The sequence below is a fragment of the Fundulus heteroclitus genome, chromosome 15, assembly GCF_011125445.2.
Source record: "Fundulus heteroclitus isolate FHET01 chromosome 15, MU-UCD_Fhet_4.1, whole genome shotgun sequence".
NCBI lineage: Eukaryota > Metazoa > Chordata > Actinopteri > Cyprinodontiformes > Fundulidae > Fundulus > Fundulus heteroclitus.
Genome location: NC_046375.1, coordinates 26,136,417 through 26,208,505, shown reverse-complemented (window position 1 = coordinate 26,208,505; position 72,089 = coordinate 26,136,417). Strand labels below are relative to the sequence as shown.

The window sequence follows — 72,089 nt, the reverse complement described above, 5'->3', positions numbered from 1 at the left end:
AATGCCTAGAAGAAATCAATGCGTGGATGTGCCAAAATTTTCTTCAGTTGAATAAAAACAAAACAGAAGTAATAATTTTTGGACCAATAGAGGAGAGATCAAAAGTTAGCACACAGCTTCAGTCGCTTCAACTAAAAACCACTAATCAGGCCCGAAACCTGGGTGTAGTGATGGACTCAGACCTGAACCTTCAAAAGCATCTAAAGACAATTACAAGGTCGGCTTTTTATCACCTGAGGAACATTTCCAGGATTAAAGGACTAATGTCTCAGCAGGATCTGGAAAAACTAATCCATGCGTTTATTTTTAGTAGAATTGATTACTGCAACGGTGTTTTCACAGGTCTGCCTAAAAAGTGGATCAGACAGCTGCAGCTGATCCAGAACGCTGCTGCCCGCGTTCTCACTAAGACTAAGAAAGTAGAGCACATAACCCCAGTTCTAAAGTCCTTACACTGCCTCCCTATATCTCAGAGAATAGACTTTAAAATACTTCTGTTAGTCTATAAATCCCTGAATGGCTTAGCACCTAAATACATCACAGACTTGTTATCAGCGTATAAACCCTCCAGACCACTCAGGTCTTCTGGCTCCAGCCTGCTCTGCATACCTAGAACCAGAACTAAACAAGGAGAAGCAGCATTCAGTTCCTATGCTCCACTTATCTGGAACAAACTTCCAGAAAACTGTAAAAGTGCTGAAAGCCTGAGTTCCTTTAAATCGAGATTAAAAACACATTTGTTTAGAATTGCCTTCGAATGTTCAAGTTAAAATGTTTTACTGTTTTCAAATGTTCTTTTTTGTTTCTACACTATCCCTACTTATATATTCCTTATATCCTTATATAGCACAATTGTGCTATATAAATAAATTTGCCTTGCCTTGCCTTGCCTTGCCTTTCTCTGTCAGTGTTTTTGGCACTTTTGGTTATGTGCGGCTGCTGCTGTGTCCCCTGTTGGAGAACTCTCGCTGTTCGCTTTATTGTCACTACTATTGAAAAGGGCACAGTTTCCTCGTCTTCTCCCAATAATCAGATGTTACAGGTGGGGACAGAACCTCCTCTAAAGGATGTAAGATTGGAGTTGGTTCAGTATCATGGGGTGATATAATGAGATTTTTCAGGTATTATTCTGTTTGATTTTCTGTTGTTCTATGCATATATATTGTTTTGCATGTGTTTGATTTTGTGATACTGCCTTATTACTTACTGCAGTATGGTTTGGTAGTACTTTTACATTTTTATGCTGATTATGAGTTACTCATTAACTTTTTTTCTGATTTATTTCACTGTGTTGATTTTGATGTGTTTGATTTGCTAAGGTTAATTTCTGCATTCTTTGTTTCTGATGTTTTGCCCCAGGGTTTATCTGATTCACAGGGGTGTTTTTTCTGTGTCTCATATTCTTAGTTTTATGTTTCTATATTCAGTACCTGCATTTTTTGTGGACTGTTTTTGTGAGAGTCCAAAGGGGGAATTGTTATGGAAATATAATCATATGTATATAAGAGTGTAGCTTAAAGTAATACAGATGTTGACTTTAACCCAGTAACCTAAAGAAATGGATGTGTGTGAAAACAAAGGGTGCATTCAAACTTCAGTGAGACACGTACCAGGAACAAGATGCACCAAGGCCATATGACAGTCTTGTGAGCGATAACGCTGTTAAAAAATGTTTGCATGAGGTTGTATATTGTTTTAGTCAACTTTAAGGAACCAAGCTAGGAGATAAATTACATTTAAAGGTCAAAGGTTAGGAAACAGATGTGTTCAGCAGACTGGATGTCTCAAGCAGGTCCAGCCCCCGCTTGGACTGTCTGTTTAAAAAGGGAAGAACAACATGTAAGTTTTGAGACAGGCTTCAGACACAGGCAGAGAACTTAAGGTATTTGATGCTGTGATAAACGTGTAAGTGTCTCCCACTTTGGAATTCCAAATTGTAATAAATATGTTTAACTGTTGTTTTTGCCTCTGAATTCACTGCCTTTTTCTCTCTGTGCCAAATCCTCGACCGGGTGAAACGAGAGGGGGGGGGGGGGGGTTAGCTGAACGGGCCCCGCAGGTGTCTCGTTAATAGATAGATAGATGGATAGATGTAATGAAATTGGATATGAGTCATTGTCATGGTTTTAAGGCTTTTTGACCACATGCAGAACACACCCAGGAGAATGGAAGCAGGTTTAACAGTGTTTATTGAGGGGAATTAAGGTAAACGGTCTGCGGAGGTTGACAGAGGTGTCAGTGTGGGCTAACACCCAAGATTGGCTGGAGGCGTGGGAACGACGGCTGACTGTGGAACAGAGAGTGAGAGGTTAGACACCGAGAACATGGGAGCTGGATATCTGCGTGACGAGGAGCTTACCGCAGGGAACGTAGAGAATCCGCCAGGGGGGAAGGAGGTGAGTGGATCCAGCAAGGGCAGACAGCCTGAGGTGGTTAGGGGGGACTGCGGCGGAGAAGGTGGCTGTGAAGCAGAGAGGCCGGGCGGTGGAGGGTGAGCTGGATCCGATGGTGAGGCTTGGGAAGCGGGACCGGCTGAGAAGTGAGGGGGCTTTCGACGGGATGTGGCTTGGGTCTTACTTGGTGACGAGGGAGTGCTGCGGAGTGGTATCCGGAGCGAGGCAACCTGGTGCACAGGACAAGCAGTTAGTCAATGGTTTCAAGGGAATCGTACAACGAAGGCCGGCTGAGTCATACCAGTCAAGGTTAACACTCTGGTGGTGTTGTGCTGGCGGTTTCCGCTTATATGCTCCCCACCATCACCATGTAATGCGGATCACCTGCGACCGCAAGCCTCCCTGCCAATCAGTGGCCACCTGTGGAGAAGGGAAGAGAGAGCCAACAGCGGCCTGACAGGCACTGTCTGGCTGGATCATGACTAGTCATCCTACATACTTTGATTATGGTAGGTGGCAGAATGCACCTAAAAGTCAAGGTTAAAAAACTGCCATTAATTAAGAAGAAGAAGGCAGGTGTCAGATTATTTGCTCGCCTAACCTAGTAAACAGACCAGTGATGTCTATGAATCCTACTTTCCTAGCTCTTTCCTGAACCAACTGTGACCTCTCTATTTTTGCCTTCCTCTAGGATCCACCTCGCTGTTTGGCTGAGTTGGATCCATGAGAGCCTTCCAAGCCACATCTCTAAAGGTCCTGCTTTTGCTCCTGAAACCATCACCTCCCATACTTGTTGAGTACTTGCCTTCTCAACACACTGGAAACCTGTCTGTGTGTCCACTGTCCAATGTTCTCCACCCACCCTTGCCAAATCTGCAAAACTCAAGAGAGAACTTCCACACAAACCTGAACGTTTCTGCTCTAACTGGCAATGAATATTTTTCTCACTCTGTTGAGTTCCCCTGGTGTTCTCCAATTTGCATTTTGTTGTTAATTCAACTTTTAACTTTTGTTCTCTCTGTATTTTTTCTCTTCATAGTAGGTACACATGGTCTGGCGTTCTGTTACCATCTGCCATTACCAAATAACATAGAAAGAATTCCTGGATCAATGTGTGCCTCTGTGTTTCATTTTTGTGTCTCTGCTCTGCCTTCTCTAACCTCCAGTCAGTCGAGGAAGTTGACCGTTCACACTGAGCCTTGTTCTGCTGGAGGTCTTCCTCCCTGTTAAAGGGGAGTTTTCCTCTCCACTGTCACTTCTTGCATGCTCAGAATGAGGGATTGCTGCAAAGCCATCAACAATGTAGACGACTGTCCACTGTGGCTCTACGCTCTTTCAGGAGGACTGACTGCTGCTTGTTAAGACTTGATGCAATCTGCTGGCTTTCCTTAGATAGGAAACTTTTGACCAATCTGTCTGGATGATATGATTAAATTTTACTTCGTAAAGTGCCTTGAGATGGCATGTGTTGTAAATTGGTGCTATATAATTTTTTTTTTTTTTATTGAATCATGTTAGAGTAGGGTTAGCCATGGACAATACATCAGACCATACTTCAAACCTCAGGAAAAGGGCACATTTGTCAGCCGAATTTGAAAGACCCTTCAAATTTGAACAGCCTTCGTTGCATTGCTGTGACACAATCGGTCTAAAATATCCCAGGAGCACATAAAGCTGTCGCAGCTCCTCACTTCGGTGCATCAGATCACATTGCGGTGGAGCTGATTCCTGCCTACAAGCCACTGATCTGCAGAACAGGACTGTTTCAAACACATTCACTGGGATGTATTTAAAGAGGGTGCTGATCTAAAGAACTATACATTATCCATGCTGTTTTACATCCACTTCAGAATCAGAATTAGAATCAGACATACTTTAATAATCCCAGGGGGAAATTGTTGTTCAGCACTGATGCTGCCTTACCCACAAAAACAATCAAAGTATTTCCTATTCAGAAACCTCAGTGTGGTCCCCGAGGAAGGCTGGATGCAGCGTTCAGTTCAGGAGACAAACAAGCCTATAGCCAACTAGAGGTGAATTGAAAAAAGGCATTCAAAACACAAAGCACAGGTACAAGCAGCACATCGAGGACCACTTCGGTAGCAACAAGCCACGTGACATGTGGCGAGGCATCAGAAACATCACAGACTACAAGTGCAGCGACCAGAGGCTTAGCAACGCTCCGGCTCTCCATAACACCTTAAACAGCTTCATTGCACGCTTCAACTTTTCAAGCTGCAGGGAGCCTGAACAGCTTCCCCTCCCAGAGGAGCACCATTAACCTCTCGTCCTGCAGCTGCACCAAGTGACCTCCTCCTTGAAGAAGGTCAACACTAACAAGGCTGCAGGTCCAGACATGGTGTCAGCCCGGACGCCTAATTTGTGTGCGGACCAACTAGCAGGGGTCTTTCTGGGCATCTACAACCTCTCCCTGCAGCTCTCCACAGTTCCTGCCTGTCTGAAATCCTCCGTTATTGTGCCTGTTCCCAAAAAACCCACCATCACCTCCCTCAATGATTATTGTCCTATCGCTCTGACCCCTGTCATCATGAAGTGCTTCGAGAGGATCCTCCTAAAGTACATTAAGGACGCCATCCCTGCTGGCCTGTACAGCCTTTAGTTTGCCTACAGGGAGAATCGCTCCACAGAGGACAATGTCTCATTAGCACTGCACTTAGCTCTGACTCATCTGCAGCAGCCCAACACCTATGTCAGGATGCTTTTCATGGACTTCAGCTCAGCATTCAACACTGTGCATCCAGCTCCACAACCTGGGACTATCCACACCTTTCTACTCTTGGATCAGTGACTTTCTCATCAACAGGCCCCAGGTGGTGAGGAAAGGGAAGCGCACCTCTGCTCCACTGATCCTTGTCATCGGCACACTGCAGGGTTTTGTCCTAATTCCTGCTCTCTTCACCCTCTTGACCCAGGACTGTTCTGCTGTCCACCCCACAAACACAGTAGCAACGTTTTCAGATGACACCACTGTAGTGGGTCTCATCTCCAACAATGATAAATCTCACTACAGGGATGAGGTCAGCAATCTGACACAGTGGTGTCAAAGAGGTAATAATAAACTACAGCAAGTCCAGGAGGAATGAACACTCTCCTCTCTACATAAAAGGGAGGTAGTGGAGGGCGTGAACAGCATTAGGTTCGTGGGCATTCACATCTCCTCCGACCTCTCCTGGACTGTGAACACCTCCCACCTGATGAAGAAGACCCAGCCACGATTCTTCTTCAATAGGAAACTACTAAAGGACTGGTGTTTCCACTAAACCGCTTAAAGACTTCAACAAAGCTACCATAAAAGAGTATTTTATGTCTCATCTTAACAGTATGGTGCCAGACGCATCTCCCCTGATCCCACCCACCTGGGCAATGCACTGTTTGCCCCTCTCCCATCAGGTAAACGCTTTAGAAGCACCAAATCCAGAACTAATAAACTCAGAAACAGCTTCCTTCCAAGAGCTGTGAGGGGTATCGCCCCCTGCTGAGAAGTTTGTGGTCCATCATGTTACAATCACACTACTGTTATTGTCAATTTGCACACTCTTATTCTCAGGAATATCAAATTGCATATTCCTGTGAAGGAAGCCTCAAGATCACTGCACTAAAATTACTTCATTACTTGACATTCATTGAGGAGGGACTAATCCATGTAACATGGCTCATATTACATTTGCAAAGGGACTGATATCAGAACCCTTAGACTCTGACATGAACTTGCATGCTCCAATGTGTGGAAAAAAACTGTAAATACTAAGTCTGATATATATGTGTATAATATTATTTGTGTGTATCCTAAGCCGGTGTCTGCCTCAAAGGTAACTTCACCATGGTAAAACATGGTGACAATACAAGATTCTTGATTCTTGATGATAATGTTATTAACACCAGAACCAGCTAATACTGATTAGAAGCCCCTCTACTACTGACCTGACCAGATTAATAATCCACAAGTTTAACTGACTTCGTAATATAATCTGATAGAGTGTTTCTTTAATTTCTTTGAGCCATGTGTATATATACACAAACATGCATTTATGCTGTGTTAAATGGTCTTGCTTCTAGACTGTTCAAAAGCTATGGTCCTCAACGTTTTAGGGGAAATGTAATCTACTAATGGAGAGGAGAACACTAAAAAAAATCTTTCTATAGAGAATTGTGTAAACTTTTTTAATAACTTTTAAACATCACTGAGCTAAAAACCCTACCCTGAAATGTATTGGTAAAGAAGTGGAACAACTGAACCTTATGAGTCACTCTTCCAGTCAGCAAAGTGTTTTGTTGCTTGTGGTATTCAGTGTTTTAATAGCTCTAGCCTACTGTCGCAGCTCCTGTCATTTGGAGTGTTGCCTCAGCACATGCAGTAAACACACCGTAAGACAGAAGAGTTATGGTAAGTAGTCTGTTTATTATCCGCTGTTTATCTTCATCCTGACTTCCTTTCATATATAGAGGTTTTTGGAAGATTTCTCGGCAAACTCATTGTGTTCCCTGTTCACTGTTAGTCACATAACAGAGTTTTATCTGTGTGCTTTTCTTTTTATGGGATTGACACTGGAACAAATAAAAACTATTCATTTGGCATTTTGCTTCTGCAAACATGATTACACTGTAAAGCTACAGTCCAGTCTTTACTCTTTGACCTCTGAATGGATCACTGTGACCCTGTGAGCGTTTTGCATGCTGAGTTCCTGCTTGACACCGATGTGCTGTGCAGAATTTGTAGCAGGCTGAGCGAGTATAACAGAAATTAATAACCAATAGGTTCTTGAAAAAATGACTTCATTTGATGTTGTTTCACATGAAACTGAAGGAGAGAAATTGGCATGTCTGCATGTGTTTAGAAGTTGGTCTTTCTTTGGCCCATCTTCTATTAGTAGCTATGACTGTGAATTGATATGTTGCTGATGATGTTTGCACTGACAGCCGAACCTTTGTCTTTTCACTTTTCTTAATGGTACCTACTCAACTAGAGTAGATTATCAGACTGTGCGTAGTGCACAGTCTGATAATCTCCCCACAATCCCTAAATGCACATGAAAGTAAACTATTTAATGTTGCATTACATCTTTACATGTATTTCTTCTATTTTTGTTAAGATATTAATTTACCACACTCATTTTGGATATGCAGTAGTTTGTAAGCCTTCAGGTCGTTTTTTTTCTTTTGGTCTTTCGGTCCTTTTTGGGATTTGGAATTAAATCCCAGGGACCTTCACTGCTTTTCATTATCTGTTGAGCTCAGTCCATCACATCAATAAATATGAGAAAATATCTGTTTGGTCTGAGTTTATGACTGCAAAGAGTTAGGTGTCTGAAGGGTCTTAGAACAAGTTAAAAACTTTTAAATTTTATCTTGTCAATTTTAGATATTGGAAACCTTTAAATAATCTCAGTTTTTTTTTCAATGAATCATCTTTATTTTCCAGGTATGTGTTGACTCTGGGTTGTACAATGCTCACAATGTGCTTATTTATACAATAATACAATGATGCTGAAATAAAAACAAACACAGTCTACAGTTTTGAGTAATAGTGAGAATATGCAAACAGTCTCTGTCACATTTCCTTATGCCTCAGCAGCAGCCTCCACATTTCTAATGTTAATTCCTGTTCAGCTTTGAGATACAACATATATATTTGATATGCAGACTAACAAACTTTAAGAAAAGTTGTCTGCCTAAATAATCCATCGTCTTTTCTTTGGGACAAGCACTACATAGGAAGGAACAAAAAGGCAAATTGACATGAAGCGGAATTAGCAGGGAGAATCAGTGCTGTCATCTGCACTAGCATGCTAACAGCTGTGCTTTCATGTGAATTTGTTTACAATAGTTTCACTAATTCTTTTTGTGATAAACGGCAAAGTACAATGATCATTCTCAGCCCATTCCTGCTAGATATAGAGTTTGAGAGCACCACCACTACTGTTTTGTAAGACCCCATGCTGTTTGTTTATGTTAGCAATCTTCCATCAAGAGAAGAAAAGAGTCTTCATTGTCTTTATGTAACCATAATAACATTTTAATGAGACTAAAGTGGATCAAAACTGATCAATTAAGATGTGATAAGGAATTCTCACATTATGAAGAGACGGGAAGATTTATTTCTCTGCTAAACCAAACGCTCATTCCACATTATAACCCAGATTACTCAAAATATGACACCATAATAGTCTGGGTCACCCAGGTGCTGGTTAAACAGTCAGCAGCGCTCTTACCTGCGACAGAACTCACTCCCATTCCTCCAGCCAGTTGGGTTGACATTCTCTAAACCGTTTCAGATCTGTCTCCTAAAGGTGTTCTTCTTGGCCCCTGGCTGTGACTCTTCTCCATGCCATTTTAATGGAAGAAATACCTTGTGCTGCCATGTTTACAGCTGTATTCCTCTCACTACACCCCCTTACCTGTGTTATATTTTGGGGTTATTTTTATATTCAACTGCACTTCTTGCACCACAAATTGAAAAGAGGTATGTGGTGGTAAAGCAAGACCTTTAAGAAATTATGTATACTGCATAGGTTCAAATAATTATTTATAGGTTTGATAGAAGGCTGTTACAAAGGTTTTACATTTAACTACTAAAAATCGCAGAAACCCAACAAGAAACTGATTTTAAGAATAGAATAAGAATTATTTTATTATCCCACAATGGGGAGATTCGAGTGTGAAAGTGGCAAACACAGTTACGCATGTTGGAAAAGGGCAGGAATTTACACAGCATGGCGGACCCTGCATGTTTGTAGGTCTCTCCAGTGTGGACTTCTCTCTCCTCTACAGGCAAAGAGAAAGATAAGCCTGGGGGAGCTTGGCTTCATCGCAGCTGTCCCATGCCTCGGGGCCTGGGGAATGGAGGGCAGTTCCTTGGTGCCTGTAAAGGTCTCAAATTTCTTTGTGGCCTACAATTACGTATGATTTTTCCTCATGGCTTTATTGCACAACAAGGGTAAATGGAAGATAAGGGGAAAAAAACTTAGCCTCTTTTTTGGTATATTGTGGGAAGAAATGGTAAGAATCCTTCATCTGGAAAGACTGAGGTTCCATAACAAGAACAGACAAATTATATATCTCATGATCAAACATTACTAACCGTACTATTTATCCCTGCGTGGCTTGCAATACATATGAAAGACCTTCACAGATTTTAGTTTTTATCCTTTTTACACTTTTATGTTCAGCTCTTCTGTTAGTGCTTTGTGGAGTTTAACAGTTGGTTACAAAAAAGTTGGCCTGGCTTCACAAAAAGGCAAAACAAATTTGAAAAAACAATAGACATTTTCAATTTACGCAGTCATTTCTCACAAGGTAAAATACACTTGAGATTCATTCGGCCTTTGATGTGAAAAGAAATACTAGATTGATCAGATGTAACAGAAAACGGTAAAGGGAATGTTGCCGTCTTGACATGCTAGGACAGGTACTCTGCGATCAATTTGACCCGACTCGTTTAGCTGGTTTCACTGCAAAAGCCACATCTTTGGCTTCTCTTTTGCTTTTTGTTGACACTTTGTTTTATTAATCTAGTAAAATTAAAGTAGGGAGACAGTCTGAAGTCAGACACAAAAGGTTAATCTCAATAAAGAAAAAAAACTGAAATGCAAGTTTATTTCATTAAATAAATAAAATAAAATGCGCATTAAACAGATTAGTTACATACAAAGAAATATATTTCTAACATTCATGTTTGTTTACCTCTTTCAAGGAGGAGATTTACAGCCAGGGGCCTAGAACAGATCTGGAACAGTTTAGAGAATGTCAACCCAACTGGGTCATCCGAGAATGAAACATGAAATGATTGTGTGTCAGGATGCAGCTTGTAGGCTGCAGTCTGAGCCTCACTGCCTCTCTCCCTTCCCTGCTCAGAATAATAATTCCACCTGTCAGGCTGCAATCAACCTTCAACTGCTCTCACCTGGTTCCACCCTTATTTATACTCACCTCAGTCTGTTCTTGCTCACCGGTCCGTAGTGTTCTTCTCCTGCTCAGTCTCTGCCAGAACCCTGTATCAGCTCAGTTTTTCATGTTTTGCTCCGTCAGAAGCCTTCACTTCAGTTTCGTTCCAGCCAGCCTCAACTCTAGACACGCTTCTGTTCCTTCTCAAGTTCCCATCTCCTGTTCACGTCTCCTGGGTTCCGTTCTACTCAAATTCTCCAGCAGTTCCACGGTCTCAAGTTCAGTTCCACGGTCTCACGTTCTGCAGCAGTTCCACGGTCTCAAGTTCAGTTCCACGGTCTTACATTCTGCAGCAGTTCCACGGTCTCAAGTTCAGTTCCACGTTCTCAAGTTCCCGCAGCTGTTCCACGTTCTGTTCCAGGTTCAACTTCCAACAAGTTGTTCCACGTTCTCAAGTTCCAGCAGCTGTTCCACGGTCTCAAGCTCTCGGTTCTGTTATTCTGGTCTCAAGTGCTCCACCTTGGTCTCAAGTCTTCAGCTCCAGAGTTCCCTCCTGGTCAGTCTCCCCGCACTCCTCCTGTCAGCCAGCTTCTGCACCCTTCATCTCCGTCCATAAAAGACTCTGGTTCCTCTCGTCATTCACCTTCCAACCTGTTCAATAAACTCACTTTAAGGACTAGCTCTGTGTGTGTGTGCTGTGTCCGGGTTCATCCAAAGACAAATCATGACAGTGTAACTAAACCGACCAAGTGCAATGCGAAACCAATGTAAAGATTTAATTATTAATGAATCATAAGTCTTAAAAAGAGAATATTAGTGTTCTCTTTGCCTATGTTTTCATGAATAAGGGAGTAGTTAAGTGCCATTTCAACACAATAGACAGTTGCCAGTGACTCTAATATTTTTGGACTGTGGGGAAAAAACTGTAACGTATAGCTTTTCATATCAGGAAACCTTGCTTAGTTCCCACAGAAAGGCCACAGTTGGCAAACTTGTTCTCCCAAGGGTGAGTTTCATTGACGTAAAGTTTTTTTGACAGTCACCAATCAAAGCCAGTGAAACTAAAAAACCAGGCAACACTGATCGCCACACAATTTAACACTGCATCTTTGTGTAAATTTAGCAGCCATGTATATGCTTCCTAAATTGTCTCTTTTTTAGAACAGGTAGGAACCTCGAGTAAGTTAAAAAAAACAGCAGTGTTTAATGAATACATGACTTTGGTGTTTTTTTAGGTGTTCTAAATGGTTAGAGCTGTCCTATAAGCCATTACTAAATTTGATTTATTTTACCCTTTTCTCCTCAGGCTTTTATCCTAACATGAGAAACATGACATTACCTCACCCAGTACGCTGTCCAGGAATGCAGGATTTACTGGAAACGCAACCAATGCTGTGTCGAAGCTTGGTTCACTTCAACTAAAGTCATTTTAAAGAGCATAAATCATTGAAGGTGTGTATTGTTAGAAAACATTGTGAGGTAGAAACAATATTGAAACTGTAACAATAACTGCATAGACATATTGTGTTGTCGACTTGCATGGAGGTTTACTGTTCAAACCTGCTCTTTTACATACAGGCAGTATAACTATGATACATTAAGAACTAGTAATGAATAGCCTTTTTATTTTTCAGTTTTTTCTCATCATACTTGACTACAGGTGATAATTTGACCTAAAACCTTCCATCGTAATCACTTAATCAGATTTTTTTTTCAACATGTTTTAGAAGAAATATCTAATTTATAGTAGGTAGCTTTCTGAACAACCTCAAGAGCAGTTTAAGCTGAATCATGTCCTCACTCCACCTCTGTATTTTACAACTCATAACAACTGATTTAGATCAGATGTTTTCAATAAGCAAAACTTTTGAAACATGTAAGCCACTGGCCCTTATAGATAAGAACTGTCCATCCCTGAAAAAATATGACAAAATGTAGCTTTTTAAGAATCACCACGAATAACCTAAAAGGTGTGACATGCATTTGGATTTAGCCTCATTCACACCTCAAAATGAAATACGATGTGATAAACTGCCCTCAGAAATCATCTTATTAATATTAGTGTTAGTACTGACTCCACCTGTGCAACAGCTGCCAGGGGAAGGCCTCAGAAAACATCAGTGAACAAGCCTCATGAAGATCTCAGCAGAGAAGTCAAGGTAAAGTTGCAGACTGGACAGACAGACGTAAAGAAGCTCAACAACCTAATAAAGAAGACTGGCTCTGTTCTGGGTACTCTTCTAGAACGTCCGGAGCTGATTCTTCATAAAATCAAGAACATTAGGGACAATCGTGAGCGTTTTGTTCATCAGATTGTCATATATACAACAACAGAGTGTCTTGGTGAGAGACTTCTCCAGATCTGGATTAAGAAAAACCGCTACAGGAGATCTTTCCTGCCTACAGCCATCAGCATCTGCAACAGCTTGTTGAATAAAAAACTAATATGAGTTATAGCAATGTTCAATTTCCCTTTGGGATTAATAATCCATTTTTAAATTGAATGTAATAGAATTAAAAAAAAAAGTAAATACATAATACAGAAATAATGTTGTTTTCACACAAGTGATTAAAATTAGTCCTTAATTCAAAATGTCTCTGCAAAAGTGTTGAGCACAGTTCTGTTAGGGTTTTTGCAAAGGTAAAGATTTTTACTAATATTTTAAGGTGAGGCATCATAAAGTTATACCTCCAAGTGTTTTACATATTTGGATTTAACTTTACAGATTTAGCACAGGCATAACTGACATTTACAAAGGCTAAGATGGATGTACAGATTCTATTCCAGATAGATACCAAATGAGAGCCAATACCAATATGTTTATATATGAGTGCTGAGTTAGACGTAAGGCCCTCTTGATGGGAATGAAGTAGATCCAGGCCTAGTATGGGTAAAGGATTATTTTTTTGACATATCTGCTTGCACATTCATGAAAACTGTTAAAAGCACACCTTAGAATCAAGGCAAAAAGGGTAACATGAGAGTCTCTGTGGCTCATATACAAAATTAGGTCTACAATTTGGCCAAATGGGAAAACTAGACATACTCTATATAGCAAAACGTATTCACTCATTTCCTTTAAGGGAATTCCCTGAATGAATATTAGGAAAACATTTTGCATGTTTTTTTGTTAGAAATTGAATTAAAATGCATATAAATGTAGATGCATGACAATACCATGTTGCCCCCTGTGGAACAACATGGCTATTACATGTTTTTCAGAGAAACTGGGACTACTGGTTGTCGTAAAGTGTATTAACAAAATCTAAATGGATATTCTTTTCTCTCTCATTCTCTAATTTCCTCCAAAGGAATGGCATTATCCATTAAAGTATTGGCCATATTTGTCCTTCTAGTGGTAGAAGGACAAACAAGGAACCTCATCTCTCAGTTTTACTTTTCTGCCCTGGAATTTCTGGTAATGTCACTTCATTTATTTACTACACAAAACAAAAACATACAAGACTCAAAGTTATCATGGAGCATTTCTATTTTTAGATGAATAATTATTTATACATTTAATCTGCCTTAGGGACAGCATGAAGAACATATTCTTCCTCACCTACGAGAGAAAAGAGATGGTTAGTTTTCATGCTGTGAAATTATTTAATTTAAATCCATTTATATTCAACATATTACTTTATATGCATCAAGATCAAACACTAACATAAATATTTTTTCCTCATACATATTTATGACATTACTCTTTGCAGTGCTCTCAGACCCTGGGACTTACACAGCAAACATTCTCTTCAATGCATCTAATTTTGAAATGTATGAGCAAATTTTATCAACCCTAAACGCTACCAGCTATCCTCTCCAGCTTGATAACACCACAGAGATCCAAGAAATCACTGTCTCAACAGGTGAGTGACACCTTCACAGTAGACACCAGTTAAAACAATATTGTATACTCACGCTCCTACATATTTTACACTACAGTTTGTGTCTCCAATGACACTGCCATCCAATGTGAGTGTGAAGAGGAGTTTGCTTGGCCATACAGCACCTGCATCACATATGGAGCTTGTGATCACATATCCAGCGGCATCTGTAGATGCATCTCAGGAATTCCAGCTGATGGCTCCTCCTGTCAGCTAATCTCAGGTAATCATCGTATGAACAGAAATTGTAATGGCACACATTTAGTACAGTATATTATGGTTCATATAGTTGTAAAATGCTTTTTGTGTGGACAGTTGGTAGGCGAGTGAGCATTTATATATCATATTTTATGCATAATCTTTCATGTCAAGCTATATAAAATTTGATGTTTGCTGGATTTAATTGTATTACATGAAGTTGTGGTCTGTGCAGAAATATTAGTGATTCAAATGACTGAAAGGTCAAAAGTTTCAAAAGGTCCTTAGCACTCTTAAAATGGTTATACTGGATTGGCCCGTGGCTGGATCAGTATTGGCCAGTGTTTCACTTTGACTCAGACTCCAGCATAGGATACTGATATGGGCTGGTATTATTCAAGTGAGCTACTTTGACCTTTTTGGGTTGAAGGTGGATAGGGAAATCAACTCCCAAACCTGCTGCCAGTTTTTAGATATGTTCTTCAAACAGTGGTACGAGAACATCTTTCAAGAAGATAATTTTTGTGCAATGCTCCACAGCATGTAGCAAAGTACCCCAGTCCATTGCTCAGCAGCAATGGACTGAAAGAAATAAGAACAATAACATGATCTGCTTCCTCACCTGACCCGTACCCTATTGACAACCTGTGGATCCTCCTTAAAGCTCAGATATGGTGAACGGAAACAGTCCACTTCTCAGAATACTCGAGGCTTTGGGTGCTGCTTTGCAATTTGATCTTCAACACATGAAGAAACAGTCAGACTCCATGAATAGAAGGCTTTGGACTCTTATAGAAAAGTTTAATCCTCAAAAATGCAATGAACCTAATAATTTTTATGTTTCTAAAAACTAATACGTAATATATATATATATATATATATATATATATATATATGTATATATATATATATATATATATATATATATATATAGGCCTTCATAGGTTACCTAATAGAAAGAAGTGAAATCAAAGTGAAAAAGAATGTTCTGATCAGGTGTGAAAAAACAACCTTACTGGTTTTCACCTAATGACTGACAGAAAGCTGACGTGCTATATACACTATACACAATGACACATGGTGGTGGCAACCTCATGCTGTGGTTTTACTTTTGTTCAGTATGACAGTACAGCTGGAGTTGATGGATGATAGATGTCAGTAAATATTGGAAACTTCTGGGGAAAAAACTGTCAGAGGCTATACAAGACCTGATAGTCACCTTCTAGCTGAACAACAATGCTAAACAGGCTGTCGTGCAAACAGTTTGTAGGCGTAAATATTTATTTTTGGAATGGCCTACATCTACAATAATTGACAATACGTAAACATTGTTAGTCACAGACATTGTTTATCCACTCTGACTGAACTCAAGCAATTTTCTTTGATAGATTTACAAACCTAAGAGATAATGACTTAAAGTCCAATCGGCAACAGAAATGTGGCTTAACACGTCACTGACACAGGAGGGTTGAATACACATACATGCTAAAACTTTTATTTTTTATAAAGAGATTGATAATTGTAACTTATTTTCCTTCCAGTTCATAATCATACAATACTTTGTGCTAATCTCTGAATAAAATTACTGAAGTAGCATGTACATATTATGTAAACTAAGTCAATTATACTTAAAGCCATTTTCAGACCCTGCTAATAGATTAATTAATGCTTTTGAAGACACTGTATTTAAAAACTGACACCTCCAAGTGTTTAATTAACAAATGTGATAACTAGATAAACTAAAACTAGTTAAACTAAAACTAAAAGTGTTTCCACAAGCAACCCATGTTGTGTATTATCTATTGCACAAAGCGACCTTTGTCGTTTGGTATTACATTGATTGTCCACCCCCCCACCTCCCAAACTGGGACACTTATTTAACATTCTCATCTGACATTTTAGACTTACATCACAGAAGGGAAAATAATATACCTCACAATGAAACTTTATCTTTGCACGGATCACAGTTTAAAAGAAAACGTTTCACTAATGTTGCAGAAGCATTTAAGGTGTGCCGATATCTGAATGACTGGAGCTAGAAGCCCATTAGTTAACAAGGACTAAATTTAATAAATAAATATATCGTGAAATAAAAAATGTGACTTTATCATTAAATAAATAAATACCCCATTAAATAAGTAGATGTATGATTAAACAGATGTTTGATGGGGCGTTAAACATTTAATTTTCTAAATGTGAACTGAGATCTTATTTTTGAATTCCAGATACCTTTGACTTAATCAGATGAAAAGTGTAACGTGTCTAACTGAAGTTGGTTACTGTTTAGTACTACATGCTTGCCCACACAAAATAAAACAAGTCAAACAGCTCTCTTGTTTCCAATACCTTTCAGAACTGCTAGTTCAAACTGAATACGAGGTCGATTTGGTGCTGAATCTAACAGACATTGCAACAGTGGACTTCCTTAGAAATCTCCTGAACAATGACAGCTACTTTCTAGCCCTGAGTCCTACAGTGAATGTCACAATGTTTGATCTCACTACAGGTAAGAAAGAAGCATCCATGGAAATATACCTGGTGGCTTCTTTGTTCACCTAATGTTTTTTGTGCTTTTGTATCCAGTTTGCTCTCCAAGAAGCAGTGATTACCAGTGCAGATGTGAGGACCAGTATCGCTGGTCATGTGACCAGTGTCTACAATATGGATTGTGTGACAACATCACTAATGACACATGTGGATGCATCAGTGCCATTCCAGCTGATGGGCAATACTGCCAATCTCTGGATCAACACAGTCAGTCATCAAGAATGTTCACTTTCAAGGAACAACAAGAAAAAAAATTAACATTTTAAATATCTTCCATTGTTTTTGTTTTCTTACAGACTTTACATCATGTCCAGCTGCAACACCCACTCCATGTAAGATATTTATGGATAATTACCACAGACAAAACCAAGACATATCAATAAGGAAAATGTTATGGTTTTCTTCTCTTTCTCTGCAGCTCCTCCACTGGTCTATGAATATCTGATATCGATTGAGCTGCAGACTGAAGCTGTTTTAGCTGTCGGATGGCTGACAAACATCAGCCATTTTGTCAGCTTAGATAGGAACACACAAATATTAGACATTAACATCTCCACAGGTAAGAAGGCTTTTGTTACTGGATTTATTATACGTATCATGCGTGTGCATTATTACACAATCAAGCATTAGTCTCTTTTTCTATATCAATAAATAAATAAATAATAATTATCGGTCCACAAGATAACCCATCAGATAACATCTGAATCTAAGTACACTGATGTTTTCTATGAGTATAACAAAGTAAATTGTTCCTTAAAAGTCAAAATAATTGAAAGCACAGAATATGTCCTCTAAAATTATATATGACCAGTTTTGAAAACTAAAAATTTTAACACATTTGTATGCCTGCAGTTTGCTCTCCAAGCAGCGGTGATTACCAGTGCAGATGTGAGGATGAATATCGCTGGTCATGTGACCAGTGTCTAACATATGGGTCATGTGACAACATCACTGATGAAACGTGTGGCTGCATCAGTGCCATTCCTGCCGACGGACAGTACTGCCAGTCTGTGGATCAATACAGTGAGTTGTTGTGGATTTTTCCTCATTTCAGTAAAACCTCATGGAGGGTACTATTTATTCTTGCGGAATATACGGAAGTCATGCAGATTGAAGTTCAAACACTTCTCGCTGGTTATACTGACATCTTGCTCTGGTTCTGTTTTTGGGTAAATATTATGGTCATTATCATCGGCCTCCAAAAACTCATACCCAACTTCTCACTACTGTCTAACATCTCTGGGTTGGATGGAGAAAACTAACAAAAGAGAGAAATCACATACATCAAGCATATAAATATCACTTAGAAACTAATCACCAGTTGTGGAATCTTAAACTAGTTCAGCTGCACATTCTGACAGTGGAAGTTGTGGCGGCTCAGGTGTTGATGGAGTCTGGTCATCTCAGGTCATGCTCTACAGTTCTTATCATGAATACCCCGAGGCAGGGGTCTTGGACTCCAGCCCTCCAGGTCCGGTGTCCTGAAACTTTTAAATGTGTCTCTGCTTCAACACACCTGAGTCAAATAATCAGGTCATTAGCAGGATTCTGGGGAACTTGACTGCCTAATGAGGAGGTATTTCAACCATTTGATTCAGGTGTGTTAGACCAGGGACACATCTAAAATGTTGAGTACACCAGACCTTAAGGACAGGAATTGAAGACCCCTGCCCTAAGGCATACAGTAAATGAATGCAAGAGCTACAGACAAAGCAAACATCGATACAATAAAAACAACAGTTGCTATGGGTAAAATTGCAGGTTTCCATCTTCAAATATTGAATTCATCCATCTCCCTTTTAAGTTGTTCACACAGGAGTTTTCAAGGTGTCACTGACCTGTTGGGTGGATTGATGTTGGGGATAAACAAAGAGTCCATATACATTGACATTTACCTTCAGTGTCATGGCCAGGGCCACAGTATGTTGCTATAGCCCCTTTTCCATTGCCAAGAAGCCTGGGGCTTTGCCAATAATGGGTGGTATTTTCATACAGGTGGTATTTCCATACGCAATTACCCGACTAATTTTACTTTTCCCGTGCTTTACTTTCCTGGGGCTTTGGTCCCTCAAGCCACCCAGTATTTCTCTGCTTTCTCTGGGCCTGTTGAGGGGGCGGGGTTGCGTGCAGCAAGAAAAACTGTCCACCACAAAGTTGGAGTAAGGAGCAGTAAGAAGATGAGTTTACAAACCCATCGATTTTATAAAATTAATTTATCACAAAAGGTTTTTTAATATGATTTTAGGTGAGAAAATACACTCCAAACTTGATCTGTGCAGTCAGGTCATCAGGATTATGAGCCAGTTTTAATTCTGCTCGGACCTGTCAGGAGCGGTACAGACCCGTTGAAAGACTGGCCTTGCCGGGGAGACCAGCCCCACTGCTGCGCCGTGTTGTCGGCCAGACCTTCTGTGATTTCCCGCAGACTGGATCTGTTTGTCATGGCTAAAAAGTCACTATAAAGCATTCACTAAGAATGTGGAAAATATATGCATAACAGATATCAAATGGGAAAATCTCGGCTGGATGTTTTCAGCGGTTTGAGATAATTATAAACTGTTTCGCCATTGTGTGTTTGTGTGCTATGGAACAGTCTCGCTTTCCATAGCAGAGAAAGAAGAGGAGGAGACCTGCTCAGCGTGTAGAGCCTTAACCTATATAAAAATAATTTTGCTGTAATCAAAAGTCCTTGATACTGTACTTAAAAACCATCCTCGATTCTTTCAGCCAAGTCTAATGAAAAACTATACTCATAAAGCTGCACTGCAGTCCCAGCCTTGCGCAGGTAGAAAGAAGCTGTGCTTTATTTATTATTCATTTATACCAACAGCAGTAGAATAGAGTGGAGGCCGGAGGTGAGAACTAGGGGTGAGACGGTATAAAAGGTGCTACGGAGATGTAATGCCATCAGTTGCGCATTGTCCATCTGTTTTTCCAGAATCCGGATCAGTGGCAGCATGAGTGGCAGGATATGGATACAACTTCGCTGCCTTTTATCTGTTTGACTGCTGTCTTCTGGCCAGCACCTGCTAGACTGGAGTGGTACTGCAGTTTTTCATCACAACGTCGCCGTCATTGGGTTGTTTTACATAAATGGTCACTAGCAGATGGAAACCCAAAACCCAAAAGCCCCAGGCTTTGGTTTACTGGGGTAATACAAAGGCAGGTGAAGGGGCTTTTTTCAGGATGAAGTGACAGATTGTTTTCTATCAGGCAATGGAGGACACCATGATTAAAGACATATAACTTTTTTCCTCAATACCTGACATTAAATCAGATTAAAATGTATGTGTTATGAATACAAAATTATAATTAGGGAGATCGATTATTACTACTATGTAAAAATCAAAGTCAAAATACATTAGGATTAGTCCTTAAAACAACTTGACAAGCCCATGATGATGAGGCCATGTCTATTTAAGCATCCTTATGTGACATCACGTGAAAATCTATAATAATCAGGAAAGATAGAAGGAAGAAAATCGTGCACTTCCACGACCCTGGTTAAATCAGTACAAAAATGTCTGAGCTTTTTATTCAGTGTATTTAAACCTCTGGTTTTACCTGGAAATGTACTTACAGTGTTTTTTGATAATTCCAATATGGAGCCTAAGAGTGGGATTGCATATGTTCAGCAATCTACAGCTGTTTTTTTGCTTTGAATCTGTTTGAGATGCGAAGGGGGACACCTATGCCCTCTAACGCTGCGTCTCAATTCGCAGGCTGCGTCCTTCGAAGGACGCATTTTAAGGCCGGTTACGTCACATTGATGCGCGGAGGCTGTCCCATTTGGCAAAAATTCTCAGGATGCTTAAAATGCAGCCTTCGAATGCGTCCTCCTTTTCCCCGAATTCTGAGGATGCACCGCTACGATCCTTAGTGGCCTCGCCTGCCATAAGATTTCCCGAGGTGCTTTGCGCGCTTTTTTAGTGATAGTGAAAGTAGTGATTTAAGTCAGTTGTTTACAGGGTTTGTACACATTTATCTATTCAATTCAAATTACTAAAGTTACAAACATAAGCTTATGTCAAGTCCTACAAATAAATATAAAATTTTATATTTAAACATATTCGTCAATCTGCTAACAAGCATTTGTTAAATAACTGGTAAATTATGATCATTAGCAGGCCCCTGTGGGTGAAAATAATAGCAGGTAAATGTTACCTCTCAACTGCGCTCTCCCAGCCTGAGAAAAATTTGTCGCCGGTTTTGCTGCCGCCGAAGCCGTCTAAGCCGACTGTCCTCCAATAACAGGTAAATAAAATAAATAAATAAAAATTTCCATATCCATTATCCGTCTGGCGCTGTTTTTCCCGGGCTTGGGGTAGACGTGATGACGTCGTGCCGCAACCAGGAAGTGCTCCAAAGACCGTCCCATTTACCAACGACTGAGGATCCTCCGGACCATCCTCCGAAGGCTGGGTCCTCCTAAGGCTGTGTAGGCTGGGTCCTTCGAAGGACGCAGCCTGCGAATTGAGACGCAGCTTATGTAGACCTTAGAGGCAAAGCATCTCTAGGTGTGCATTGTTTGTTCCAGGATTGTAGAGAAGTAGTCAAGAATATAATTAGACTTCTTCAATAAATAGGAGAACAGGGCTCACAAAGAGCCACATGGGCACCTGTACCTGGGGAGGAGCAATCCTCAGAGGGTGAGTAGACTGGCCATAAACTGCCTTCATGGTGGAATTCAAAGGCCAAACCCACTGAAGACCAAAAAGAACACAGACACATCTCTCTTTGCAAACAATAAAATAAAATATATTATCTTCATGATCTCCAAGAGTTTTTGGGAACTATTTTGTTGAGCAGAGAAACAAAAGTGAAACTTTTGTGAAGGTATGTGTCACACTACACCTGTCCCAATCCTAAGATAGCATTCTAGAAACATACCATCATACTAACCTTCAAACATGGTAGTGGTTTTGTGAAGGTTTTGTGGCTGCTTGCTTCTTTAAGACCAGGGTGACTTACCATAATTGATGGAATCAAAGAAGATTGTTCTCTATGGCGCCATTCAAATACCCTTGATAATAGCTCCTAGCTCATGTTCCAGTCAACAGTAAGAACTCTATCATGGGGAGGAAAGGAGCTTTGGACTGCTGTGCCAAATTTCGTAAAGGCTTTAACTCCAATGTCATTACATGACAGAAACGCAAATGGATGATGCTAGTCAAATCCGGGCCTACAGCCTTCTGAAAATGAACTACAAAGTACGCACTCTCTGCTCTCTGGACATTTTCGTTGAATTCCGTGAGGGGGGCTGTGCTGATACGTCATGTAACACAAAGGATTGTAGGATAGCTTAAGGGTTCTTAGTGCCAGTAAGAACATTGCAGGGTTCCTAGGCAACACTAGCTGCGGGAGGGAACATACGGGCTCCTTGTCCTACCTCCTTCATTACTGACTGCACTATTCGGACAGCACTTATCATGGCAACCACTGACGCACTTCCTCTTTGGCTAAAGAGTCCTTGCTCTATAATGGTATTCGGAACCTTAAGTCCAGCTGAGGTCAGTGATCCAAAAGAACAGTAGCAAGGTCGCCCCGAAACGACAAAAAAAGAAAAGCCAAAATCTAAAATCCAAATCACACTCCATGCAATGGGGCTGAATTAACACATTTCTGCCACGGAGAGTAGGTCTGAATTCTCCAGTGGCCATGGTAAAGACTCATTACCAGTTACACAAGACTCTTGGGCCAGTTTGTTTGGACAGTTTTTTCTCTTAATGAAATCAAGAAATCATAACTGAATGTATTCCAGTTATCTTAATGCAATATAAAAAATTAGCTTGATGGTCTCAAAACTTTCAAGCATGACCAAAAAAAAAACAAAAGAATCAGAAGAAGGTTGTAAGTGGGGGTAATATTGTTTAACAGCACTGTAAATCACCACGTAAACATAACTTTTTGATCTTTTAATCCAATACTCTGTAGTTAAATAATTAAATGTTTTCTCTGTTCTTTGCTTTAAATGAAAGCTTCAAGTTGACTGGAATTCATGTTACCATTCCAGAGTCATCATGCCGTTGACAATTAAGGAACAATGCTGGCTGAACAGTTTATCTGCCAAGTGCTTCTCTTCAAGTGTATTGGCTTCAGTTCAAGCATCTAAAAATGCCATTTCCTGAATGACTGACAAGCTTCTTCAGAACAAAGTATGAACTGAGGATTTGATGAGGGTGTGCCATACCATCAGTGGTGCTTTTCCTGAATTACCAGTTTGTTAGTTTCATCCCGTAAATGCTCATCTATTACTGACTTGTCTTTAAGCCTTTCAAACCTTCAGCTATTTCAACTGCATTAACATTCAGAATCCTCTCAGCTGAACAGAACTGATTACTGGATTTAATTATATCTTTACTGACATATTTTAATCCACTTTATCATTCATAGATTACACTTGTGTTGGTAGATCTGGTGGTCCTGCTCTGCATTTCATTCATACATTTACTATACTCTGTTTATCTGACCAGCAGTCCTGGGAGTAACAGGACTATTAGGAAAACCCTAACACCCTCTGTCCCCAGTGATATACTTACACTTATTTTTGAGGATTGTAAGATGAGGTCATCAAGTTCTGATTCTACCCTTGGATTCCCCTCTAGTGGGATGCGGCTGAAAATCCATCAAAAGAAGGTGGCAACCTGATCAGATCCCTGAATCACCTCATCTGAATAATGTTTATTGGGAAGACCAGTGATTTCACTTCTAATTCTTTAGCTTATCTCCATTGTTTTGGAAGAAGCTGATTTTATCTGCTTTTAACCAGGATGTTGTTCTGTCATAATCTATTATTTCATCATTACCATCAGTGAACAGTCTGATAAATCAAAAATTAGCTTTTGTTTACCACAATGGACCTGAGCAGCACTTTGACTACCCATCTCCTGTTCCATCCTAAAAACACATGTGAGCAAGTCACGATATTTGAAATCCTTCACTTGAGAACAAAGGTGAGCCCCGGCAAAGTCCTGCACAGGGAATATGCTAGATTTCATGCCAAGAGTGTGTATGTACACAGCCTTTCTTGTGGTTGCACAATATCTGATAACCCTTAAAATCAATCTTGATCCCATAGTGGCATCCCCTCTAAAATAACTCAGTGAATATGGCCACAGGCCATCTCCACATTAAAATATAAAGCACATAAAATTCGGTATTGAGCATTAATACCTGCCGTGGGAACATAGCCTAAGCTAACCCCAGGGGAACGAGAATAGTGTTTCTCAATAACTGTGGCTCACAATGCAACTTTGATGAGGCATGCCAGATTTATTGCTCCTTAGCAGCCCCCTTAGTGGGTCATACTTTTTAGGTTGTGAATCACTTTTACTATTACTATACTATTACTATGTTACTATTACTTTTAGGTGAATGAAGGAGATAATGAATAAACTCCTAAGTCACGTATGGAAGTTACCAGCTCTCATTTGAGGTTATCGTGAGACAGTTACGGATCAACAGACTGTAAAAGTTCAAATGAGGGACACTTTTTTTCTTCTTCCATTGTTTCACCCATTTATCTTTATTAAAGGAACAATGAGTAATAATGACACCTAGTGGTTAAAATTGGAACAACACATACACAATGCCTTTCACAGAGACCCACCATTTACTCAACGGTCTGGTACTGCTGTGAAACTCCACTGAATTTTTATTTACACAGGACAGGTATTATATTGTTGTTCTATTTCTAGTCCACTTCTCTTATTGGCGTCCATGTTTGCATGCTGCTGCTCTTTTGCCAAGATAAAATATATCAAATTATGTGCTCTGTTTTAAGAACCCAGGGAACTTTCATACGATTGGCTCAGGAACCAGGAAGTAAACATGGGCTGTACTCTGAACCGAAGTAGTTCCAGACCATACCTCTAGCTTGGAAAGGAGAAAAACTTGATTAAGAAATTGTTGATGGAGAGGACTGATTGTTTATAGGGAATGGTACTTCCATCCGATGTGATCGTTTGATAATACGTTGATGTTTTTCTCTCTTCATCTGTTCAGACTTTACAGTATGCCCTCTAACATCAACAACTGTAATACCAACAAGTAAGACTTAAAGTATATTTCAAAAGGTTGAAACACAGGAACATGCATATTTATTAGTTATACCTCGCTCAAAATGTAAGTTCATTTCTGTAATTTTTTTCTTTACTTAAAGCGTCTAGAGCTACACTAGAAGTCCATCAATACCTGCTTTCCTTTGAGCTGAAAACCAAAGATGTCAGAGCTGTAGAGCAGTTGAGAAACTTCAACTACACCATCAGCACCAACAGTCTGATACAGATCACTGGTGTTAACATCTCTACAGGTAATAACTGGAACTGGAACAATTGTTTTAGATTGAAGAGGGTGTTGTTTGAAATATTGAAACAATCTGTCTGCTTCTCAGTGTGCTCCCCCAATAACACAACCTACCAGTGCAGATGTGAGGATCAGTATGGCTGGCCTTGTGACATGTGCTCCACTTTTGGCAAATGCAGCAACATTCTGGACAATACCTGTGGATGTATCAATGCACTTCCTCCAAATAACACTTACTGCCAGCCACTATCAGGTAGGTGTTGTAAGGTTCTCATACTTTCTGTATTACCAGTTTGATCTGTTTGATTTTATATAACATCACTGGTTTTAAACAGATCTTGACTCCTGCCCAACACAACAACCAACAACTGGTGAGAAACACAAAACTATTTATTCTACAACTTTCAAAACATAGTGCTGCTTTATGTTGTCAGCCTGTGAGAAAGAGTGAAAGAAAATTTTCAAATATTATCTGTATTTCTATTCTAGAGTTATCAATGTAAAATAGTATTGATATTGTGTTTGTGTTTAATTACTAAAATGTTCCAACAGTAAAATGCATTTGACAGATATTGGGAGAAGCAGTTTGCACAATAAAAATATTTTAACTAGAAAAAAATTCTCATAGCAGAAAAGATCAAAATGAACAATAATAGTCTTAAGACTAAGTATATTAACATTTGCAACACATACTGTTCCCTTTCAACAAAACCAATAAGTTGACCAATAACTTTTAGATTAACCTGTATTGACTCAACCAACATTTATGAAAGTTATAAATATTTTTAGGATTTTACTCTTCATAGCCAGTGTTATGAATCGGTTCATACTTTAATCCATTGTAATTTGTCCAAATGTTTCTGAAGAGCCAATTGTTACAACACCTCTGATCATTACATCAGTAAACATTACAAATGCAACTGCAGTCACAAGTAAAAACAAATGATGGGAAGGTCTCAATTTTTATGCTTTTTTTAGTCTGTTGATTGTTAATGGAAACACATTACTGAGAAGATTTCACTGTAAAAGTGCATTTTATTGATTCAACAGCAGTTCCCACAACAACCATGTCTACAACAACAGCTGCAACAACAGTTACAACAAGTAAGTGACTGTAAGGAATTACAGGAGGAGTTTTCTTGATTAACATTAGAGCAATCTAGCATTTTAAGACATGTGTAAAATATAATTTGGTTAACAAACCTTTGACTGTGTTTTATGTGTTTGGTATAATATATATTGTGTCAACAGGTAGCATTGGCTAAAACTCATTCTCATAAAGCTCACTTTAAAAAAAGATTAATCAAAATGTTTGAAAGAAGAATTTGGAACCTTGCTTGGTTTAACTTTTACAGAGTTTGCTATTGTTACAAGATAAACTTCATTCATTTGTTTAATATGGGCAGCATAATGGCTTCATCAGTTAACACTGCTACCTTACAGCTTGAAGGTTTCTGAGTCAAATCTAAGCTGAAGTCCTTCTATGTAGTCTTTGTATTTTCTCTCTCTGCACATTTAGTGGGTTTAGCTGAGGGAAAAAAAGCTTCTGACAAAACCTTTTGTTGAGTTTTAATAATGACAACGTCTGCTTTTCTCTTTTTACCTTTTGCTGTTGCTTGAAAAGATGATACAGTGTACAAAAAAGTAGTTGGGTACCTGAGAAAAAGAAAGTTTTACTGCAAGTTCAATCTGATGATGATTAAACTAAAATGAGATGTTGATTCGCCAGAGTGAAACTCATGCTATAAGAAATAGTCTACCAAACGTGCATTCACTTCATTAATACCTTCATATCATACGGAGCATATTGAACAGCTTATAGTTATATTAAATCTTCTTTTAATTCAATCCTTTCAGCTCCTCCAGTCGTTCGTCAATACCTGCTTTCCTTTGAGCTGAAAACCAAAGATGTCAGAGCTGTAGAGCAGTTGAGAAACTTCAACTACACCATCAGCACCAACAGTCTGATACAGATCACTGGTGTTAACATCTCTACAGGTAATAACTGGAACTGGAACAATTGTTTTAGATTGAAGAGGGTGTTGTTTGACATATTGAAACAATCTGTCTGCTTCTCAGTGTGCTCCCCCAATAACACAACCTACCAGTGCAGATGTGAGGATCAGTATGGCTGGCCTTGTGACATGTGCTCCACTTTTGGAAAATGCAGCGACATTCTGGACAATACCTGTGGATGTATCAATGCACTTCCTCCAAATAACACTTACTGCCAGCCACTATCAGGTAGGTGTCGTAAGGTTCTCATACTTTCTGTATTACCAGTTTGATCTGTTTGATTTTATAAAACATCACTGGTTTTAAACAGATCTTGACTCCTGCCCAACACAACCACCAACAACTGGTGAGAAATACAAAACTATTTATTCTACAACTTTCCAAACATAGTGCTGCTCTATGTTTCAGCCTGTGAGAAAGAGTGAAAGAAAATTTTCAAATATTATCTGTATTTCTATTCTAGAGTTATCAATGTAAAATAGTATTGATATTGTGTTTGTGTTTAATTACTAAAATGTTCCAACAGTAAAATGCATTTGACAGATATTGGGAGAAGCAGTTTGCACAATAAAAATATTTTAACTAGAAAAAAATTCTCATAGAAGAAAAGATCAAAATGAACAATAATAGTCTTAAAACTAACTATAGTAACATTTGCAACACATACTGTTCCCTTTCAACAAAACCAATAAGTTGACCAATAACTTTTAGATTAACCTGTATTAATGACTCAACCAACATTTATGAAAGTTATAAATATTTTTAGGATTTTACTCTTCATAGCCAGTGTTATGAATCGGTTCATACTTTAACCCATTGTAATTTGTCCAAATGTTTCTGAAGAGCCAACTGTTACAACACCTCTGATCATTACATCAGTAAACATTACAAATGCAACTGAAGTCACAGGTAAAAACAAATGATGGGAAGGTCTCAATTTTTATGCTTTTTTTAGTCTGTTGATTGTTAATGGAAACACATTACTGAGAAGATTTCACCGTAAAAGTGCTTTTTATTGATTCAACAGTAGTTCCCACAACAACCATGTCTACGACAACAGCTGCAACAACATTTACAACAAGTAAGTGACTGTAAGGAATTACAGGAGGAGTTTTCTTGATTAACATTAGAGCAATCTAGTATTTTAAGACATGTGTAAAATATATTTTGGTTAACAAACCTTTGACTGTGTTTTATGTGTTTGGTATAATATATATTGTGTCAACAGTTAGGATTGGCTAAAGCTCATTCTCATAAAGCTCACTTTAAAAAAAGATTAATCAAAATGTTTGAAAGAAGAATTTGGAACCTTGCTTGGTTTAACTTTTATAGAGTTTGCTATTGTTACAAGATAAACTTCATTCATTTGTTTAATATGGGCAGCATGATGGCTTCAACAGTTAACACTGCTACCTTACAGCTTGAAGGTTTCTGAGTCAAATCTAAGCTGAAGTCCTTCTATGTAGTCTTTGTATTTTCTCTCTCTGCACATTTAGTGGGTTTAGCTGAGGGGAAAAAATCTTCTGACAAAACCTATTGTTGAGTTTTAATAATGACAACTTCTGCTTTTTCTCTTTTTACCTTTTGCTGTTACTTGAAAAGATGATACAGAGTACAAAAAAGTAGTTGGGTACCTGAGAAAAAGAAAGTTTTACTGCAAGTCCAATCTGATGATGATTAAACTAAAATGAGATGTTGATTCGCCAGAGTGAAACTCATGCTATAAGAAATAGTCTACCAAACGTGCATTCACTTCATTAATACCTTCATATCATACGGAGCATATTGAACAGCTTATAGTTAAATGAAATCTTCTTTTAATTCAATCCTTTCAGCTCCTCCAGTCGTTCGTCAATACCTGCTTTCCTTTGAGCTGAAAACCAAAGATGTCAGAGCTGTAGAGCAGTTGAGAAACTTCAACTACACCATCAGCACCAACAGTCTGATACAGATCACTGGTGTTAACATCTCTACAGGTAATAACTGGAACTGGAACAATTGTTTTAGATTGAAGAGGGTGTTGTTTGAAATATTGAAACAATCTGTCTGCTTCTCAGTGTGCTCCCCCAATAACACAACCTACCAGTGCAGATGTGAGGATCAGTATGGCTGGCCTTGTGACATGTGCTCCACTTTTGGCAAATGCAGCGACATTCTGGACAATACCTGTGGATGTATCAATGCACTTCCTCCAAATAACACTTACTGCCAGCCACTATCAGGTAGGTGTTGTAAGGTTCTCATACTTTCTGTATTACCAGTTTGATCTGTTTGATTTTATATAACATCACTGGTTTTAAACAGATCTTGACTCCTGCCCAACACAACCACCAACAACTGGTGAGAAATACAAAACTATTTATTCTACAACTTTCAAAACATAGTGCTGCTCTATGTTTCAGCCTGTGAGAAAGAATGAAAGAAAATTTTCAAATATTATCTGTATTTCTATTCTAGAGTTATCAATGTAAAATAGTATTGATATTGTGTTTGTGTTTAATTACTAAAATGTTCCAACAGTAAAATACATTTGACATATATTGGGAGAAGCAATTTGCACATAAAAAAACCCAACTAGAATATAATTATCAGACCAGAAAATACCAAAATGAACAATAATAGTCTTAAAAATAACCATAGTAACATTTGCAACACATACTGTCGTTATTCAACAAAACCAACAAGTTGACCAATAACTGTTAGATTGAACTGTATTAATGACTCAACCAACATTTATGAAAGTTATAAATAATTCTAAGATGTTACTCTTCATAGCCAGTGTTATGAATCTGTTCATACTTTAACCCATTGTAATTTGTCCAAATGTTTCTAAAGAGCCAACTGTTACAACACCTCTGATCATTACATCAGCAAACATGACAAATGCAACTGCAGTCACAAGTTAAAACAAATGATGGAAATGTCTAAATTTTAATGCTTTTCTAGTCTGTCTATTGTTAATGGAAACACATTACTGAGAAGATTTCACTGTAAAAGTGCTTTTTATTGATTCAACAGCAGTTCCCACAACAACCATGTCTACGACAACAGCTGCAACAACATTTACAACAAGTAAGTGACTGTGAGGAATTACAGGAGGAGTTTTCTTGATTAACATTAGAGCAATCTAGCATTTTAAGACATGTGTAAAATATATTTTGGTTACCAAACCTTTGACTGTGTTCTATGTGTTTGGTATAATATATATTGTGTCAACAGGTAGCATGGGCTAAAACTAATTCTCATAAAGCTCACTTTAAAAAAAGATTAATCAAAATGTTTGAAAGAAAAAGTTGGAACCTTGCTTGGTTTAATTTTTTACAGAGTTTACTATTGTTACAAGATAAACTTCATTCATTTGTTTAATATGGGCAGCATGATGGCTTCAACAGTTAACACTGCTACCTTACAGCTTGAAGGTTTCTGAGTCAAATCTAAGCTGAAGTCCTTCTATGTAGCCTTTGTATTTTCTCTCTCTGCACATTTAGTGGGTTTAGCTGAGGGGAAAAAAGCTTCTGACAAAACCTTTTGTTGAGTTTTAATAATGACAACTTCTGCTTTTTCTCTTTTTACCTTTTGCTGTTGCTTGAAAAGATGATACAGTGTACAAAAAAGTAGTTGGGTACCTGAGAAAAAGAAAGTTTTACTGTAAACCCAATCTGATGATGATTAAACTAAAATGAGATGTTGATTCGCCAGAGTGAAACTTATGCTATTACTAATAGTCTACAAAATGTGCATTCACTTCATTAATACCTTCATATCATACGGAGCATATTGAACAGCTTATAGTTAAATGAAATCTTCTTTTAATTCAATCCTTTCAGCTCCTCCAGTCGTTCGTCAATACCTGCTTTCCTTTGAGCTGAAAACCAAAGATGTCAGAGCTGTAGAGCAGTTGAGAAACTTCAACTACACCATCAGCACCAACAGTCTGATACAGATCACTGGTGTTAACATCTCTACAGGTAATAACTGGAACTGGAACAATTGTTTTAGATTGAAGAGGGTGTTGTTTGAAATACTGAAACAATCTGTCTGCTTCTCAGTGTGCTCCCCCAATAACACAACCTACCAGTGCAGATGTGAGGATCAGTATGGCTGGCCTTGTGACATGTGCTCCACTTTTGGCAAATGCAGCAACATTCTGGACAATACCTGTGGATGTATCAATGCACTTCCTCCAAATAACACTTACTGCCAGCCACTATCAGGTAGGTGTCGTAAGGTTCTCATATTTTCTGTGTTACCAGTTTGATCTGTTTGATTTTATATAACATCACTGGTTTTAAACAGATCTTGACTCCTGCCCAACACAACCACCAACAACTGGTGAGAAATACAAAACTATTTATTCTACAACTTTCAAAACATAGTGCTGCTTTATGTTGTCAGCCTGTGAGAAAGAGTGAAAGAAAATTTTCAAATATTATCTGTATTTCTATTCTAGAGTTATCAATGTAAAATAGTATTGATATTGTGTTTGTGTTTAATTACTAAAATGTTCCAACAGTAAAATGCATTTGACAGATATTGGGAGAAGCAGTTTGCACAATAAAAATATTTTAACTAGAAAAAAATTCTCATAGCAGAAAAGATCAAAATGAACAATAATAGTCTTAAGACTAACTATAGTAACATTTGCAACACATACTGTTCCCTTTCAACAAAACCACTAAGTTGACCAATAACTTTTAGATTAACCTGTATTGACTCAACCAACATTTATGAAAGTTATAAATATTTTTAGGATTTTACTCTTCATAGCCAGTGTTATGAATCGGTTCATACTTTAATCCATTGTAATTTGTCCAAATGTTTCTGAAGAGCCAATTGTTACAACACCTCTGATCATTACATCAGTAAACATTACAAATGCAACTGCAGTCACAAGTAAAAACAAATGATGGGAAGGTCTCAATTTTTATGCTTTTTTTAGTCTGTTGATTGTTAATGGAAACACATTACTGAGAAGATTTCACCGTAAAAGTGCTTTTTATTGATTCAACAGTAGTTCCCACAACAACCATGTCTACGACAACAGCTGCAACAACATTTACAACAAGTAAGTGACTGTGAGGAATTACAGGAGGAGTTTTCTTGATTAACATTAGAGCAATCTAGTATTTTAAAACATGTGTAAAATATATTTTGGTTAACAAACCTTTGACTGTGTTCTATGTGTTTGATATAATACATATTGTGTCAACAGGTAGCATTGGCTAAAACTCATTCTCATAAAGCTCACTTTAAAAAAAAGATTAATCAAAATGTTTGAAAGAAGAACATGGAATCTTGCTTGGTTTAATTTTTACAGAGTTTGCTATTGTTACAAGATAAACTTCATTCATTTGTTTAATATGGTTAGCATGATGGCTTCATCAGTTAACACTGCTTCCTTACAGCTTGAAGGTTTCTGGGTCAAATCTAAGCTGAAGTCCTTCTATGTAGTCTTTGTATTTTCTCTCTCTGCACATTTAGTGGGTTTAGCTGAAGGAAAAAAAGCTTCTGACAAAACCTATTGTTGAGTTTTAATAATGACAACGTCTGCTTTTTCTCTTTTTACCTTTTGCTGTTACTTGAAAAGATGATACAGAATACAAAAAAAGTAGTTGGGTACCTGAGAAAAAGAAAGTTTTACTGCAAGTCCAATCTGATGATGATTAAACTAAAATGAGATGTTGATTTGCCAGAGTGAAACTTATGCTATTACTAATAGTCTACAAAATGTGCATTCACTTCATTAATACCTTCATATCATACGGAGCATATTGAACAGCTTATAGTTAAATGAAATCTTCTTTTAATTCAATCCTTTCAGCTCCTCCAGTCGTTCGTCAATACCTGCTTTCCTTTGAGCTGAAAACCAAAGATGTCAGAGCTGTAGAGCAGTTGAGAAACTTCAACTACACCATCAGCACCAACAGTCTGATACAGATCACTGGTGTTAACATCTCTACAGGTAATAACTGGAACTGGAACAATTGTTTTAGATTGAAGAAGGTGTTGTTTGAAATATTGAAACAATCTGTCTGCTTCTCAGTGTGCTCCCCCAATAACACAACCTACCAGTGCAGATGTGAGGATCAGTATGGCTGGCCTTGTGACATGTGCTCCACTTTTGGCAAATGCAGCAACATTCTGGACAATACCTGTGGATGTATCAATGCACTTCCTCCAAATAACACTTACTGCCAGCCACTATCAGGTAGGTGTTGTAAGGTTCTCATACTTTATGTATTACCAGTTTGATCAGTTTGATTTTATATAACATCACTGGTTTTAAACAGATCTTGACTCCTGCCCAACACAACCACCAACAACTGGTGAGAAATACAAAACTATTTATTCTACAACTTTCAAAACATAGTGCTGCTCTATGTTTCAGCCTGTGAGAAAGAATGAAAGAAAATGTTTAAATATTTTCTGTATTTCTATTCTAGAGTTATGAATCTAACATAGTATTGATATTGTGTTTGTGTTTAATTACTAAAATGTTCCAACAGTAAAATACATTTGACATATATTGGGAGAAGCAATTTGCACATAAAAAAACCCAACTAGAAAATAATTCTCAGACCAGAAAAGCCCAAAATAAACAATAATACTCTTAAAACTAACCATAGTAACATTTGCAACACATACTGTTCCCTTTCAACAAAACCAATAAGTTGACCAATATCTGCTAGATTGACCTGTATTAATGACTGAACCAACATTTGTGAAAGTTATAAATAATTCTAAGATGCTACTCTTCATAGCCAGTGTTATGAATCTGTTCATACTTTAATCCACTGTAATTTGTCAAAATGTTTCTAAAGAGCCAACTGTTACAACACCTCTGATAATTACATCAGTAAACATTACAAATGCAACTGCAGTCACAGGTAAAAACAAATGATGGGAATGTCTAAATTTTAATGCTTTTCTAGTCTGTCTATTGTTAATGGAAACACATTACTGAGAAGATTTCATTGTAAAAGTGTTTTTTATTGATTCAACAGCAGTTCCCACAACAACCATGTCTACGACAACAGCTGCAACAACATTTACAACAAGTAAGTGACTGTGAGGAATAGGGGGTTTTCAGCTGACGTCACGCTCACGTGACTACTCAGCGCGTCCGCCATATTGGGTGGCAGTCGTTTCGCACTGTTGACCTGCATTGTATGACGCCTTAGGCAGTATTGGAAGTGAACAATGGGGAAAACGTGTTTAATGGTTGGTTGCACGGCCCGTGGAGGTGGAGATCAACGCTCTTTCTATCGCCTACCAGCCGTAATAGTGAATCAGTGTGAAAAAACAAAACAGCTGTCTGAACAACGCCGTCACCTATGGCTGACACGGATATCCAGGTCCGATTTGGACGGTGTTAAGCTGGAATACGCCAGAGTCTGCGGTGCTCACTTTGTCACAGGTAATTAACTGTTAAGTATTTAAAACATGTAAGAAGAATATATTAATAATAGGGCTTGGGCGTTATGACTTGTTACTTTCCGCGGCTGTCATGTTGACTGCCTCCGCCGCCTCTACTGCCTATTACTACCGCGTACTGTACTCCCTCTCTCAGCCGTGTTTTAATTTGATTAATTTCACCTTAACTTGATTTCAACCATGGTAAACCGTTGCTGTATTGTGGGCTGTAACAGCGCAACACATGATCGCCATGGGAAAAACATAGAAACAGATTAATTTTCCACCGCTTTCCTGCCTGGAGGCGCAACCACGGAGAACAACTGTTAGAGATAACAAAGAGTTGTCGGCCCGCTTGGATCGCGGCTGTAAGTCGACCGAACATAACTTTCCACAGTATCCCGATCTCAATGAGAGTGTGTTCTAAACCTTTGAAACACATAGCAGCAAGTTAAAAGTACATTACATGCGTGAGTGGTTGTTAGCACTGACGGTTAGCACTAACGGTTAGCATGTGCCAGAGCCCGTCTGAGCACAGCTTACCTTTGAACGAGTTACAGAGATAACAAAGAGTCGTCGGCTCGCTTGGATCGCGGCTGTAAGACCGAACATAACTTTCCACAGTATCCCGATGTCAATGAGAGTGTGTTCTAAACATTTGAAACACATAGCAGCTAGTTAAAAGTACATTACATGCGCGAGTGGTTGTTAGCACTGACGGTTAGCATGTGCTAACCCGTCTGAGCGCAGCTTACCTTTGAACGAGTTGCTGTGTTCCCACTGTTTGCTGGCTTTATGATCTGCAGCTCCTACCGGCGCCAATACGGTAAATACAACTTAATTTTTCACTGGTCATTGTTCTGCTTAAATAATTAAAGCCGCGAGCGGCGTCGATCGGCCCTGTAGCCAAGCGCCTTCGCGCACCGCCGGCCGCCGGCCGCCAGCCACCGCAGAAGCATGCGACACATTTGCGTCGGATTGTTTACATTTTTACCATCTTATTAAAACTCACCCGTCCACGTATGATGGCGATTTCCTTGATGTACATAACCAGATGTGAACTGGTTGTGAGCCTCTAGACTCTTGTAAGCTCTCATTTCCTCAAGAGTGTGCAGAGGGTTTTCACCGAACACCAGGTTATGCACTATGTCGCCGTGCTCTACATTTGGCCAATCATCTGGATTACGGCTAAACAAGGCACCGCGGAGGGCATAGGGGTCCATATGGTCGATCACGGAACATTTCCTCAGATATACGTCCTTATCTGGTCGCTCTAGCGTGCTGGCGTACTTATCCATTCGCGATACGATAATATGTGTAGACAACTAGAGATAAGGAAGTGTGCCACCCAATATGGCGGACCGGAAGTTGGCCAGTGACGTCAGTGAAAACCCCCTATTACAGGAGGAGTTTTCTTGATTAACATTAGAGCAATCTAGTATTTTAAAACATGTGTAAAATATATTTTGGTTAACAAACCTTTGACTGTGTTTTATGTGTTTGGTATAATACATATTGTGTCAACAGGTAGCATTGGCTAAAACTCATTCTCATAAAGCTCACTTTAAAAAAAAGATTAATCAAAATGTTTGAAAGAAGAACATGGAATCTTGCTTGGTTTAATTTTTACAGAGTTTGCTATTGTTACAAGATAAACTTCATTCATTTGTTTAATATGGTTAGCATGATGGCTTCATCAGTTAACACTGCTTCCTTACAGCTTGAAGGTTTCTGGGTCAAATCTAAGCTGAAGTCCTTCTATGTAGTCTTTGTATTTTCTCTCTCTGCACATTTAGTGGGTTTAGCTGAAGGAAAAAAAGCTTCTGACAAAACCTATTGTTGAGTTTTAATAATGACAACGTCTGCTTTTTCTCTTTTTACCTTTTGCTGTTACTTGAAAAGAGGATACAGAATACAAAAAAGTAGTTGGGTACCTGAGAAAAAGAAAGTTTTACTGCAAGTCCAATCTGATGATGATTAAACTACAATGAGATGTTGATTCGCCAGAGTGAAACTTATGCTATTACTAATAGTCTACAAAATGTGCATTCACTTCATTAATACCTTCATATCATACGGAGCATATTGAACAGCTTATAGTTAAATGAAATCTTTTAATTCAATCCTTTCAGCTCCTCCAGTCGTTCGTCAATACCTGCTTTCCTTTGAGCTGAAAACCAAAGATGTCAGAGCTGTAGAGCAGTTGAGAAACTTCAACTACACCATCAGCACCAACAGTCTGATACAGATCACTGGTGTTAACATCTCTACAGGTAATAACTGGAACTGGAACAACTGTTTTAGATTGAAGAAGGTGTTGTTTGAAATATTGAAACAATCTGTCTGCTTCTCAGTGTGCTCCCCCAATAACACAACCTACCAGTGCAGATGTGAGGATCAGTATGGCTGGCCTTGTGACATGTGCTCCACTTTTGGCAAATGCAGCAACATTCTGGACAATACCTGTGGATGTATCAATGCACTTCCTCCAAATAACACTTACTGCCAGCCACTATCAGGTAGGTGTCGTAAGGTTCTCATACTTTATGTATTACCAGTTTGATCTGTTTGATTTTATATAACATCACTGGTTTTAAACAGATCTTGACTCCTGCCCAACACAACCACCAACAACTGGTGAGAAATACAAAACTATTTATTCTACAACTTTCAAAACATAGTGCTGCTCTATGTTTCAGCCTGTGAGAAAGAATGAAAGAATATGTTCAAATAGTATCTGTATTTTTATTCTAGAGTTATAAATCTAAAATAGTATTGATATTGTGTCTGTGTTTAATTACTAAAATATTCCAACAGTAAAATACATTTGACAGATATTGAGAGAAGCAATTTGCACATAAACAAAATCCAACTAGAAAATAATTCTCAGACCAGAAAAGCCCAAAATAAACAATAATAGTCTTAAAACTAACCATAGTAACATTTGCAACACATACTGTTCCCTTTCAACAAAACCAATAAGTTGACCAATATCTGCTAGATTGACCTGTATTAATGACTGAACCAACATTTGTGAAAGTTATAAATAATTCTAAGATGCTACTCTTCATAGCCAGTGTTATGAATCTGTTCATACTTTAATCCACTGTAATTTGTCCAAATGTTTCTAAAGAGCCAACTGTTACAACACCTCTGATAATTACATCAGCAAACATTACAAATGCAACTGCAGTCACAGGTAAAAACAAATGATGGGAATGTCTAAATTTTAATGCTTTTCTAGTCTGTCTATTGTTAATGGAAACACATTACTGAGAAGATTTCATTGTAAAAGTGTTTTTTATTGATTCAACAGCAGTTCCCACAACAACCATGTCTACGACAATCGCTGCTACAACATTTACAAGTAAGTAAATGTACGGAATTGCAGGAGTTTTCTTGATTAACATTAGAGCTGTTTAGTATTTTCAAACTTGTGTAAAAAATAATTTTATATTTTTTATACACATAATACAGTCAATAGGTTATTAACCAAATGTGGTGAATAAACCATTGACTGTATTGTATGTGTTTGTTAAAATATGTATTTGTAATGAATGGACTTAATATGAGGCCCCAGTGTTCAAACCAGACAGTCAGGTACGTTTTAAGAAGGTTTATTAAGCAACAGGCTGTGGGTAGGAACCGGGATAACAGGCAGGCAGTATGATGAGCAAGATAAGACAGAGTTTGTAGTAGAAAACAGTCCTAAGTAAAAAAAAAAAAAAAAAACGGGTAATCAGAAGTGCAGGACAGTCCAGAGCAGAATCCGGGCGCAGAGTCGGGAAACAGATCCAAGTTCATTAACGGTCTGGCTTAATAAACAGACAGGGGTCAGGCAAGCTCAGAAATTCCAGAAATAGAACTGGATCAGGCAATAAAGGCAGGAAGTAAGAACAGGCGGGGATCAGGCAAAAAGTCAGATCAAACAGGAAAAACAGGTAATACAGGGGTCAGGCTGGCTGAGAATATCCGGAGGCAAAATCGGGTCAGATCAAGAGGTCAATAGAAAAACAAGAACGCTGGATAAGACTCACCAAATGGCTCGTAATAATCTGACCCTGAGCAATAGATGGAGGCAGGCATAGAGGAGTGAACAGGTGAACAGAGCAGAAACTAATTACTGGAAACAGGTGGAACTAATCAAAGGAAGGGTGGTGACTGAAAGTGAACCGTACTGATTGGTTAGTGACTGGTGGCGGAAAGGTGAACAGATCTGACTAGTTAGTGATGGTGACAGGGGAGTGACAAACAAACTGACAAGGTAGTGGCTGCGATGTAAACTGAGCTGACTGATTAATGGCTGACGACTGAGAAATGCAACTGCAGTCACAGGTAAAAACAAATGATGGGAATGTCTAAATTTTTATGTTTCTTTAGTCTGTTGATTGTTAATGGAAACACATTACTGACAAGATTTCATGGTAAAAGTGCATTTTATTGATTCAACAGCAGTTCCCACAACAACCATGTCTACGACAATCGCTGCTACAACATTTACAACAAGTAAGTGACTGTAAGGAATTACAGGAGGAGTTTTCTTGATTAACATTAGAGCAATCTAGTATTTTAAAACATGTGTAAAATATAATTTTATATTTTTTATACACATAATACAGTCAATAGGTTATTAACCAAATGTGGTGAATAAACCATTGACTGTATTGTATGTGTTTGTTAAAATATGTATTTGTAATGAATGGACTTAATATGAGGCCCCAGTGTTCAAACCAGACAGTCAGGTACGTTTTAAGAAGGTTTATTAAGCAACAGGCTGTGGGTAGGAACCGGGATAACAGGCAGGCAGTATGATGAGCAAGATAAGACAGAGTTTGTAGTAGAAAACAGTCCTAAGTAAAAAAAAAAAACGGGTAATCAGAAGTGCAGGACAGTCCAGAGCAGAATCCGGGCGCAGAGTCGGGAAACAGATCCAAGTTCATTAACGGTCTGGCTTAATAAACAGACAGGGGTCAGGCAAGCTCAGAAATTCCAGAAATAGAACTGGATCAGGCAACAAAGGCAGGCGGTCAGAACAGGCAGGGATCAGGCAAAAAGTCCGATTAAACAGGAAAAACAGGTAATACAGAGGTCAGGCTGGCTGAGAATATCTGGAGGCAAAATCGGGTCAGATCAAGAGGTCAATAGAAAAACAAGAAAGCTGGATAAGACTCACCAAATGGCTCGTAATAATCTGACCCTGAGCAATAGATGGAGGCAGGCATAAATAGAGGAGTGAACAGGTGAACAGAGCAGAAACTAATTACTGGAAACAGGTGGAACTAATCAAAGGAAGGGTGGTGACTGAAAGTGAACCGTACTGATTGGTTAGTGACTGGTGGCGGAAAGGTGAACAGATCTGACTAGTTAGTGATGGTGACAGGGGAGTGACAAACAAACTGACAAGGTAGTGGCTGCGATGTAAACTGAGCTGACTGATTAATGGCTGACGACTGAGAAATGCAACTGCAGTCACAGGTAAAAACAAATGATGGGAATGTCTAAATTTTTATGTTTCTTTAGTCTGTTGATTGTTAATGGAAACACATTACTGACAAGATTTCACGGTAAAAGTGCATTTTATTGATTCAACAGCAGTTCCCACAACAACCATGTCTACGACAATCGCTGCTACAACATTTACAAGTAAGTAAATGTACGGAATTGCAGGAGTTTTCTTGATTAACATTAGAGCTGTTTAGTATTTTCAAACTTGTGTAAAAAATATTTTGGTTAACAAAACATTGACTGTGTTATATGTGTTTTATTTATATATATATATATATATATATATATATATATATATATATATATATATATATATATATATATATATTGTGTCAACGGGAAGCATTGGCTAAAACTCATTCTCATAAAGCTCACTTTAAAAAAAGATTAATCAAAATGTTTGAAAGAAGAACTTTTGAAACTGCTTGGTTTAATTTTTACAATTTCCTATTGTTACAAGAGAAAATTTATTCATTTGTTTAATATGGGCAGCATAATGGCTTCAACAGTTAACACTGCTAACTTACAGCTTGAAGGTTTCAGAGTCAAATCTAAGCTGAAGTCCTTCTATGTAGCCTTTGTATTTTCTCTCTCTGCACATTTAGTAAGGGGAAAAAAGTTTTTGACAAAAAATTTGGTTGAGTTTTAATGACAACTTCTGCCTTTTCTCATTTTATATGTTGCTGTTGCTTGAAAAGATAAAGTTTACCAAAAAGTAGTTGGGTACCTGCGAAAAAAAGTTTTACTGTAAACCCAATCTGATGATGATTAAACTAAAATGAGATGTTGATTCGCCAGAGTGAAACTCATGCTATTACTAATAGTCTACAAAATATGCATTCACTTCATTAATACCTTCATATCATACAGAGCATATTGAACAGCTTATAGTTAAATTAAATCTTCTTTTAATTCAAAACTTTCAGTTCCTCCAGTCGTTCGTCAATACCTGCTTTCCTTTGAGCTGAAAACCAAAGATGTCAGAGCTGTAGAACAGCAGTTGATTTTACTCTTCATAGCCAGTGTTATGAATCTGTTCATACTTTAATCCATTGTAATTTGTCCAAATGTTTCTGAAGAGCCAACTGTTACAACACCTCTGATCATTACATCAGTAAACATTACAAATGCAACTGCAGTCACAAGTAAAAACAAATGATGGGAAGGTCTCAATTTGTATGCTTTTTTTAGTCTGTTGATTGTTAATGGAAACACATTACTGAGAAGATTTCACTGTAAAAGTGCTTTTTATTGATTCAACAGCAGTTACCACAACAACCATGTCTACAACAACAGCTGCAACAACAGTTACAACAAGTAAGTGACTGTGAGGAATTACAGGAGGAGTTTTCTTGATTAACATTAGAGCAATCTAGTATTTAAAAAAATGTGTAAAATATAATTTGGTTAACAAACCTTTGACTGTGTTCTATGTGTTTGGTATAATATATATTGTGTCAACAGGTAGCATTGGCTAAAACTCATTCTCATAAAGCTCACTTTAAAAAGAGATTAATCAAAATGTTTGAAAGAAGAATTTGGAACCTTGCTTGGTTTAATTTTTTACAGAGTTTGCTATTGTTACAAGATAAACTTCATTCATTTGTTTAATATGGGTAGCATAATGGCTTCATCAGTTAACACTGCTTCCTTACAGCTTGAAGGTTTCTGGGTCAAATCTAAGCTGAAGTCCTTCTATGTAGTCTTTGTATTTTCTCTCTCTGCACATTTAGTGGGTTTAGCTGAGGGGAAAAAAAGCTTCTGACAAAACCTTTTGTTGAGTTTTAATAATGACAATGTCTGCTTTTTCTCTTTTTACCTTTTGCTGTTACTTGAAAAGATGATACAGAGTACAAAAAAGTAGTTGGGTACCTGAGAAAAAGAAAGTTTTACTGCAAGTCCAATCTGACGATGATTAAACTAAAATGAGATGTTGATTTGCCAGAGTGAAACTCACACTATTATAAATAGTCTACCAAACGTACATTCACTTCATTAATACCTTCATATCATACGGAGCATATTGAACAGCTTATAGTTAAATGAAATCTTCTTTTAATTCAATCCTTTCAGCTCCTCCAGTCGTTCGTCAATACCTGCTTTCCTTTGAGCTGAAAACCAAAGATGTCAGAGCTGTAGAGCAGTTGAGAAACTTCAACTACACCATCAGCACCAACAGTCTGATACAGATCACTGGTGTTAACATCTCTACAGGTAATAACTGGAACTGGAACAATTGTTTTAGATTGAAGAGGGTGTTGTTTGAAATATTGAAACAATCTGTCTGCTTCTCAGTGTGCTCCCCCAATAACACAACCTACCAGTGCAGATGTGAGGATCAGTATGGCTGGCCTTGTGACATGTGCTCCACTTTTGGCAAATGCAGCGACATTCTGGACAATACCTGTGGATGTATCAATGCACTTCCTCCAAATAACACTTACTGCCAGCCACTATCAGGTAGGTGTTGTAAGGTTCTCATACTTTCTGTATTACCAGTTTGATCTGTTTGATTTTATATGACATCACTGGTTTTAAACAGATCTTGACTCCTGCCCAACACAACCACCAACAACTGGTGAGAAATACAAAACTATTTATTCTACAACTTTCAAAACATAGTGCTGCTCTATGTTTCAGCCTGTGAGAAAGAATGAAAGAAAATGTTTAAATATTTTCTGTATTTCTATTCTAGAGTTATGAATCTAACATAGTATTGATATTGTGTTTGTGTTTAATTACTAAAATGTTCCAACAGTAAAATACATTTGACATATATTGGGAGAAGCAATTTGCACATAAAAAAAACCCAACTAGAAAATAATTCTCAGACCAGAAAAGCCCAAAATAAACAATAATAGTCTTAAAACTAACCATAGTAACATTTGCAACACATACTGTTTCATTTCAACAAAACCAATAAGTTGACCAATAACTATTAGATTAACCTGTAATAATGACTGAACCAACATTTATGAAAGTTATAAATAATCCTAGGATGTTACTCTTCATAGCCAATGTTATGAATCTGTTCATACTTTAATCCATTGTAATTTGTCCAAATGTTTCTGAAGAGCCAACTGTTACAACACCTCTGATCATTACATCAGTAAACATTACAAATGCAACTGCAGTCACAAGTAAAAACAAATGATGGGAAGGTCTCAATTTTTATGCTTTTTTTAGTCTGTTGATTGTTAATGGAAACACATTACTGAGAATATTTCATTGTAAAAGTGCTTTTTATTGATTCAACAGCAATACGGAATTGCAGGAGTTTTCTTGATTAACATTAGAGCCGTTTAGTATTTTCAAACATGTGTAAAATATGTTTTAGTTAACAAAACATTGACTGTGTTATATGTGTTTGTGATAATATATATATTTTGTGTCAACAGGTAGCATTGGCTAAAGCTCATTCTCATAAAGCTAACTTTTAAAAATGATTAATCAAAATGTTTGAAAGAAGAATCTGTAACTTTGTTTGGTTTAATTATTACACAGTTTCCCATTGTTAGAAGAGAAAATTTATTAATTTGTTGAATATGACCAGCATAATGGCTTCAAATCCAGACACTTCTCTCCCAACAATACTCCAATTCACAGGGAATCTCAAGGCGTTACCTTGCCTGAAAGGATATATAGTCTTTTCTGGGTCTTCCTATGAATCTGCTCCCAAAACACATTCCTGGAGAACTTTCCAAGTTCAAGTGATTTAGGGATCTTGATCACTACTACAGTGTTTTAACTGATCTACTGATTGCAACAAACATACCCCCCCAAAGCAAGCACAGACATGTTGACTTCTATAAGTCTACAAAATGGAATAACTGGCAAGTAAATTACAACTTAATGTGGACATTTCTCAAGCTGGACTCCAGTAATATTTGATATCGATGTTAGTGCATTGTAATATAATTTATTTACTTCAACAAATTGAGGTGAATAAAAAGCCCAATGTCAAAGAATCTCCAACAATGTTCATTCAAAATTCTATAAAAAATAGAAATCACTTTTATTATTCCAAACCTATGTTTTTTTTACATAGACTGTCACACTAATGATCAATATATCTGCCTGCCAAATTCTCTGAATCTAAACAATGTTTGAGATTTGTGTACCACTGAAAGACATCTTGAAAATCGTTACTTGGTCAACAATTAATCCCTATTGTGTCTTGCTTCAATGATCCTGAGAGGCATTCAACTGCAGTCACAATTAAAAACAAATGATAGGAATGTCTAAATTTTTATGCTGTTTTAGTCTGCTGATTGTTAATAGAAACACATTACTAAGAAGCTGAATACAGCTTACCAAAGCTGTATTCAGCTGGAACTTACCCTGACAAAATGTCCCAATTCAGCAAAATAAACCACAAAAGCTTAGAGGACATCATTCAGCAACTAAGTTCCTCCTCCTGCTGTCTTGATGTTCTACCCACAGCTTTCTTTAAGAAAGTTTTGCCTGGCATAGCGTCTGATTTGGCTCAGATAATAAACACGTTCCTTCTGTCAGGTGTTTTCCCCCAGTCCCTATAAACAACAATTATCAAACCACTGCTGAAAAACAACAATTTAGACAAACTTCTACTCCAGAACTACAGGCCCATCTCAAACCTCCCCTTTATCAGTAAGATTATTGAAAAAGCTGTATTTCAACAATTAAACACCTTCTTAACAACGACCAGCCGATTTGACGTTTTCCAGTCAGGTTTCCGTGCTCACCACAGTACAGAGACCGCCCTTATCAAGGTGTTTAATGACATCCATATAAATACAGACTGTGAAAGAACCACCGTGCTGGTTCTATTGGACCTCAGTGCAGCATTTGATACTGTCGATCACTCCATCCTGTTAGAACGCCTGGAGAACTGGGTCGGCCTCTCTGGTACAGCTCTCAACTGGTTTAAATCCTACTTAAAGGACAGGGACTTTTTTGTATCAGTAGGTAACTTTACATCAGAGATGACAAAAATCACATGTAGGGTTCCCCAAGGGTCCATCCTGGGTCCCCTCCTCTTCCATATCTACATGCTCCCTCTTGCTCAGATAATAAAAGATAACAACATCAGCTACCATAACTATGCAGACGACACACAGCTCTACATCACCATGTCACCAGGTGACTATGAACCAGTTCAGGCACTGAGTAAATGCTTAGAAGAAATCAATGCATGGCTGTGCCAAAATGTTCTTCAATTGAATAAAAACAAAACATTTAGTATTTTCAAATGTGTAAAATATAATTTGGTTAACAAATTGGTTAACAAATTTGGTTATATGTGTTTGTTATAATATATATTGTGTCAACCGGTAGCATTGGCTAAAGCTAATTCTCATAAAGCTCACTTTTAAAAAAGATTAATCAAAATGTTTGAAAGAAGAATTTGTAACATTGTTTGATTTAATTTTTACACTGTTTCCTATTATTACAAGAGATAATTCATTAATTAATTTGTTGAATATGGGGGACATGATGGCTTCAACAGTTAACACTGCTACTTTACAGCTTGAAGGTTTCTGAGTCAAATCTAAGCTGAAGTCTTTCTCTGTAGCCTTGATCCAATGATCCACAGTACTGACACAAGATCCTGAGAGGCCTTTGCCTAACACAGTTTGCCTTCTAAATGTTCCTAAATATTTTCTGGATAAATGTCATAAGCATGTGTGGAATAGGATCTCAACCCAAACCTCCATACCCCCTACCACCACCACCACCCCTCCCCTTCCCCAGATGATTCCACAACCCTGAGATGAAGAATCTCACATTCTACCAACTAAGATAGCAATAACAGTATAATTGTGAATGTGCTCGTATCAATATGTAAGTTAATACTACTGCTGCTGCATACTTTGACTAGGACCCACTTAAAAAAATATGTTTTTAACTTCAGTTGGGTCGTCCTGGTAAAATGGAGGTTTAATAATAAAAAAAAATTAATAGTGGTGGTAGAATAGATGAATGGCTGTTTGGCTGGATTTATGGATGGAGTGACTCGTTTCTGGCATTTTTATGTTTAATTTTATGATCTACTTCAACACTTGTGTGTATTTTATATACTTAATGCTGTATTTTAACCTTTTCAGGTATAAGTGTGACGCCCCAAAGTACAACAGTGAACACAACTACCCCAGTTTCTTCAACTATACTCCGGACAACAAACAACGCCACCGTTCTCTTGCCGGCAACTAATGCCACAATTAATACTACCATCTCTATCTTGACCGTAACCTCCAATACTGTCCTTATTACAAAGAATACCACAAATACCTTAACTGTTCGTACCACTACTAAGCCTCCAACTTCCCCAACTCCAACTACTACCACAAGTACTTCCACTAAGACCACCACAACAGGTAAAATTATTATAACTAATACCACAATACCTAACTAATACCTCACTAATACAAATACCATCACCTCCAAAGCACCCACGATTGCTACCAACGCCACTACAGTTACCACAAAGGCCCCTACAACTACAACTAAGGCCCCTACAACAACTACCAAGGCCACTGTTGTTACCAGTACTGCTGCACCTCCTGCAACCACTGCTACAGGTAACATTTCTGACAAATCACGTTTTATTTCATTATCGTCTTTCATCATTGCAGTTTGTGGTTAGCCATAGAGATTTGCTTCTGTAAAATGCTTCTGTAATGCTCAAAAGTAACTGGAAAAATGTTAAAAGATGATCTCGTCCCCTGAAATACAAAAAGATAAAGTCCTTCTAAAGTTACTCATTTTTGTACAGTGTTATGTGGAAATTCTTAAACTACAAACAAAACTACGTCCACTTGTGGTGTTTCTATGTTGTTGTACATAAGACATTTTATTTTGTACTAAATAGCATACAGCGATGAGCAATTATGTACATTTCCTAAACTGTTATTTCTCAAATGGTTGTTAAAACAAAAAAAATCTATCTCTTTTCTTTCAAGAAACAAAGCAGATTGATGCTTTTCTAGTGAACAGTCTTTATCAGGATGTATGTCTTGTTTGGGTGCTCTATTTCTAAGTTCCTTTAAAAATATAACTGCTCTATTTTACACAAACAGGAATTAATATTACGATGTCAGTCAGATTAGATCGGGACTTTACACCAGACTTGAACAATAGCAGCAACCCTGCATACAAAGCGTTTGAGTCAAACATCAATGAAATAGTAAGTATATTCTTAATTTAATACTGATTTAAATGTTGTGCTTTATTGGTCATAATATCAACCACATTTATTTCAACAGCTGAAGAACCAGTATAACAGCATAGAAGGATTTGTTGATGCATTTGTGACGGGAATCAGGTATGTAGCTTTAACAGTTCTCAAAAGTGAATGCTGAGTTAGTCTGAGCATGCTCCTCATCATTGTGCTGGCTTTAATTTGTTTTCACAGACCAGGAAGTGTTGTAGTAGACTTTACTGTCAGGTCATCTCAGTTTGATGACTCTCAAATAGCTGCAGCAAATCAAAACCTTAATAAAACCATGTCCACTGAAATCGCCCCTGTTCTTGGGATAGATGTTCCAGAGATTTCAAGTAAGTGTACAGCAGTTTCTTTTATATCTATATTTTTGTTTTGCAGAAATCAATTCCTAATTATTTATTTGACTCTCTTTGCAGGTAAAACACCAATTACACTAAATCCTGATCTCACTTATACTGGCAAACCCATGATACTGACATGTGATCCTCCTGGTTTCAATCTGGGAAACAATGTTAAAGTGGAGTGGAAATTTAATGAGCGGGTAATTTCATCGAAGAGACATATAATTTCTTCTAACTCTCCATTCACACTGACTGTTACCAACGTCATTCGAGCAGATGCTGGTAAGTTAAAGCCGACTTCTTCGAAAAGGCAATGAATGAGAAGTTCCTATACAATTTAAATATTAATATAGGAATCAGAAATCAGGAATATTTGTATTTGTCACCACGTGTTACTGTGGTGAAATTTCTCATTGGCCTCTCCAGTTTACATTACATGTAATGAGGAAAAAACTCACAAATACGCAATGAACATAGGTTACTTTTTTTTTTTGCGTTATACAGATAATAAGGTAGTAAGGTGATTATTGAGCAATGATAGTTTGAGGCTTCATTACAGCAGTGTGCATTTAGATGTTCATAAATTATAGTGTGCAAGTAGGCAGTAACATTAAGGTGATTGTAACGTATGATGGGATAGTGACAGTGGGGTGATTTTAAAGTGTTGGACTGCAGTCTCCCATCAGAAGACAATTGCCCTCACAGCTATTGGGAAGAAGCTGTTTCTAAGTTTATTTGTTTTGGCTTTGAGGCTCCTGAAGCATTTACCTGATGGAAGAGGGGCAAGCAGCGCATTGAATTGGTGGGTGGGATCAGTGGAGATGTGTCTGGCCCTTCTTTGGACTCGTTCTGCGTAAACTGAGTCTAGATCCCACAGACGGTGCCCCACAATTTCCTGCGTTGTTCTCACCACTGGTGCTAAGTACTTCCTCTCTAAGTCCTGGCTATACAACTTTTAGCCAGGTTTAAAGTTTAGCCTTGCATGTGATTTTTTATTTTTTCTGAACACAATTTTTTTTGGTTCAACAAAATATTAAACTACTTGGTTACATTTATTTTTTGTCCTTCTCAGAAGTTTTCCTATTTGTTTAAAATTGTGTGCAGATTTGTGGGTATGTAGATCTTATTAATCTAAATATAAGCTGTGAAACAAATTTTAAGCAAAGCTACAAATCGCCTTCAATTGAATGTGCAAAAAATTTAAACATTTTATATATTTATCTTTTAAACAGGGACATTATCACACTGCAACATGGCTGTAAGAAAGCATTTCTCTTGTTTGACGTATTACAATTTGCCTCCCTTATGATCTTTAGGGGACACAGGGAGAGCAACACTGCAGAATTATTTGTTAGCATCAGTAAATTAAGTGATTTCAGACAAACCACAACAGTCTTGATACAGGTTTCATGATCAATGTTGTAAACATGCAAATCTAAACACAGTCACAAGGACTGAGTGGTGTTAAGGTGAAACTTACCATTAATATCAAAATTAAGTGAAACAAGAACTCAAAATCTCTAGCTTTGTATCTCCTAGCAATCCCAACAAAGGTGACATATTTTAATTACAATGGGTAGGCCTCTATGTCCACGCAGCGCTTGTTCATTTGTGCTAGAAATTATGGTTGGTGAGTAAAACTACTAATTATACTTTTCTTAATTTTAGGAAAGTATCAATGCACGTTAAGGGGACAAACAGTTTCAGTCCGCCAGGATGGGGATGTGGTACTTGACAAAAACATCAAATCAGCTCCCAATGTGCAAGTAAAGGCTACAATGTTTGCTAAATGTAACCTTGGAGGGACAGTACCGATTGAATGCTGTGTCCAGTCCCCTTACAAAGTCAACTGGTTTTCTGGTTTAACAGCTCTAACATCTGGTAAGCAATTTCAATTCAATTTCATTTATATAGCGGCAATTCATAAAACATGTCATCTCAAAGCACTTTACTAAGCATTCATGGATAAAATAGACAAATTCCAATTTCTTAGACACTTGGGATAGTTTTTGTCATTTTTAACACAATCCAAAATGTTTGCAGGTCTAAGTACAGTCCCAAATTGCATCACTTATCAATACCGAATGCAAAGCTGTTCAGAACCTAAGGAGGAAAGGTTCACATGCAAAGCTGAAAATCCAGAGGGCTATCAAAAAGAAACACGTCTGACAATCTTTTTAGACCGTAAGAGCAAAGAATGAAATGTTGTTTTATTTATGCTGTTTTATTGTTGTTTTGACTTGATTGTTATTTTTAACCTTTCAGCTATTATCTGCAATGATGCGGAGTATGGACCTGGAAGAGTAAATGACATAGCAGAAGGAAAGTGTGAAGAAGGTCAAACAGGGACCAAGACTGCAAAGTGTTTGGAATCAAGGAACTGGAAACTTCTGGAAGACACCTGCATTGTAACCATAATCAAAGAATTACTAATTGATTCAGCGGTAGGTATATTCCATATTTTTCAATAAGTTCTGATTATGCCATTTGAGAGATGTGGACCAATGATCCAGTGATACCTTATAAACATGTTTATGGTTGATACCTAGTAAGTACTACACCTATTTCAACGTTAAAGCTATATGGGAACCTTGTAATGCTGCATTATGTAATACTGCAACATTATGTAATAACGGGATAAATTTGGACTTCAAAATATAGCAAAATTTCACTGCAACCTCATTTTGTAATAATCACCGCAAAATGTAATAAAATATCTGAACACATTTTTTATTCATTTCTGTTGCTTTATGGTATGGCATTATTACATTACAAGGATTATTTCAGAATTGGGTGGGTCCTCTTTTTAAAAAAATTATAATGTAATTTAATGACATTATGCAATGAACAATTACAAACATATTTTTGTGTTTATCCAAATATATATACATTCAATACCCGTTTATGTTATGACTCCTAGATATTTCATTATTTGAAACACTGTTGAATAAAGGCCAAACTTTGGTTCCTTCAGCTTCACTACCTACGCAGGAACATTGAAATGTGTAAACAGCTTTTTTCAGTACATGGATTTTCAGAACAATTGCATCCAGTACTGTACAAACAAGAAAAAAAAATAAAAACAGCTCAATGTTTCTCAGAAGCATTTGATCAGGCCATTTAATAAAAATTACGCTTTCCTCTTTTAACTCTGAGGAGACACGTGATGTGAGATGACCCCTATTATTAGGTTATAACAGAGTCATGACTCGTCCTGTGAGTTTCCATTAATACTTTCTGAAGTTTATTCACAGTTTACAGACTCTTTTGCAGGCCTTTTTTTATTTAAAATCTAAGCTTAGACCCCTTTTAGACCAGGCGAAATATATAGACTTAAACCTTGGCTGTAAATAACTGTCGAGTCATGTAAAATCAGGTCTATATTTAGCTTCAATATTTAAATCAGGTTTATTGCTTGCTGAGTTGCATTCTGCTTATTCCAGAACCGGTTACAGAGGTAGCATGTCTGTAAGATAAAACATTTATAATTACTAAATCAGTTACAATTTTTTGGCTCAGTCCCAAATACATTTCTTTAAAACACTGTGCTCAAATTTGTTTATCAGCAACCTATGCCTAGCAGCAAAGTCCAACAATAAAATGGCCTGTGATATTTCAGGTCCCTGGACCTACTGTACATCATGGGACCAGTACTGGGTCTGTAGAGGCCTCTCCTTTCACATCTCCTTGGCAAGATGGCCCTAACTTGTTTGATTCATCTGAATAGCTGCTCATTTTTTTCTTACCTCATTTGCATTAATTATACACCTTTTGTTATTGTTCAGTTTACATTCATTCAGGATCTGAAACAAGAACTTCCAGAATTCACAAAATATTTAAGTAAAGCTGTCAGTTACAGAGGTAGCATGTCTGTAAGATAAAACATTTATAATTACTAAATCAGTTACAATTTTTTGGCTCAGTCCCAAATACATTTCTTTAAAACACTGTGCTCAAACTTGTTTATCAGCAACCTATGCCTAGCAGCAAAGTCCAACAATAAAATGGCCTGTGATATTTCAGGTCCCTGGACCTACTGTACATCATGGGGCCAGTATTGGGCCTGTAGAGGCCTCTCATTGCACATCTCCTTGGCCAGATGGCCCTAGCTTGTTTGATTCATCTGAATAGCTGCTCATTTGTTTCTTACCTCATTTGCACTAACTATATGCCTTTTGTTGTTGTTCAATTTACATTCATTCAGGATCTGAAAGAAGAAGAACTTCCAGAATTTACTAAAGATTTAAGTAACGCTGTCGATGAAGAAGAAGAACAAATCACTAAATCATCTTCGACAATCTCTGCTATTGTTGATATCCTAAATACCATTGCAAATGTTTCAAAAGATGTAAAAGAAGAAGTCATGCAGGTACGCAGTATATTTTATGTCCTCTAAATATGTTTTTCATAGATAATATGTGGTTTTGTGTTTGGGATATTCATTACATATTTCTTCATCTACAGAATGTACTGGATACTGTTGATGTTATCATTAGTGATGATGCAAAGGATTCTTGGAACTTTCTGAATTCAAATCAAACACAAAATTCGAGCTCACTGTTGTTGGGTTCATTGGAGACAATTTCTGAAAGACTGAATGGAACATTTGAAATAAATACTAAACGGATTCAGCTCAGGAGAACCACATTCATAGACTCGTTTAAGAAAGAACTAAACTCCACTGTTTCCATAACCATTCCATCAACAGGCCTTGATGACACATTCATCACCACCATTCTTTTCTCCACCTTGAATAATGTTCTGCCAGCACGGAATTCTTCATTTGACTTTAGCCTTTTTAATGACACCAGCAATGAAACTGACACTGGAAACGCCATCAATGCTGCTGTTCTACTTGTCAAAATAAATGAAAAAATTCGCAACGTCACCTTAAGCTACAACAAGCTCAATACCACCCTGGAACTGGACCCACAGTGTGTCTTCTGGAATTTTAACCTCTTAGATAAACGTGGTGCCTGGGATGATGAGGGCTGTGAGTTTGTTTCAGACATAAATGATACTGTAACCTGCACCTGCAACCACCTCACCTCTTTCTCCATTCTGATGTCAACTGATATCCCTGAATCAATCAGAATATTACTGGATATAATGACTTATATTGGAGTTGGGATATCAATGATCAGCCTACTTATTTGTCTCCTTATTGAAGGAATTGTATGGAGAGCCCTAACCAAAAATAGCACTGCCTTCATGCGCCATGTTGCCATTGTTAACACAGCACTGTCCCTGCTGATTGCTAATATCTGTTTCATCATTGGAGCCTCTATTGCAAAGAACCCAAAAGAAAACCCAGATGAAGACTACAAAGTGCCAGTGGGACCGTGTAGTGCAGCAACCTTTTTCATGCACTTTTTCTATCTTGCCATGTTCTTTTGGATGTTTGTTTCAAGCCTCCTGCTCTTATATCGAACAGTCATGGTCTTCTCCCAAATGTCCAAATGGGCCATGTTTGCTATTGGCTTAACTGTGGGATATGTTTGCCCTCTGATTATAGCTGTTACTACAGTTGCTGCCACTGCACCTGGGAATGGATACGTGAGGGAAGATCAGGCTTGTTGGCTAAACTGGACGGAGACTAAGGCCCTCTTGGCCTTAGTGATCCCTGCCTTGACCATAGTTGTGTTCAATATTTTGGTAATAATTGTGGTCTTGTACAAGATGCTGAGAAGAAGAAGTACGGGAAACACAGCCCAGGCAGATGAAAAACACGCCTTGGTAGTCATTATCAGATGTGTGGCTATACTAACTCCTTTATTCGGACTGACCTGGTGTTTGGGAATTGGAACCATGTTGACCCCAACAAATGAAGGGATCCATATTGCCTTTGCTTTCTTCAATTCACTCCAGGTATTTTAACTTAATAAGAAATAGGACACCAATTTATTGATGATATGTAATTACTTTTTGTTGTTGTCCTTTGTTACTAAAGTAATGTTTGAACTTTCTCAGGGTTTCTTCATTTTAGTGTTTGGGACATTATTTGACTCCAAGGTATGTTGACTTCACAAAAGTAATTTTTGTTGTGAAAAAATATATACCTTCTCCACAGAGGGTCTTCACGGCTGTAATGGTCAATCTCACAACTGTATATATCTTAACTTGCTACATTTCTCAAGAGAGTTTGGAGGTGTAGACTATCCGTTTGACTTTTTACAGCTTTGCCTAGGGCACACAAACCACTGCATTTTCCAACAATGTCCAGAACCTTTCAACAACTCAGGCCAAAAGTCATCCACACCTGCCACCCTGCTGCCAGGGAGCTTTTTAACTACCCTGGCGACCTCTGAGCCAGTGATGGAATTGCGTTCTCCCAATTCCTCAGGCTTTGCCCCCACCTCATGGAACATGGTGACCGGTTTAAGAAGATCCTCAAAGTGCTCCTTCCACCACCTGATAATGTCCTCGGTCCAAGTCTGCAGGTTCCCTCCCAAAGCATTAACAGCTTGGGATGGACCCTGTTTCCCTTTGCTTGAACGGTTTTCCAGAACATCCTTGAGGCCAACCGAAAGTCTCTCTCCATAGTTTTTCCAAATCCCTCCCACGCCCAAGTTTCTCAAATTCTATGGCATTCCTAAAATTTTTGCGTCCTAATTTAACAATTCTGGTTAATGTACTTATGTATTTGAATTTGTATGTATAATTTCAAAATGTTATATATTAGATAAAATTATAATTAACCGTAACTTGTGAAAACCAGTGGATTTGTTTTATGACCTTTTCAACCTGAAACAGATAATTCAAGTTGATTAAACAATCAGATCCCCAAACTAATTTCACATCTATGCCCCTGTTGCATTTATGATATGCTTCTGATAGGATCTGGATACAACTTATAAATAAGTGAGATATATTATTTGTTAAATTTTTCAGATTAAAATATAGACTGTAAATTAATCATCAAGATCCATAATGATTTCCAGATCACAGATCTAAACCACGGATCTAGTAAAAATATGTAGCTCATATTTCTACATTATGAAAATACTTCCCTGCAGATGAGGGAATTATCTTAGCTAAGACAAGAATTAATTCCATCTTTTGTGCTGGACAATTTTTTTCCAATGCTTATAATTTATTTTTTGACACGAATTGTTAATTGGATTACATTGAAATGTTTGTTTGCAGATCCGTTCTCTTATTTTACGAAAAGTGCCTGCTTTAAGCTCTACTTCTAATCGAACAAGGGTAAGTTCTAATTTAAAAACATTAGATAAAATTTTGCATTGACAATAAATGTTAATAGTTTTTTCATAGCTTGATCAGTTTTACCTTTTGGATTACTGATAAAGAGCTGGGATTTCATGAAATACAAATAATGCTAACTTTTTCCCACAACAATTTATCCCACACCTACTTTCTACTTCAGAGCACAAGTGCTGGGATTTCCTCCAATAGCGGACTAAATATCATAAACCGCCTTCGTGGGAGGAGTAAGTTGTTTTATATTATTTGTCATCCTTTTTAACTAGAATTTAAGAAATGTATTCACAAATGTTTTGTTTGTCTTCCAGATATTTACAGAGTTACACCGGTATCAAACTCAAACAGCAACTCTGAATCCTCATCCAACACCTAAAATCAGTACAAATCATGTGTGCATGGTCACGCACAAAATTTGTCAAATTCTTTTGTTTAATTTATTTGCTAATGCTGCTTTTCAAATGGAAATTATGGTTAGTGTAGCTTAAATAAATACTTCTGTACCATGATATTATGAAGGGATTTTATGAAGGAATTTTAACACACTGGTATATCACTTGTTTTTACTACATGACAGGCTGCTGTTGTTTAATTTTTGCCATTTTAAAGTGTACAGGTGTCCTGTATTTATGTATGTATGGGGGTTTGTTACACAGGATGTGTAATGCAGGGGGGAAAGTAAAAAAAATACAATAACGCCCTCCCTCAAACTTGGCCCCTAACACACATCCATCCATCCATTTTCTGATCTGCTTAATCCCTCATGGGGTCGCGGGGGTTGCTGGTGCCTATCTCCAGCTTTCACCGGGCGAGAGGCAGGGTACACCCTGGACAGGTCGCCAGTCTATCGCAGCACTAACACACATTAAAACAGATATTTTTACAGTTAGTATAGAGGAAAATTGTTAGTTTTCAAAAATTAAAAGACAGTATGAAAAGCATTATATAAGGAATTGCATTTAAACTGTAAACCAAAGAAGAAAAACATACAAGTGTGTAGCTTTGGAAAAAAGACTAAAAAAGGAAATAAAAAGTAATATAACTATTACAATTGTTAAAGCTTAAATTGAAACCTGAGTGAAGGATTCTTTGGGATAGAAATTCATGTAAAATGTGAGTCATGATTTTACTTCTAATCCAAAGATATCAACTTTAGTGGATAATTTACCATAATAAATAACTTGTTTTGAAACTGCTCTGGTGGAACATGTTCTATAAAATAATGTACTGTTGGATCTACTCAATATCATTGTATGTTTTTTGGAATTATTAATTAACCACTTGGTGTAATTAAGGGTTTACTTGTGTTAGAACACTGAAAGCGGTCCTTTTTATGTTAAACTTATCAATTTAATACATACTTTCGAAACCTTTCATTTTTTATACACATAGTTTGAAAGTAATTTTTCTGTAATGTAAAGTTGGCCCTGCAATCAAAGAGGGAAATGAGCATCCTAATTAATTTACAAGGTTTAAAATTTAGTTGTTTTTTCCTCTGATGTGCTTATTTGTCAGACCCCATTATTATTTAGCTGTGTTGGCATAGAAAATAGCTCATCAATTTATCTACTGTAGAAATTACACTCAACAAAATTATAAACACAAGACTTTTGGTTTTGTTCCCTTTTTTTGCTCCCACCCACACCCTTAATAAAACAAAACTGCACCTTTCAGAGTGGCCTTTTATTATGGGCAGTCCAAGGCACACCTGTGCACTAATCATGGTGTCGGGTCAGATTCGAACCTGGGTCGACCGCGTCAAGGACTAAGGCCTCCGTATATGGGTCGCGCTACCCGCTGCGCCACGAGCGCGCCCCATCACCGGGACCTTTCTAATGTATTTTGTTTGCAAAACAATAAACCTGCCGAGTGATTCTATCTTTGGCAGCTGATTATCATTCATTTAATCAGAAGGGTTTCCTTTCATTTTTTATTGATCAACAGAAAATTGTCTTACTGCACAATATATGAGCGTATTGGAGGGTTGCATTTAACTGAAGGAGTTGCTTTTAATGTAAAACAGTGAAGACTTTATTTTAAACTGACACTCTTTTTACTCTGCAGGGCTTGGTGATTTTAAGCAGGTGTGCTTAGATAGACAAGCAGGTAGATGCAGACCTGCTTGGATACTTTTGTCTCTTGCTTTTAATTTTTTCTTACAAAAAAATACTCTTGCATTTCACATCAGGATTGTGGCCAACAGTTAGGAGGGGTTTAACTGATTTAAATTGTACAATGTCCAAGTTGTACAATAATATTGGGGCCAAGGAAACCACAAGACAGAAGGGCTGGGATATCATCCCCGCTCCCCAGCGATGTCCCCACTTCCCAAGGTCCTACATGTGTGGCAGCGTGATAGACCCCATTATGTGGGCAAAATACATAAACCCAACCATGACAATATACAAATTAATTCAAACCCCCTCCCAACAAAAAGTGTTTGGGATTGTTTCCCAACGTTCACAGGACAGGTAATGGCACCCACACAAATTGACCCACAGCAAACAAAAATACACAAGACTCCATATACAATTGCAGTTTCACCGTGTACATAAATCACAACATTACAAAAAACAACAGACTTACAGGTCAAGTGATGAAGATCTGGCACCTAACCAGAAGTTTGACAGACAAACAGAGATGGGACAATCAGGATTTTTTTCCTTAAAAAGAAGTCAGTAGGTCAGAGAAGGCAAAGTGCAGGTTGACTGACAGCTGACAGTGTCTAATCTTTTCTATTCCATGCTCCACCTTTCTCAGTCACCGTTCACTCACTCTCCATAATTAGTTCCACCTGCTATTGCTACTAATCAGGCTCAACCCAGGTCACCTGTCACTCTCCCTATATATACCTGCCAGAACGGCTCTTCTTGTTCCACCGCCTGCATGTGTTTCTTCCCCAGTGCTTGCTCACTTCTCCTTTGGACCTGGTCTCGCCCTGCCCTCGCTAGTTGGTTAGTAATGCTTGTGTTCACCGCCTGATTCAGGTTTCCTGCACAGGTCTGATCATGTGTGTGGGTGTGGCCATTCCGGAGCACCAGGGCCCCGTTCTTCATACGTCGCTAAATCAGTTAGCTGGATTTGATTGTTGACGATTTGGCATTATCTTAGACCAGGGGTGTCAAACATACGGCCTGCTGAACAATTTAGTCCGGCCCGGTGGCTAAATGCCTTATCATTATTCAAAAAAATAAAAATAAAAAATGCATCTTTTTTTCCAGTGTCCTGTCTGACAATGTGGCAATAAGAACTGCTGGCTTAATACTACAAAGACCTCATCAGATTTGACTTTCACAAGTGGAGCAGTACTGCTTGTGCTCCGATTGATTTATGAATGTGAATAGTTTTATCATGATTCATGCGGCGAATATTTCAAATGATATAGACACTACAATGGGAAAAAAGGAAAGGAAGAACAAGAAGAAAAAAGAAAAGGTGAAAGAAAGAGGAGATAAAAGGAAGAGAATGATAAACAATTATTCAAAACAACATGTACTTCATTTAATTGAAAATCTGCAGTTCCTATATTGTCCACAGGGGCGCTGTGTTTTAATCAGCTAATGGTAGCACTGAGCTTCAGATGTGGAAAATTGATTTCAAATCATTTCTTCATATATCAAACAAAATACATCTGTTTGATGTATTTTGTCATGCAGGACAGTGTTTTTAAGTTCCAAAAGATTTGTTGTTTTTCAACATTGTACAATCACTGTGATCAGTTCTTATGCATAATGCACAAGTAAATGTTTAACTGAGTAAAAGTATTGTTGAAATTGCACATACTTTTCTTAAATACGCTGAGGTGATTCATAATATATTGTGTAAAAGTGAAATTCATTAAATATAAAAATCAACAACAAGTCCACTTTTGTTAGTTCTATTTAATCTTGCAATTACTCATATGGCCCTCTTGAGATCAGATTAAGCTGTATGTGGCCCCTAAACCAAAATGAGTTTGACACCCCTGTCTTAGACCTAGACTTAGACAATTTTATTTGTCATTTTGTATGTACAGAGTGCATACAGAACGAAATTCCGTTGCATACAGCTTGTAAATTACAGTATAAAGTGCAGCAGTGATTAAAAAGTAAACAATTGAAATGTAAACAGTGCAGGAGAAAGAGACAATGTGCGTTCACAGTGTACAGGAGAACATTTAAACCATTTGTATGTGCAAAAATGAAGGTGCCAAAGGCATTTGTGCAAAAAATTCTAGCAATTGTGGTCCAGTTTATGGTTCAGCAGTTCAACAGTCTGATAGCAATGGGGAAAAAGCTGTTGCAGAACCTGATGTGTCATGTTTGTTATGAATGTCCCTCCTGCACCCCGTAGTTTAATTAACGAGTAACCCGGATGTATTTTTTTTTTGCTTACGCGAGTAGTGAAGTAAAGAGACGTTCGAGCAGCTCACGGAGCCCAGTGCCAGTGCTAACACGAGCAGACCTGAAGTAAGAGAACCAACACCAATAATGGCGGCAGTTATTGGTAATATTGGCCCTTTTGACGAAAATGTTGAACAATGGAGCTCATACTGTCCAAGCCAACGGCATTGTTAATCCCAAAATTGTGCCCACTTTCCTAGCTGTGATGGGACCAAAAACTTTCAACCTATTACGTGACTTGCTTCAACCCACAAAGCCTGGGGAAAAGACATACGACGAAATAGTAAAAGTTTTGTCAGACCATTTTTCACCAAAGCCATTATTAATCGCTGAGAGGTTCAGGTTTCATAAACGTGACCAGGAAGAAGGAGAGTCAGTGTCTTTGTTTGTGGCGGCGCTGAGAAAATTGGCAGAACATTGTGAGTTCGGTAACGTTCTAAACGACACATTGCGAGACAGGCTAGTGTGCGGCCTCAAAGATGAAGCAGCACAGAAGAGGTTGCTCACCACAAAGAATTTAACATTGGACAAAGCCTCAGCATCAGCATTAGTCTTTCTATGGAAATGGCATCAAAAGAAGCTCAACAGCTACACGCAACCACCAAAGTGCATGCAATGAGCAGCTCAGACAGAGCGAACACGCAGGGACCATGTTACCGTTGCGGCAGAATGGGTCACCTAGCAACCACGTGCAGATGTAAGGATATGGATTGTCACCATTGCGGAAAACGGGGACACATAGAGCGGGCATGCCAAAGTAAAAGAAGTGTTGGCAAAACGACCAGAAATGGGAATAACGACAAAATGTTTGAAAACAGGCAGGACTACAAGAAAGAAAAGAAAAAAAAGACCTGTTCACACAGTAAGGCAAGATTAACAGTCTAGTGAGTCTGATGAAGAGTCGGAGATGAGCATACATACTCTGAAAATAAATAAAGTGGATGCAGATGATGAGGGCTATTGGGCAAGACCCCTGCTAGAAGGACACCCTGTAAAAATGCAGATTGACACTGGATCCAAAGCATCCATTATCTCTAAAAAGGTGTATAAGAGTCACCTAGGGCACTTGGCTTTAAGGCCCTCAGACACCAAGTTTAGAACTTACCTTGGTGAACCAGTGCCTATGGCTGGTATGATTGACGTCACCGTGCAAAGCGACAACAAAGTGGGGACACTTCCCCTCTATGTGGCTCAAGGAAACTGTCCCTCCATTTTAGGCCGGGTCTGGTTAGAGAACCTGAAACTAAATTGGCAAACCGTGAAAATGCTGTCCCCAAGCTCCAGTGAGCTAACGGCTGTTTTACAGAGGCATCAAGACGTTTTCAAAAGTGAGCTAGGCCTCATGAAAGACATCACCGTTAGGCTTAGTCTCAAATCAGATGCGAGGCCAAAATTTCTTAAAGCCAGACCTGTACCGTATGCCATACGCTCGAAGGTGGATGCTGAACTGGAGGCCCTCATCACCAGTGGCGTGCTGGAGCCAGTTGCTATCAGTGAGTGGGCTACGCCTATTGTTCCGGTGGCTAAAAGAAACGGAGACATCCGTATCTGTGGCGATTTCAAGGTGACGCTGAATCCGGTGCTCACTCCTGAACAATATCCTCTAACGCACATCGATGATCTTTTTGCTGGACTGAGTCATGGCCAGAAGTTTAGCAAAATAGATCTAAATCAGGCTTATTTGCAGATGAGTGTCGAAGAAGAGTCCCGTGAATTTCTCACTATAACAACACAAAAAGGCCTGTTCAGATACTGTTGGCTGCCTTTCGGCATCACATCAGCCCCTAGCCATTTTCAGCGCGCTATGGACCAAATCCTCCACGGTCTCCCTGGCGTGCAATGCTACCTCGACGACATCCTTTGCACTGGAGCCACTGACGGGGAACACTTACGCAACCTCGATGCAGTCCTCCAGCGGTTACAGGACTACGGCCTTAGAGTGCGTAAGGACAAATGTGAATTTTTCAAGCCCTCAGTCGAATATCTGGGGCATGTTATCGATGCTAGGGGATTGCACACTGCCCCATCCAAGAGCCGCGCCATTGCTGACGCACCACCACCTCAAAGTGTGGCTCAGCTACGCTCGTTCCTTGGGTTACTAAACTATTATGGCCGGTTTATACCCAACTTAGCAACCATACTGAAGCCCTTGCACAGCCTTCTCTGTAAGGAAAAAGCCTGGCACTGGACTGACGCATGTCAGAAGGCTTTTCAGCAGGCTAAGGATACATTGTTGAAGTCGGAGGGCACACACTTTGACCCCTCTCTGCCCATACAACTTGCTTGTGACGCCTCTCCCTATGGAGTGGGAGCGGTCATTTCTCACATACTGCCTAACGGGGAAGAGAGACCTATTGCCTTTGCATCACGAACATTGAACAAAGCAGAGGCTAATTATGCACAGATAGAGAGAGAAGCTCTGAGCATTGTCTTTGGAGTCCGGCGTTTCCACCAATATTTGTATGGGCGGCGGTTCACTCTCTTTACTGATCACAGGCCCCTCACAACAATCTTGGGGCCACATTCAGGCATACCGTCGTTGGCAGCGAGCCGAATGCAGCGTTGGGCCATGCTGTTATCGGCCCATTCGTATGAGATCAAATATCGCAAAGCAGACTGCCATCAAAATGCAGACGGGCTATCCAGGCTTCCACTACCTGTTACCAAGCCGGAAACCAACAGTTAAGAGGTTTTCTACTTCAGCCAGGTGGAGGGTGCACCTGTCACAGCTGCACAGGTGAAACGGGCAACACGCACTGATCCTGTGCTGGCAGGGGTCATGGATATGGTGACAAAAGGCCATTCCATCAGTGATGTTCTAGGTTTTCAGCCTTACCTGTCAAGGAGAACGGAACTGACAATACAGTCGGGATGTTTGCTGTGGGGGAGGAGGGTGGTCATTCCACCAACGCTACGCAAGACTGTTCTGAAACAATTACATGCAGGCCATAGTGGGATTGTGCGCATGAAAGAATTGGCAAGGAGTTTCTTCTGGTGGCCAGGAGTGGACAGAGAAATAGAGAGTGTAGCAAAGAGTTGCCACGTATGCCAGAGGGCCCGGAGCATTCCCCACTTAGCACCACTGCACCCCTGGGAGTTCCCAGAAGAACCATGGCAGCGGGTACATGTGGATTTTGCGGGACCGGTGGAAGGGCGGATGCTACTGGTTGTCGTGGATGCCCATAGCAAATGGCCAGAGGTGGCAGTCATGAAATCCACCACAGCAGCCAAAACAATCGAGAAGATTGGGGAAATGTTCAGCCATTTCGGATGCCCTATGCAGTTGGTCTCTGACAATGGGCCCCAGCTGGTGTCAGAATTAATGTCTACTTTCTTGCAAGTGAATGGGGTGCAGCACATCAAATCGGCACCTTTTCATCCGGCTACCAATGGTTTAGCCGAAAGGTTTGTCCAAACTGTAAAACACGCGCTGAAGACCTCTGAGGGGCAGGGGTCATTTCATCTGAGGCTGCATCGATTTCTGTTAAATTACAGAAATACTCCCCACGCTACCACCAGGGCCTCTCCGGCATCCCTGATGTTCAAGAGGGACCTACGGACTCATTTTGACCTGCTAAAGCCCGCTGCTGTGAAAGACACTGTTCAGAAACAACAAGAGAAGCAGGTACAGCAACGCAAACAGACCAAGGAGAGGAGGTTCTTTTCTGGTGACCACGTGTTAGCTAGAAACTACAGTGCTGGTCCACAATGGTTGCCAGCGACCATTGTGGCGCAGACTGGTCCTGTGTCATACACCCTCCAGACTGCTGATGGTCGCATGTGGAGGAGGCATGTCGACCAACTCCTACAGAGTTCAGTGCCAACATCCACACCGCCTCCCATGGTTGACAGTGGGGAGGTCCAGGAAGACGAGGGTGTGGACACCGTGGCAGCTCCTGGGGGTGCCCTTGTTTCGGAGGAAACTGTACTTGATCCTCTGCCAGAAGCGCTGATGGGGTTACCACCCCCACACCTGGTGCCACTATCTGCGTCTCCCAGAGGAAGTGTACCGGGGCCTTCCCGTGAGCGGCGGTATCCAGAAAGAGAGCGACGGGCTCCCAAACGTATGGACTTGTGAGCTCTTTAGCACGGCACACCCAATCATCTGGGGCAGAATAATACCCAGGGGTGCCGTCACGGGTGAGGCAGTCTACCCTCACCCGTAGGTTCTGTTGGTGTGGTTGCACATCTGGGTGTCTGTTATAAAAAAAAAATAAAAAATAAAAATAAAAAAAATTGTTTTATGCTCCTCCATGTCACTGTTATTTTATTATTTTGTGATATATAATTTTGATTAGTGGCAATTGTGTTATGGGAACTTCTATTCTAAGGGGGGAGGAGATGTCATGTTTGTTATGAATGTCCCTCCTGCACCCCGTAGTTTAATCGGGAGCATGACGAGTAACCCGGATGTATTGTTTTTTTTGCTTACGCGAGTAGTGAAGTAAAGAGACGTTTGAGCATACTCCTGCCTCCTGAGCTTTATTACATTTTAAAGTTATGTAGAACATAACATGATGGACCTGCAGCGGATTCTGCAGAACCTCTTCCCAGAGGGCAGCAAGGAGAGCAGTCCATGGTGGGGGTGTGAGGGGTCTCTTATGATGATATGGGCTCGGGACACACAGCGCTGGGACGAAATGTCCTTAATGAAGGGGAGAGGAGCCCTGATGATCCCTTCTGCTGTCCTCACCACTCCTCACATTCTTCAAGTAGGAGGAACGGCCTGCACACCACACAGAGAGACAGCTGGTCAGAATACTCTCTATAGTGCTTCTGTAGAAGGTTGTGAGGATGGGCGGGGGCAGGTGGGCTACCTCATCCTCCGCAGGAAGAGCAATCGCTTATGTGCCCTCTTCACCAGTGACATGGTGTTCACAGACCAGGTGAGGCTGTCCGTGATATGCACCCCCAGGAATTTGGTGCTGCTGACCACCTCCACAGCTGAGCTGTTGATGAGCAGTGGAGCGTGGTGAGGCCGGTTCTTTCTGAAGTCGACGATCTCCTTTGTCTTCTCCACAATCAGGATCAGGCTGCCCACCAGCTACTCCACCTCCTCATTGTAGTCCCGGTTGTTGTCGTCTCTGATCAGGCCCACCACGGTTGTGTCGTCTACAAACTTCACGATGTGATTGGTGGTGAACCTAAGGACGCAGTCGTGTGTCATCAGAGTGAACAGCAGGGGGCTCAGGACGCAGCCCTGAGGGGAGCCTGTGCTGAGGGTGATGACAGCAGAGGTGTTCTGTCCGACCCGGACTGACTGAGGTCTGTTGGTGAGAAAGTCTGGCAGCCAGTTGCGAAGAGGTTTGCTGAAGCCCAGATGTTCTAGTTTTTTGCTGTGGGATGATGGTGTTAAATGCTGAACTGAAGTCCAGGAACAGCATCCACACGTGCGTGTTCTTCTATTCCAGGTGTGTCAGGCTCAGATGAAGAGCGGAGGAGATGGCGTCCTCAGTGGAGCGGTTCCACAAACTGGAACAGGTCGAGTGTTGGGGGGAGACTGGAGACGATGTGTTCTTTCACCAGCCTTTCAAAGCACTTCATCATGATGGGAGTCAGTGCAACAGGCCGGTAGTCGTTGAAGCAGGTGACTTGAGGTTTCTTCGGCACCGGAATGATGGTGGCAGACTTAAAGCATGCAGGCACTGTGGCTTGGTCCAGCAAGGTGTTAAAAATGTATGTGAGGACTCCTGCCAGCTGACCTGCACACTCCTTGAGCACCCGCCCAGGTATGTTGTCGGGACCTGGGGTCTTCCGCGGGTTTACTCTCCTCAGAGTCTTCCACATGTTTGCGGTGTCAAGGCAGAGGACCTCCTCTTCCTGATGGGGGACAGTCTTCACTGATGGAGTGTTGTTTAGTGCCTCAAACCTCCCAAAGGAGTTCTTTAGTCTGTTAAGGAAGTCAGCATCAACTTCACCCACCGGGGGGAGGGCGTGTTGTATTCAGTGATCGCCCTTATGCCTTTCCACATGCTCCTGGTGTAGCTGGCGTCATGGAAAAGCCCCTGGATTTTCTTAGTGTGGCTCCGCTTCGCTAACCTGATGACACGGTTCAGGTTGGCTCTTGCTGTCCTCAGTGCCTCCTTGTCACCAGTCTTGAAGGCTGAGTTCCGTGCTTTTAGCACTTGACGGACCTCCTCAGTAATCCAGGGTTGTTGGTTGGCTCGGGTGATGATGGTCTTAGTGGTGCTGACGTCCTCAATGCATTTGTTGATGTAGGCTGACACAGTCACGGCGTACTCATCAATGTTGATCTTGTCTTCATAAGTTTCTGCAGCTTTGAACAAGTCCCAGTCAGAGCACTCAAAACAGTTCTGGAGCGCCTCCATTGCTCTCTCCGTCCACACTCTCACCTGCCTCACTGTAGGTTTAGCTCTGATCAGCAGTGGCCTGTATGCAGGAATTAGCATCACAGAAAGGTGGTCTGAAGAGCCGAGGTGGGGGCGGATGGCTGCCTTGAATGCGGCTTTAATATTTGTGTAAACTAATTCTAGAGCAGGGGTTTTCAAATTCATTGAATGTGAGCCTCCCCTTGGAATAGGTAAAGATAACCACGACCCCCCCCCCCCCCCCCGCCCCCCCAACCACAAACCTACCACACACATTTCCCTGCAGTAAATGCATCTCTGTTTTGTGTTCCTGGAATGCTGTGTTTAAAAAACAACTGATTGCTCAACACATGTTTTTTTATTGTATTTCTTTTAACAAAGTACATTCATAAAAAAGGCCTATTCATAAAAAGTCCATCCAAATATTTCCATTTTACCTGCTACTTTTACTGAAACATCAAGGACTGAGGGCTTCGTTTTAAAATTCAACTGTCAATTCAACTGTCATTAGAGCAAATTCATAAACGATTGTTTTCAACAGCAGACAAACTGAACTAAACAGATGCCAATATCAAACTGAACTCACGTCAACAGGAGACGTCAACTTAAATAATAATAAAAAAGATGAATTTAACAGACGTCAACATATTACATATTCCAATTTATTTTTTAGGCTAATTATACACAACTTAGACCTATTGCTATTTTAACAAACGAGTATTTTATTAGTTGTTATCTCTTGTCTGATGTACTTCTGATGTTTGGCACTTTGTTTTATCTCGTGTGAAAAGTGATCTTTAAATAATGATGACATTGATGATGATTATGATCAGAATAAACTTTTGCATCACCTCCCAGAAGCTGGACAGAAAAGAATCAAAAACATTTTTCACAACTCACTTAGTAACTCTATTATTTTAGTCTAAATACTTTAGCCTAAATATTTTAGGCTAAAATATTAAACTTTTTATTTGTTTTTCTTCAATCCCACGGTGATGTTTAGTAACTTCTGCCAAAGGTTGCAACATTTTGATTGAATTCATCTGAATGCAGTATTTGCAAGCCATACTCTGATTGGATGGAAGAAAAACTGTCTGTGATTGACTGAAACAGCCGAGCGAACGCACAGCTGGTGTTTAGCATGGAACGAGCAGGTGCGCGCAAGCAAAGTAGCGCGCGAGCAGAGATGAAACTCACCGCAAGGACAGTGGGTTGAGAAGAATTTTCCAGAGTTGAGCGCACGCCAGACCGGTTTTGAGCGTTGAGAGTTGTCTCACTGCGCGCTTGGATTGGTTCCTGCGCGCTCAAACAGAAGGCACGAATATTGCTACATAGTTTCACAGAGTTGAGCAGCAGCGCTGTCTTCTCTCTTGTTCTCTGTCTTCTCGCACCTCCCCTGTGACTCTTTGGCGCCCCCCAGGGGAGGTGCGTCTCACCTATTGAAAACCCCTGGTCTAGAGTATTCTCTCCCTGAATTGCAAAATCCACGTGTTGGTAGAAATGAGGGAGAACAGTTGTCATATTTGCCTGGTTAAAATCCCCAGCAATGATTGTTAAAGAAATGTGAATATAATTCCTTTTTATTATGGAATGTTCTACTGTTTTAACTTCACACAGGAAGAAACAGATGTTTCTCCGAGACAAGGAATGTCTTGTTGTATATGTTAATCCTACACCTCTTTGTGTGCAAACCCAATGTATTAAAACCCCCTTGTCTTTTCTTTTGTTTCTTAACCCCCATGTTGTTAACTCCTGACTCCTCCTGTCCCTTCTTTGATATCTGATAATAAAGGTAATAATAAGAGACAGATAATAAAAAGAGACAGAGGTAGCCAGGGCAGATTGGAGCTGAGACTGTGATGAAAACGACCTCACGTTTCTGGCCCTCTGCACTCTTTCTTTGAGAAGAGTCTAAACTTGTGTTTGTGTTGTTGTTTTTTTCAGGATAAAAGGGTTACTAAACTTAACTCTATCAATGATGAAAACACCCTCTGTGTGTGCAGATGGTCAGATCTTGGATTGTTTGGTTCTTCGACACTCATTGTGGACTTAGGGTGACCACCTGCTAATAAGCCCAAGGGGGGACAAGGGATATGTTTCTGAGGGACAAAGTGGGACACTGCTTGGCGCGGCGGTGCCCCCACCTCACGGGCAGACTCACTGATAGTGGTTTACACATTTCTAGCACATACCACCTTACATGGTATATTAATACTGCCATATCCCATAAACATGTGTATTTGCTGATGTATGCTCATGAATAGGCCAACCAATGTGTATTTCTTTCTAAATAAAGATTTATAATACTTTGAACATTCAATGAACAGATGCACTTCCAATGCCGATTTACTTTAGCTAGTTAATTTTATTTATTTTTCATTACAATTCATTCACTTTAAATAAATGATAATTTAAAATTAAAAGATTAACATGAATTGTAGTTGCTCTACACCACAGGAACTGTGAAAAAAAGTCTTTACTCACAACTCCAGAGGTTCACAGAACGAAAAGAGGGAGGAAGGATGGTGAACTTGAATGTTGGTAAAGGCAGGCGCAGGACAAATATTCATTTCCCCAGTTTTTGTTGTACCCACACCTTCTCTTTTTAATTGCTGGTGGTGATGCCTTAGACTCTGTCTCTTTCTCCATTTACTACTTGGAAAGTCCGCCTCTAAAAGTTTCTTCCCAGTGTGTCTGGTATGCACGTGCGTTTGAAAAAGTTGGCAACCTAGTCAGCAGTTCAACTGAGAGGTGGGTGTGGCAGCAGTAGCGTAAGCCTACTGAACTGTCAAGTAATGTTCGTTTGGCTGCCTGGGGCTCCAGGATAGAGCGACCAACTTTTTTTTTAGAAAGCATTGATTATGCGTGACACGGTCTTATTTGCGGGACACATGAATTGGGCTTCAAACGCTGTTTTCGCGCACGCGCTACGCAGGACGGGTGGTCACCCTATCTGGACTTGCTGTCATAGCAACATGTGTGCAAGCAGGCTTATTTCATGTAAACAGGAGTAGATCGCAGCTATATAAGCGGAAGAGATAGAGAAATCTGTACAGCCAGTGCACTTGGACCAACCTAGTGGCAGAGCTGCACGGGACAGAATTGTGGAGCACCATTTTTGAATGGCCAACCAAATAGGGAAGTCTGTCCAGCCAGTGCACTTGGACCACCTAGTGGCAGAGGACAGAACAGAATTGTGGAACACGATTTTTTAATCTTTAATAAAAGATGAAACAAATAATGCTTAGTTCCTGTTGTTTTATTTAAACAGTTTTTTTATAAAGAAAAGCCAGCAAGTCATCTTTTGCCTGCAATAAGAGATAGTTATTTAAAGTCAGCAATACTACTGTGAAATGGTGTATTAGAACTTACTCTGAAGGTCCTTTTGAAGCAACTTGATCTCTAGTGCAATTTTTCTCTTTTTCAAGTTGTGGAGTTCAATTTCTCCTCTTAATTTGTGTTTTTTCAGGTCAAAATACTACAACAGAAAGGGTGAAACATGCCTCATGCAACAAAAGTAAAATGAACCTGTTTTTTTCAGGCTTTTTCTTGGTGGCTGTTATAAACAGACAAACACACAATTCAACAGTGGCCTTTAAAAGTATGAAAAAGTGGCTTTTTAAAATACAGTTTAATAATTAAAGGCTACCATTTTGTAGAGTATACTTGTACTTCACTTTTACTTGTCCCCACGTTCTAGTGGGTCCTGTGGAGGCTCTGACATAAAAGAACAAAGTAGATATGAAATTATTAAAATGCAAATATACATACTGTAGAAAGTGATAGAAACATCTACCATGGACAGTACTTATGCATGTAATTTGTCTGCTACTTTTTGCCAGCCCTCTCTCCTGGTTTTACCAGACTTTGAGGTGTTATCTGTTGTTTTAATTAATGACACAAATTCGGCATAACCTTCCATTAAAAGCTCTTGTTCTCCTTGGGAAAAAAACTGTGGGCGTTCTTTGGCCATGCTGAACAGCCAATAGCAGCGTTGCTGATTATTGTTTCTATTATCGATACATTTCCCCTTTTAAACAAACGCATGAACGCGCAGTTATCTCAGATAACTCAATCCAGCCATACTAATCATAAACAACAGGTGTGTTCGAACCCAATTAGCCGGATCATCTAAACATTTACGTTTAGATATAGATTTAACATCTAGATATAGATTTAACATTTAGATATAGATTTAACATTTAGATTTAACATTTAACTATTTATTTTACTTTATAAACATATTGTTGACAATTGCATATAAGATCTTGTTTATCATGAATTTCTGTCTTAAATGTGAGAAAAGTGAGCTAAATGTTAGAAAAGTGAGCTAAATAATCAAAATATACCAGCTATAGAATTTTATCTGAAATTTTACATTTGGCACCCCTAGCAGTGTTTAAAAAAAACTTAAAAGTGATTCGCTCTTCTGGTGTAAATGTGTAATTTAGCAGAGTCATCTTTGGCATTTCTGCGATAGACTGCCAACCTGTCCAGGGTGTACCCCGCTTCTCGCCCATTGACAGCTGGAGATAGGCACCGGCACCCCTCACGACCCCAACAGAGATAGACGTGTTTGAAAATGAATGGATGGATGGATGAATCTTTCACTTTTCATTTGTGGATGGTCTACTGAGTCTGGTGGAGCCATCTGTCCCAAAACTCCTGCATGGACTGTTGTAAATAAACCCACAGCTATAGCTGAAAGTCCCCCTAAGCAACAGTTAAACCTTGTAGTGTGTAAATGGAGAGTACAAAGGCAACGCAAACCTGTTTTCACCGTGTAAACAGAGCCAGAGACGGTACTACAGTGATGCAAGTGTATCCAGAGCATAGTTGTTAACTATAAATAATAACTGCCGAATAGATCAAATTTCAAGTAGAGGACTTGCTGTATATGCATGACTTACCTTGTCACTCCTCTGAGCAAAAATACATTCCTCCGACAAATGATGACTTCCTAAAAAGAAATAACCTCCCTCCGTCTCTCTTCTTCTCCATGACACTCAAATATACTCATGGCTGATCCAAGGTCAGTGGTGTGGGTGAGAACCCGATAGTGGGCATGGTCAATTTGCATATTTTCGAAACATTTAGATTTAACATTTAACATTTAGATTTAACATTTAGATTTAACATTTAGATATAGATTTAACATTTAGATTTAACATTTAGATATAGATTTAACATTTAGATTTAACATTTAACATTTAGATATAGATTTAACATTTAGATATAGATTTAACATTTAGATATAGATTTAACATTTAGATATAGATTTAGCATTTAGATATGGATTTAATATTTAGATTTAACATTTAGATATAGATTTAACATTTAGATTTAACATTTAACATTTAGATATAGATTTAACATTTAGATTTAACATTTAACATTTAGATATAGATTTAGCATTTAGATATGGATTTAACATTTAGATTTAACATTTAGATATAGATTTAGCATTTAGATATGGATTTAACATTTAGATTTAACATTTAGATATAGATTTAACATTTAGATTTAACATTTAGATATAGATTTAACATTTAGATTTAACATTTAGATATAGATTTAACATTTAGATATAGATTTAGCATTTAGATATGGATTTAACATTTAGATTTAACATTTAACATTTAGATATAGATTTAACATTTAGATATAGATTTAACATTTAGATTTAACATTTAACATTTAGATATAGATTTAACATTTAGATTTAACATTTAGATATAGATTTAGCATTTAGATATGGATGTAACATTTAGATTTAACATTTAACCTTTAGATATAGATTTAACATTTAGATTTAACATTTAGATTTAACATTTAACATTTAGATATAGATTTAACATTTAGATATAGATTTAGCATTTAGATATGAATTTAACATTTAGATATAGATTTAACATTTAGATATAGATTTAGCATTTAGATATGGATTTAACATTAAGATATAGATTTAACATTTAGATATGGATTTAACGTTTAGATATATATTTACCATTTACATTTAACATTTAACATTTAGATATAGCTTTAACATTTACATTTAACATTTAACATTTAGATATAGATTTAACATTTAGATTTAACATTTAACATTTAGATATAGATTTAACATTTAGATTTAACATTTAGATATAGCTTTAGCATTTAGATATGGATTTAACATTTAGATTTAACATTTAACATTTAGATATAGATTTAACATTTACATTTAACATTTAGCATTTAGATATAGATTTAACATTTAGATATGGATTTAACATTTAGATATAGATTTATCATTTAGATTTAACATTTAACATTTAGATATAGATTTAACATTTAGATTTAACATTTAACATTTAGATATAGATTTAATATTTAGATTTAACATTTAACTATTTATTTTACTTTATAAACATATCGTTGACAATTGCATATAAGATCTTGTTTATCAT

At 38.7% G+C, this 72,089-nt stretch overlaps 3 protein-coding genes and 2 long non-coding RNA genes across 5 annotated transcripts; all 5 read left to right on the top strand.

Annotated features, from left to right (window-relative positions):
* Nucleotides 1-26,288: 26,288 nt before the first annotated feature.
* Nucleotides 26,289-27,396, top strand: LOC118566056. The gene is made up of 3 exons (XR_004932745.1): nt 26,289-26,333; nt 27,087-27,227; nt 27,309-27,396. It is a non-coding gene; the product is annotated as an uncharacterized LOC118566056 (long non-coding RNA).
* On the top strand, nt 27,393-28,118 carry LOC118566059. Its single transcript, XR_004932750.1, has 3 exons — nt 27,393-27,473; nt 27,556-27,591; nt 28,089-28,118. It is a non-coding gene; the product is annotated as an uncharacterized LOC118566059 (long non-coding RNA).
* A 162-nt stretch (nt 28,119-28,280) lies between these two features.
* Nucleotides 28,281-31,621, top strand: LOC118566222. Its single transcript, XM_036147648.1, has 8 exons — nt 28,281-28,326; nt 29,081-29,221; nt 29,303-29,467; nt 29,550-29,585; nt 30,264-30,317; nt 31,073-31,213; nt 31,295-31,459; nt 31,542-31,621. Exons 1-8 carry the CDS (start codon nt 28,290-28,292, stop codon nt 31,619-31,621), a joined length of 819 nt encoding a protein of 272 aa, XP_036003541.1. The 5' UTR covers nt 28,281-28,289.
* Nucleotides 31,622-32,264: 643 nt separating this feature from the next.
* LOC110367076 lies at nt 32,265-46,355 on the top strand. The gene is made up of 13 exons (XM_036147647.1): nt 32,265-32,310; nt 33,067-33,207; nt 33,289-33,453; nt 33,536-33,571; nt 34,067-34,132; nt 34,250-34,303; nt 36,791-36,931; nt 37,013-37,177; nt 37,260-37,295; nt 41,243-41,308; nt 42,237-42,377; nt 42,459-42,504; nt 46,250-46,355. Exons 1-13 carry the CDS (start codon nt 32,274-32,276, stop codon nt 46,353-46,355), a joined length of 1,200 nt encoding a protein of 399 aa, XP_036003540.1. The 5' UTR covers nt 32,265-32,273.
* Nucleotides 46,356-52,071: 5,716 nt separating this feature from the next.
* On the top strand, nt 52,072-63,716 carry LOC118566221 (adhesion G-protein coupled receptor F1-like). The gene is made up of 10 exons (XM_036147646.1): nt 52,072-52,077; nt 52,173-53,576; nt 53,679-53,720; nt 54,855-54,914; nt 55,096-55,159; nt 55,241-55,260; nt 60,747-60,875; nt 63,075-63,213; nt 63,311-63,375; nt 63,693-63,716. Exons 1-10 carry the CDS (start codon nt 52,072-52,074, stop codon nt 63,714-63,716), a joined length of 1,953 nt encoding a protein of 650 aa, XP_036003539.1.
* Nucleotides 63,717-72,089: the final 8,373 nt, after the last annotated feature.

Bases quoted from the DNA above. Each gene is read 5' to 3' on its own strand.
- LOC118566222 (XM_036147648.1), top strand. From the start codon at position 28,290: ATGTCTACGACAACAGCTGCAACAACATTTACAACAA. The intron at 29,468-29,549 runs GTAGGTGTTGTA...GGTTTTAAACAG, and splicing joins TTACTGCCAGCCACTATCAG to ATCTTGACTCCTGCCCAACA. The intron at 30,318-31,072 runs GTAAGTGACTGT...CAATCCTTTCAG, and splicing joins TGCAACAACATTTACAACAA to CTCCTCCAGTCGTTCGTCAA.
- LOC110367076 (XM_036147647.1), top strand. From the start codon at position 32,274: ATGTCTACGACAACAGCTGCAACAACATTTACAACAA. The intron at 33,572-34,066 runs GTGAGAAATACA...ATGTTTCTAAAG, and splicing joins AACACAACCACCAACAACTG to AGCCAACTGTTACAACACCT. The intron at 41,309-42,236 runs GTAAAAACAAAT...CAATCCTTTCAG, and splicing joins AAATGCAACTGCAGTCACAA to CTCCTCCAGTCGTTCGTCAA.
- LOC118566221 (XM_036147646.1), top strand. The intron at 53,721-54,854 runs GTATGTTGACTT...GTTTGTTTGCAG, and splicing joins GGACATTATTTGACTCCAAG to ATCCGTTCTCTTATTTTACG. The intron at 63,376-63,692 runs GTATGGACTTGT...TGCACCCCGTAG, and splicing joins AGAGCGACGGGCTCCCAAAC to TTTAATCGGGAGCATGACGA.